Consider the following 63,225-nt stretch of genomic DNA (forward strand, 5'->3'; position numbering starts at 1 on the left):
TGAATCCAGTCGGCATCATCATCATAATCAATGAATAATTTTTTTTTCTTTTACTCCTCTCTGAATCTTGGAGAAATTCCTGCAAAGAGATACATGTCTTCTTTACCCTATATAAAGATACGAGGCCAGGAATTAGAAGCAGCACTATTCATTTACAGCAGTCAAGGGTTAACGTGTCGTTAACGTGTCTGTAATGAGAGGGGTCGAAGAAAATAAAGGCATTATAATACTTCTACTGCATTCAATATTTCTACCTTAATCAAACACGTACGGCCGGCTGTAGTGTACTGAGGCCGTAGGTGAATTTTGTTTTTTAATGAATTTCAAAAGACAAATTACATATGTCGATGGCACGGAGGTTTATAGCAATTCCCCATTAGATACGTGATGGTGCGAATATCTAGGAGAGCAGGTTGAATTTTCTTTCAAATATTTTCAAGGGTAATTTTTAAAAATCTCCCTTAATATTTGGGTTTATTGCAAGTAAATGGTGAGAATCTGTTTATTTATAAAATATCTTTTATTATCAGTTAATTTTTACATTGACCGTTAGTTAACTGTGCAAAGACAATATTACCTTTAACAACAGTTTGTAGACTGACACAATTAAAAAAAATTGAAATTGTTGGCGCAAAAAAGACAAACCCTATTTTTGATAATTTTATCCATGTCAATTCTAAAAATTTATAATATCATAAGTAAGAATTATGACTATTTTACCCTCTTTAAATTATTGATATTTCCTTAAAGTTCCTACAAGAAAAATAAAATTAAAAACTTGAAAAAAAATAAAGAGGGTGTTGGTTTGTAATGGTCACAATAAATAGTTAGAGTCGTATAAACTATCATAGGTTTAAACTATCACGTATACCTTTATGTCATAGATTTCACTTTTCTCAACAATAAATAGTTAGAGTCGTATAAACTATCATTCCTATGTTAAATTTCAATTTTCTTGTTATAATATATGTATGTATGTATATGTCTTTTCATGTGGTAGAATGATAATATTTTGACTGACATAAAAAATGAATCAAATTAATAACAGGATAAATATTTGTCAATAGTGTGTGGAAGTGAATTGAACCGAGACAATTAATAACGGAAAATATGGTTGTATTTTACTTGGGATCACAATTAAATGGATCAAATAAGAGTTTTAATTCACTGATTGTATGGCTTACGTTTGTTAGCTGTTGTGTCTTGTATGTGGTGAGAGACCCCCGCCTCCAAAGTAATAGTCCCAGAAACGACGTACAGGAACGGCTTGTTGATTCGCCTTATAATGATATTGAGGCTTGACTAATCAACAGAAAAGGTATACCTGGTGCTAAAGTTTCTCAACGGATAATGATGTTGATTAATACTGACGTTGATTAATCCTAGAAAGAAATCGACATAAAATAAAATAAAATAAACAAAATTAATTAATTTTTTTTTCCAGGTTGTTTTGCTATGTCTTTGAAAGTTCATTCATCATTTTATGTTCAACTCTATACCGCTGTTATGGTTTTAGAGGTTTTTGTGTCTAAGGGCTGCTGGCTACACGTATTCGGCTTGAATGTGATTCTCTTGCTATTACTTTTTTTGAGCGTTCAAAATATCACCTTGAGATCTCTATGTTTGTTGGTTGAATCGTATTTGTTGTATTAAACTTGATTTTTTTTTTATTTTTTAATGAATACTGATAAATATTTTAAAATTTTAACCTTAAATTTTATTTTAAATAGTGTATTATTTATTGAGTGATTGATAATTTTTAATAAAATAATTATATTATTTAATTCATTCATTCATTAATATTATATTTTTTAATATAATTTTTTAAGATAAAAAATTTAAGACGTGTGATATTTCTTTGTTGATTAATAGTCAAACTTACACGTGATTTCACAATTAACGCCTTCATGATTTGAAAGGCGATGCATTCATTTGAATACAATATCGAATTGAATAAAAATTTACAGCGCGCAAAGTTCATGGAACTGGAATAGTGGAATCTAAAACTGGCTCTGGCTGTAGTCTTATAGATATTCTTTTCTCAACCAACGCAGTGGGACCTTTGAAAAACAAAAAATCAAACAAGTTCGCTTTAATTTTGGGTTCCGCAGGTGTATTGCATGCACGCCCCTTCAATTTTGACAAATTTTTTTTTATTCACAATTTGTATATAAATAATATTATAGTACTTTTTACTTACATCTACAACATTTTAAAAATACTTTAAACATTCTTATTTTAATAAAATTAAAACATAAAAATAATTTGATTTATAATTAAAATAACCATATTCTTTGTAAAAAAATACAAAAGGACAATCGAGTATATATATTTTAAAATAACATTATTAGTTTGGACAATTATTTTACTTTTACTAATTATACACTAATTACATGAGCATATTAACTAGTTACTAAAAGCCATACCTGTTTTGTTGTAGTGCTTATTCAAGAAAGTAGTTTTCAAATGAATTTGATATCTTTTTTTTAATGTCTAGATATGTGAATGAAAAAGTACTTTTGCATTAGCAAAATAGATATTGTATATAGATTTTGACGTTGTGGAAACGTTAAAGGTTGAAAGATAGACGATACAAAAGTTTCTAAATAACGAAGTTTTATTGATTAAGTTTGAATTAACAAATGTAGGTTTTTGGACCCGTTTATATAATAACCTTAAATATTGTAAATTTACCAAAATAGGCAAATATGAAATATTATTTTGTAACAAAATTGTCCTAATCTAAACAAAAAATCCAAAACAAACGGTACCCCAATACCACATCTAAAAAAAAAAAAGAGATAAAAATCCTTAAAGAAAAAGAAAAAATAAGAAAAAAAATCTTAAAACTGAAAAATGACCAGGAAGAAAGTAAAATTTTTGGCTTGACCATGGGAAAGAATGGCGCAAGCAATTCTGGATTTGATTTGTCTTGTGTCAACCTTTGAAACGGTACATTGCCAAAAATGGATACTTGTAGCCGAAGCTATGCCCTCTGGAAGATACCTTACTCCTCCCATGCAACCATGCTTCATCAGATTTTTAGATTAATTATGATAAAAATAATAGCGACACTATGCAGTAAAAAATATTCAATGTGTTATTCAATTATTAGAAAATTTCAAAAATTAATTTTAATTAAAAAATAAATGTCATAAATTGGAGATTAATTGCTCAATTATCCAAGATATTTTCGAGATTGATAGACATGTCAACATAGGAATTAGCTAGAGGTAGTTACAACTTTGGCACTACAGGAAGTAGCAATATGATAAAATAGAGTATAAAAATATAAGATTCTTCATATAATAGAGCTCTTAACGGGGATACGGATGTGAGAGAAATCATCCTAATATTTTATAAATAAATTGTAAATGATAAACGTGTAATTGGCTCTACGAAATTTGAAAGTTAAATAGAACTTCAGCTCTCAAATCAAATCTAGCGGTCTAGCTAAGAAGAGACAATTTAAGGGATTTAGTTCTTTGGGCACCATAGTCATGGCCTTTGTTCGTTCCATAAAATCGTCTCATTTATTTAATTTTTTTCAACGAATTTAAAGTAGTACTATTGTTGATCTAAACAAATGCTTAGTTAATATCTTCTTAATTTTTGTATTATCTTAAAAATTAGAGTACTAATATATACATTTTTTTAATAGATCGGGATCTTTTACGCTTGATTGAGTAGAAAAAAAAAATTAATAACGGGGAATCAAAGGTTTATTTAGCTAGCAACTAAGTCCAGCGGCATATTACTTGTCTCCCGATTTTGTAATTATTCTATTCTTCTAGATCTTATTGAGAAAAACGTGATACAATGTTTAATACTTTTTTTCGGTGAATTGATGACAAAATCAATTACGTAAATGATAAAGAGATGCACGAGTATTCTCTAAACATAATTACAAAATTATGTTCTCTAAACATTTTTTTTTCCTTAATGAATTAAAAGCAGTACTATTGTTGATATAAACAAATGTGGATATAGCAAAACAATAGTATATGAATGCTTAGTTAATTATCTAGTTAGTTTTTGGCTTAACTTAAAAGTTAGAGTTCTTTTATATATATAAAGCGGGATCTTTTACACTTGATTGAGTAGAAAAAAATAATAATAATGGGGAATCAAAGGTTTAATTAGTTAATTAGCTAGCAATTAAGTCTAGAGACATATTATTTGTTTCTCAAATTTGTAATTATTCTATTTGTTTAGATTTTATTGAGTCAAACGTGATGCAATGTTTAAACTTTATTTCGTTGCATTGATGACAAGATCAATTACGTAAATGATAAAGAGATGCATGAATGTTCTCTAAACATAATAATGTTTGATAACTTTATATAGCTGGGAAGAGTTCTTCCATAGGATTTGTACAAGGAAGTGAAAATGATGAGAAAGGGGCAAATCCCACACCCGGGCTGGACATCAAAAAGAGTAATTTAAATCTTTCAAGTCAACATCTTATAAACGTTTTTAGAAAGTTTGTCACAAAAGTTAAATTAGTGACAAACACTTGGAATTGACTGTCTTCAATCCAAATAGATTAAATTTTATCTAATTAATATGTGTAATTTGTTATGATATATCGTATGAAGTATGAGCACACTAACTTGCCCCCCCCCCCCCCCAAAAAAAGCTCAATATATAAATATAAAATCAATTTAATTTTTTCGGATTTTTTTGGTGTAAATTTCAAAAAATTTTATTAAACAAAAAGAAGAAAATTACGTAGAAGAAGGGCTAAAAGATAAGTAGAGAATCGGTATTTAAGAATGCTCCAAAAAATTTTATGCAAGGTCTTTTGAATAAGTCGGAGGACTATCCCAAAATGCCTAAATTAGCTAGAGCATCCGCAACAGAATTCTCTTCTCTATAAATCCGAGTGCATAGAAAACAAGTAGTTTTAATCCATCGTGTGAAGAGAGCTCACTGTGCTGAGTTAAAACAAGAAAGGAAGCCAGCAGTCAAAGATTCTTCAGCAATGCCACGTCAGTGCTGAGTCAGCTAATTTTGTTAAAGATTGTTGAAAGCTCACGTGTCTATTAGTTAGTTGATTAGCTTTTAGTTAGTGATGCAAGATTCTGATTGGTTAGTTAGTGCAATGCTTATTTGATCAATTGTAGCTTGGAAATAAAGAGTATATAAACAGAGTCTGTAACGATTGCTCAGTATGATGAAAAAGAAAATATTCCAGAAAGTTCATCTATTTTCTCAGTAACCAAAGTAGCTTTTAGCTTAATTTGCTATTATTTTTACATGGTATCAGAGCCACAATATGGCAAGCTCAAGCAATCCAAACGGAAATTCAAACACAATCACTGCAAATCAATCAATACAAACCACATTCTCCTTCATATCCCCAATCAAGTTAGATCGATCTAACTACATGCTCTGGCGAAATCAAGTTCTAGCTTCTATAAGAGGAAACAGACTTGAAGGTTACATTAATGGAGAGAAGGTTGCTCCCAATCAGTTTATCGCAACTGGAGGATATGCTGGAGTAGCAGGTAGTTCTACTCAACAGAATGAAAATCCAGAATATACAGTCTGGAGATCACAAGATCAGACATTATTAAGCTGGCTGTTGAGCTCAGTCACTGAAGGTATTCTCAGTCTTGTTCATTCTTGCAATACTTCATATGATATATGGAAAACATTGGAGAAAAAATTTGGTGCAAAATCTGAAGCAAGAGTACTTCAACTTAGGTATGAAATGAGTGTTTTAAGAAAAGATTCACTGAATATAGAAGATTATTGTTTGAAGATGAAACAAATAGCAGATAAACTAGCATGTGCTGGTAATCCAGTCTCGGATAAAGATTTGCTGCAACAAATTCTAAATGGTCTTGGACAAGGATATCTTGATTTAGCTACATTCATAACAGCAAGTAAACTTGATTATGATGATGCATATGCACTACTACTTACTCATGAAACAAGACTTGAACAGAGCATGAATGAAAAATAGATGTTCAATGCAAATTTTGCCAATTTTACTCCTAATAACAGTGGATATGGTATGATGAATGCCTTTTATGCACAAGCAAGAGGCAATGCTCGAAGAGGTGGATATAATGGGGGTTTTCAGAGTGGAAATCAAGGTGGAAGAAATACTTTTCATACTGGAAGGGGAATGTTTGTTAACTCTCATCCAAGAGGTTTTCCTTCTGGAACTGGAAATTTTGGTAACAGTCATGGTAGAGGTCAGATGATTGGTAATAATAAACAGATGCAATTTATGAGAGGTCAATATAATGGTAACTCTGGTATGCCAAATTTTGATGGGAATGATGAGCAAAGTGTTGTATGCCAAATCTGTTTTAAATCTGGACATACAGCAACAGAATGTTGGCATAGATTTGAAGAGAATTATGTACCACAATACATGAAGAAAGAAAGAAATCAGAGATCAGCTTATATGGCATATCATGATGCACCAACTGAAAGTTCTTGGTCAACTGCTGGTTCAGGAATGCCTCAAATGCACAATCCATCATTCACTCCATACATGTCTGATTCAGTAAACTTGTCAGGAGCTGGAGCTGAAGCTGCCTATGTTGCTAATTTTGAAGGTCTAGCAGATGAAGGATGGTATCTTGACAGTGGAGCTACGCATCATCTGACAAACAACATGGCAAATATGCATGTCAGAGATGAATTCAATGGTAATGACAAGCTGATTATTGGCAATGGTAAAGGTCTGTCAATCACACACATTGGTAGCACTACTTTTTCAGTTCAAGGTTCTAAGTCACAAGCTGCACGTAAATGCATTACACTTAAAGATATACTGCTTGTTCCTTCTATCACAAAGAATTTAATAAGTGTTTCTAAACTTACGGCTGATAATAACCTATCTATTGAATTCTTTGGATCTATGTGTTATGTGAAGGATTCACTGAAGGGGAAGGTTCTGCTACATGGTATTGCTGAGAAAGGTCTATACAAATTGCTGATCAAATCATCACTACAACCTGCATACACCTCTCTTCTTTCTCAAAGCTCAATAAATCAACCTTTGTCTATGTTGTCTCTATGTCATTTCAGTTCTGCAACTGATAATGCTTGTTCTGCAAATTGTTTTCATTCAAATAAAAACTCTTGTACTGATTCATCATCAAATAAAATGTCTCTATTTCACAGAAGATTTGGTCACCCTAATGCTCAAAGTTTCATTCATTTACTTAAACTTGTACATCCGAACTTGTTATCTGCAAATATGCTTAATCAAGTAACAAAGCATTTCTGTGAAGCATGTCAGCTGGGCAAATTTCATAAACTTCATTTTCCCATAACTGATATTAAGTCTAAATCAGCTCTAGAACTAATTCATACTGATCTATGGGGCCCCTCACCAATATGTTCTAGAGAAGGTTATAGATATTATATTAGTTTTGTAGATGATCACACTAGATACACCTGGATATACCCTCTGAAATTAAAATCAGAAGCTCTAGAAGTGTTCAAATTGTTTAAACTTCAAGTTGAAAATCAGTTTCAAACCACCATCAAAGCTCTACAATCTGACTGGGGGGGAGAGTATAGACCATTCACTACTTTTCTAAATGAATGTGGTATTCTTTTCAGACACTCTTGTCCTTATACACATCATCAAAATGGCATTGTTGAAAGAAAACATAGACAGATTGTAGAATTAGGCTTGACACTTCTAGCACAAGCTAAACTTCCATTCCAGTTTTGGTGGGATGCCTTTCATACCTCAGTTTATCATATTAACAGACTTCCTACTTCTGCCCTTAAGATGTCTATTCCATATGAAAAATTATACAGACATAAAGCTGATTACAACATGCTGAAATGCTTTGGATTTGCTTGTTATCCATACTTGAGAGATTACAATAAGCATAAATTTGATTATCATACAACCAAGTGCATCTTTCTTGGTTACAATCCTTTCCATAAAGGTTTCAAGTGTTTTCATTCCTCTGGTCGTGTGTATATAGCTAGACATGTCAATTTTGATGAAACTTCATATCCATTTTTTTCAGATCCTGATTTTTATTCTTTGAATAAATCTCAGTCCAACTCTTATGATTCCATTACACCTATACAAGTATTTCAATTGTCTACCTTACCTGTCATATCAGATTTTTTGAATAACAGCAATGAGTTCCTTTCTCAAGCATATACCAGTGGTGATAACTTTCCTTCAGTAGTAGATTCAACACAAGTACATGTCTCAGATCAACAACTCTCAAACACAAACAATGTCTCAGATCAACAATCAGTTTTACCTGTACCTACAACATTACCTTCACCAGATGAAATTCCACAAAATCAACCTATTCAAAACTCACCATCTCTAAACCAACATCCCATGATTACTAGAGGAAAGGCAGGTATCTTTAAGCCAAAGCTATATACTGCAGTTTTGTTGCACAAAGAACCAGAAACTGTTCAGGAGGCTCTCAACAATGAAAGATGGTTTCAGGCAATAAAAGCTGAATATAATGCACTGATATCAAATGGTACTTGGACATTGGTACCAAGAACAGAGAATCATAAGCTTGTTGGCAACAAATGGGTTTTCAGAATAAAAACCAATACTGATGGAAGTGTTGAGAAATATAAGGCAAGATTGGTTGCTAAAGGATTTCAGCAGATTGAGGGTGTTAACTATTTCGAGACCTTCAGTCCAGTGGTAAAATCAGCAACAGTTAGAGTGATCTTAAGTTTGGCAGTGATGAACCAGTGGCAAATACGACAAGTTGATGTGAATAATGCATTCTTAAATGGAGATCTAACTGAAGAAGTTTATATGAGACAGCCAGAAGGATTTGTTGATCAACAAAGACCAGATTTTGTGTGTAAACTGCACAAAGCTCTCTATGGCCTGAAACAGGCTCCTCGTGCTTGGTTTGACAAACTGAAAAGTAGTCTTATACAATGGGGATTCAAGAATTCTAAGTCTGACACATCTCTATTCTTGAGAAGAACCAAAAGCTCAATCATTATAATTCTGATATATGTAGATGATATATTGATTACAGGATCAGATTGTGTTGAGTTGGAAAAGTTTATTAAGTTGTTCAGCTCTGCATTTGCATTAAAGGATCTGGGGAAGCTATCTTACTTTCTGGGTATAGAAGTATTATATGGTCATGATAGTATATACCTGTCACAGAAGAAGTATATCAGAGACTTGCTTGCAAAAGTTGACATGCTGGAATGCAAGGGAACAGACACACCAATGAGTAGCAGTAAAGATTACAGATTGCAGAAGAGTGTTGAGGGAGAAATGGGCTATTATATTGAAGACCCCACTCATTACAGAAGCATAGTTGGAGGACTGCAGTATTTGGTTTTAACTAGACCTGAGATAGCTTATTATGTTCACAAACTAAGTCAGTATGTGTCTTCACCAACTCTTCAACATCTTATGGCATGTAAACGAGTGCTAAGATATTTGAAGGAAACACAAGAATATGGTCTGAAGTTTGTTAGAGAAGGTGACATGAAGATTACAGCATTTACAGATGCTGATTGGGGAAGTGATCTTGATGACAGAAGATCAGTTGGAGCTTATTGTGTATACTTGGGAAACAATTTAATCTCATGGTCCTCAAAGAAACAATCAGTGGTTACCAAGTCATCAGCTGAAAGTGAATACAGGGCTCTTGCTGCAGCTGTTTCTGAAATAACATGGCTAAAGTCATTGTTCCTTGAAATTGGTTTGTGTTGTGATGAAAAGCCAATCATATGGTGTGACAATGTGAGTGCTGCTGAACTTGCTCGCAATCCAGTATTTCACTCAAGAACAAAACACATAGAAATTGATCTACACTTTATTAGAGACAAGGTTTTGGCTGGAGACTTGAAGATACTATATGTTCCCAGTACAGAGCAAATAGCTGACATACTAACTAAGCCATTGAACTCTTCTCAATTCAATTACCTACGGCTCAAACTCAATGAAGAGCTATGTCCCTTGAGTTTGAGGGGGGCTGTGAAGAGAGCTCACTGTGCTGAGTTAAAACAAGAAAGGAAGCCAGCAGTCAAAGATTCTTCAGCAATGCCACGTCAGTGCTGAGTCAGCTAATTTTGTTAAAGATTGTTGAAAGCTCACGTGTCTATTAGTTAGTTGATTAGCTTTTAGTTAGTGATGCAAGATTCTGATTGGTTAGTTAGTGCAATGCTTATTTGATCAATTGTAGCTTGGAAATAAAGAGTATATAAAAAGAGTCTGTAACGATTGCTCAGTATGATGAAAAAGAAAATATTCCAGAAAGTTCATCTATTTTCTCAGTAACCAAACAAGCTTTTAGCTTAATTTGCTATTATTTTTACACATCGTAAGCAAATTCTTCCAGCGAACATGAAGAGGCCAAGATGGTTGAAAACTGAAAAGGTATTCTCTGAAAACAAGTAAAAGACTGCATTATATATACAAGTTCGTATTGACAGTTACATTTGACCATTTGATGTACGGTAAATTTGATCGAGATGTGCTTTTTGACCAACAAGTTCGTATTGACAGTAGCAACAATTTAATTAGAATAATCAAAATTGAAGTAAAGATGTGGAAAATTATCCAATATTAGCCAAAAAAGCAAAGCACAATACCACAACCACAAGCACTTATAAAAATTTATATTTTATCTGTGAACAATACATTGGATTATATTAGATTTGAGTAATCATCGGTTTGGATTGACAAAATATGTAATATATAAAATCATGGGTTAGTTGTTAATTTATGCCTAATAATTGGATCAAGGAACACAACCATTCTGTATCACACAACATAATTTAATAAATATGTTATTTCACACAAGTAAGACAATTATTTTAATCGTGTCACACAAAATGTATGACTATTGTTATTAAAAATATAGAATAAGAGAATTAGATATAAATTATTTCAATTTACATTAGACAATAATTTATTAATAAAAAATTGTTGATTACTGAAATAGTGAAAAATAAAATAAAATAACCCACTCTTTGTATTATTACTGATAATAGTATTATCCAGCAGTAGACACACTAGACATAATAAGAGCTTAGACATCACTCTCATAAATAGAAGTTGATTCTAAAATTGACATTGCATGAGACACACAAAAAATGTAATTATCTTACACAAAGTAGATGCTCCTATTAATCAAAATTGATTTTAAATATAATTAACCTTATCCTTGAGATATTAAACATAACAGTGTTATCTTGTGTGATACATTAGACAACTACAAGTGGCTTACACATATGGCAATTGGCGACACTCTTTCTAATATATAATTTCTAGAGTGAAAAAAAAAGAGTTCATTGAATGATATAAAAATTTATACTTTTGATTTAAAAAAGCTAATTACCTATAAAAATTATTTTAATAAAAGTATATTATGTATGTAGTACGAAATGTAAAGTCACTCTTGTCTAGACAACTGATTATATAGATAGTAAAAAGAAAAAAAAAATAATTCGGCTCTCGACTGAGTTCGAAGCTTCAGCATATTAATATTTATTTTCCCTCTTTTGAAACCCTAAGTACGCGTTCAATACTCTATTTTTCGTTGGGTTGGGTCCCATCCGTTGGACTGGAGATTCGCAAATCCTGCCTGAGCCAGCGGATACTGGTGAGCTATTTTGTTAAACGTGTCATGGACTTGACTTGATGTCCAAACTTTTCAAAGTTTCAACTATCAATTTCAATAATTAGAGATTTGGAAAAAAAAATAGCCGCTACCGTCCAAACATGTAGTAAGTTAAACGTGTCATGGACCTGACCTGAATGTTTCTTGGTTTTTTCTTGCTCCCTGTCCCTTCTTTTGATGTCCAAACTTTTCAAAGTTTCATACTATGACACTATCAATTTAAATAATTAGAGATTTGGGGGAAAAAAATTCGGCTGAGAAACTAATGAATTAATCTATATTTGTCATTATCAAGACACAGAAAGGTCCAACAAAACAGTATGAGAACAAGCATTGAAAAATTAAATTGGCTTTACGTGTTTATATGGATTCTTTTTTTTTTTTCAAGTTATTGTGCACCCACTTTAATGCTTGATATATCATAACTTAAACGTATTTGAACCTCTTACGTACTTTAATGCTTGATATATCATAACTTAAACGTATTTGAACCTCTTACGTACTTTGAATGTAAATTGTTAATCAACTAGACTATTTTTAAGTATTTTATATTTGAAGCTTTAATTACAAAAAATATGATCTATTCAGATTAGAAAGATTTAACACTCAATTCTAAGTGTTTGTCACACTTATTATAAACTAGTCAGCATTAACTTTTGAAAACGTCGAAAGATGACAAATTAAGCTAGATTTTTAACGATTTTATTGAGCTGAAAGAAAGTTTGAGAATACTCTTTCGATACCCGAAGATGGTAAACTAAACGCTTCGTGGACTTCAAAATTAATTTCTTGGTTATTTCATTTATTCTTGAGTTTAAAAAGATACTCTTGTGATGTCCAAAACTTCAAAGTTCTAGTGGCCAAAAAAAAAAAAAAAATCGGTTCAGAAATTAATCTATTAATCAACTTTCGTTGTTATCAAGATGCAGACGTGTGAAACGATAGGTCCAACAAAACGGTATGTGATTTGCTAAATAATCTATAAGAGGTACTTATATGATTGCTTAAATACGCTAGCAAATAGCTATTCGATACTAGTGAAATGGGTGCATTGTCCATCCAATAATAAAATCTCTAATGTGATTTTCAACGGTGCCTCATGAAATACACATGAAGTTTTTCAATTCATAGGAGTATAATGAAGGGAACAAGGAGGAGAGAAAATAGGACTATTATTAAAGAGGGTGGAATCTGTCGTTTGTTTATTTTAAAGAAAAAAATTCTCGTCAATATTATTCCTAACCTCTAGATTGATTATAATTATTATAGTTTAACAGTTAAGATTTTGTGTCTAAATTTGTCAACAAAAAGTAGGGCTCCTGATCCTATCCCATACCTCATTGTGTTAATACAGATACATTGTTAAGTCGTACAGTTTAATAGAGTTATTGCTAATGTCTTATAATGTTATATGATTTAATAGCATTAAAATCTGACTTTATTAAGCGCACAATTTAAAAGCATGTCTGCTTTAAAAAAAATAAGGGCGGTATATTGCTTTGTGTCAACATTTGAAATGGTATATTGCCCAAAATGGACACCTGTAACCCAAGCTATGCCTTTTGGAAGATACCTTACTCCTCCCACGCAACCATGCTTCATCAGATTTTTAGATTAATTATGATAAAAATAATAGTGACACTACGCAATAAAAAAAATTCAATGTGTTATTCAATTATTAGAAAACTTCAAAAATTCATTTTAATTAAAAAATAAAGGTCATAAATTGGAGATTAATTGCTCAACTATCCAAGATATTTTCCAGGTTGATAGATATGTCAACATAGGAATTAGCTAGAGGTAGTTACAACTTTGGCACTACAAGAGGTAGCAATATGATAAAATAGAGTATAAAAAAAATAAGATTCTTCATCCTAATATTTTATAAATAAATTGTAAATGAAAAACGGGTAATTGGTTCCACGAAATTTGAAAGTTATATAGAACTTCAGCTCTCGAATCAAATCTAGCTGTCCAGCTAAGAAGAGACAATTTAAGGGATCTGGTTCTTCGGGCACCATAATCATGGCCTTTGTTCGTTCCATACAATCGTCTTATTAATTTTATTTTTTTCAATGAATTTAAAGCAGTACTAGTATTGTTGATATAAACAAATGCTTAGTTAATAGCTTCTTAATTTTTGTCTTAATTTAAAAATTAGAGTATTAATATATATTTTTTTAATAGAGCGGGATCTTTTACACTTGATTGAGTAGAAAAAAAAATAACAACGGGGAATCAAAGGTTTATTTAGCTAGCAACTAAGTTATTCTATCCCGATTTTGTAATTATTATATTCTTTTAGATCTTATTGAGAAAAACGTGATACAATGTTTAATACTTTATTTCGGTGAATTGATGACAAAATCAATTACGTAAATGATAAAGAGATGCGCGAATATTCTCTAAACATAATTACTAAACTATGTTCTCTAAACATAATTTTTTTTTCTCAATGAATTAAAAGCAGTACTATTGTTGATATAAACAAATGTGGATATAGCAAAACAATAGTATATGAATGCTTAGTTAATTATCTAGTTAGTTTTTGGCTTAACTTAAAAGTTAAGAGTACTTTTGTATGTATAAAGCGGGATCTTTTACACTTGATTGAGTAGAAAAAAATAATAATAATAGGGAATCAAAGGTTTAATTAGTAAATTAGCTAGCAACTAAGTCCAGCGGCATATTATTTCTATCCCAATAATTTTGTAATTATTCTATTCTTTTAGATTTTATTGACGCAAACGTGATGGAATGTTGAATACTTTATTTCGTTGAATTGATGACAACATCAATTACGTAAATGATAAAGAGCTGCATGAATGTTCTCTAAACATAATAATGTTTGATAGCTTTATATAGCTGGAAAGAGTTCTTTCATAGGATATGTAAAACGAAGTGAAAATAATGTAAAAAGGACAATATATGCTTACTCTCAAATATCTATTAGTGCGGTGCTCAAGATGCAACACCCTGGCTGGACATCAAAAACAGTAGTTTAAATCTTTCAAGTCAACATGTTTTCAACTAGTGACAAACACTTGGAATTAAGTGTCTTCAATCCAAATAGATTAAATTTTATCTAATTAATATGTGTAATTTGTTATGATATATCGAACGAAGTATGAGCACATGCACTATATAAATATAAGTACGTGTTCCATACTCTATCTATTTGGGGAGCACACTATATATAAATATAAGAACGAAATGATTCCAAATATAAGTACGTGTTCCATACTTTTTTTTTGGCATTAAAAGTTTATTAATAGAAAACGATTACAGTGATTTATCTTTATATACATAAGCATTGTTCTCAGTTGGGGAGCTGGTTAAGGTACAGACGCTGTACCTAACAGCTGCACCTTAACCAGCTTCACAAAGGGTGCATTTGATAAGAAATTTCTCTCTCCTATGCATGTGTGTCCTTCCACCGTTGGATGTGTACGGTACAGATAATGTACCGTAGCAAGCTCCCTTAGTTGGAGCTTCTTCTAACCAAACTTTCTAGCTCGATGGATTACATAGAGCTAATTTAGCTAGATGATGTGCAGCTTCATTGCAGGACCGTGCATGGAGCAAATTTCACTTGGAAGGAACTCTCAGAGGAAGATAAGACTTCTTGAATGTCGGAGATTAACCACCTCACTTCACATCTGCTGTGCATTATGTTACTAATACGATAACCGACATTGAGAGAACCTAACTCAATTATTGCCAATTGAATGCCTTTGTGCACAGCAGTGTCATGGACTTGACTTGAATGTTTCTTGGTTATTTCTTTTGATGTCCAAACTTTTCAAAGTTTCATACTATGACTATCAATTTAAATAATTAGAGATTTGGAAAAAAAAAATCGGCTAAGAAACTAATGAATTAATCTATGTTTGTCATTATTAAGACAGAGACTTGTGAAACCAAAGGTCCAACAAAACAGTATGAGAACAAGCATTGAAAAATTAGAATTGTTAATCAATTCTAAGTGTTTGTCACACTTATTATAAAATAGTCAACATTAACTTTTGAAAACGTAGAAACATGACAAATTAAGGTAGATTTTTGACGATTTGATTGAGTTGAAAGAAAGTTTGAGAATACTCTTTCGATATCTGAAGATGGTAAACTAAACGCTTCGTGGACTTAAAAAATAATTTCTTGGTTATTTCATTTATTCTTGAGTTTTAAAATATATTCTTATGATGTCCAAAACTTCAACCAAAAATTCAAAGTTCTAGAGGCGAAAAAAAAAAAAGAAATTCGGTTCAGAAATTAATCTATTAATCAATTTTCGTTATTGTCAAGATGCAGACGTGTGAAACGATAGGTCCAACAAAACGGTATGTGATTTGCTAAATAATCTATAAGATGTACTTATATGATTGCTTAAATACGCATTAGCAAATAGCTATTCGATTCTAGTGAAATGGGTGCATTGCCTATCCAATAATAAAATCTCTAATGTGATTTTCAACAGTGCCTCATGAAATACACATCAAGTTTTTCGATTCATAGGAGTATAATGAAGGGAACAAGGAGCAGAGAAAATATGACTATTATTAAAGAGGGTGGAGTCTGTCGTTTGTTTATTTTAAAGAAAAAAATTCACGTCAATATTATTCTTAACGTCTAGATTAATTAAAGTGATTATAATTTAATAGTTAAGATTTTGTGTCAAAATTTATGTACAAAAAGTGGGGCTACTATTAAGCGCACAGCTTAAAAGCGTGTCCGCTTGAAAAAAAAATAAGGGTGGCCACACACACACACACATATATATGGGTTATTTACATCCTAGACGATACTTTGAACACTTAAATTTTAATAAAAATCTTATTAAAAAAACATGAAATAAATTACTAATAAAGGACAATTTATTTTAGTATATGTAACATCAGTACTTTTGACACCCATATTACGCACTAATTCGATAATATAACAAATATATGAAAATGAAACGTTTCATGAAAATATTCGCAAGGTTGTTTAGTTGTGTGGAATGTGAACATAAAAATCCCTAATGCTAGGTTCTCTTAATTTGCAAACGTAGCCTTTCCCAACAAGTATCATTATAGAAAACTTTTGCTTAACCCTGTTATTTCAAAATCGTCATTGCAAACTTTGTGTGAATAATCTGTGTCATCATCAATGCAATCTAATGTTGTTTAATGGAAGTTTAGGTCTAGTTCCAGTAATAAGAGTGGTATTCTTAAAACTTAGGTTTTATATTCGACGAGAATGAGTACATGAGTTAATATATCAATATATATATATATATATTGTTGGTAAACATGAAAAGTTACACCCGAGAACAAAAGCAGAACAAAAGAACGAGTCATTTAAGAAGCCTTCTTTTTATACTGTATATTTAGACACTGTACTGATGAAAGTGGCATGGTTTGGATGTTCATTTATTTTATTTAAATCAATTTTATATTTATCAATACAAGTTAGTTCGAGTGTGATCAATATTTTTATGGGTACATAGAGTAAATAAAAATATTACGTAAAAGAAGCTTTTAAAATTTAGCATAAGAGTGATAGGTTAAAGTATTTTTTAGTGTAAATAGCTCTAACCTTTGTAACAGTGTAGATAATACAGTGAGATAGCGGAAAAAAAGATAAATCATTTTGCACCTTGTAGAAGAGTAGTCCAGTAGTTCTAGATATAATGAGAACTGCATGATGACCTAATCCAAAACAAAGACAAGATAACACTATAAATCCTAGATGACTTAAACACCATACACCGTGAGATTTTAGAACACTACTCGATGCTGCAAGGCCGGAGAAAACAAACCCATTAGGAAAACATACTTGGAGATTTTATTAACTTGACAACTAATAGAACAATAACAAGACAGTGCCAGATCTAGAAAAAATGATTTACTGAAGTAAATTACATAACAATTAAATTAAAAAATTATTTTAATAGATTTAGTGGTGGCTAAAATAAATAATAGTAAAGCCATCCAAATAAGTTACTGTAGGTTCTTATTATTTTAATTAAAGCATAGGTATTTATAACTTTTAAAGCTAAGGTTTAAATTTTATGAGTCTATTAGTTTATGAAGGCAATTTTTATAGATTTAGCAAGGGTTATTTTAATATTTTTACTGGGATCTAATTAATTTTCTCTTTAATTTAAGAATTTATTTTTTTCAGCTGGACTTGAGACTTGTCTTGAGATGGATTTGCTCCTATGTATAATAGGGTAAACTCATTTTCTCAAGTTGACTCAAACGAAACTAAATCATTGTTAAATAAGAAGTCTTCTCATTTAAAAATATAAATAGTGCTACACATTCCAAATTTTTTCTAAAAAATTATGCCTAATGATGTGAAATTCATCAATTGATAAATGAGATAATATAACTAATTCACTTGAATCTTATAAAGAATTATCAACCACTCAATAAATGACACATAAATTGAGATGAAATTTAGGATAAAAAATTTGGGATACCAAACAATACTATAGCTAAACAAGAAAATATAAAAAATGACCTAAAATAACTAAAACTCTAAAACTATCTTAATCCTAGAAAATAAACAAATGGTATATCTAGCATTCAAGGTAACAAAGGGGAATTTTTATTACTGAAAGGGATATTATCATTTTCTCACCTAAGTTTTCTGACACATTAAGTTAGTACCAACGGTTGGTAAAATCCTCATTTTACCACTGAATGTTTATGTTGTTATCACTTTACCACCATTCCGTTAACACAGTTAAAAATTTACTAATGTCATAAGGGCATCTAAGGAATTTCATATTAAAACCAAAACACACCGTTCAATTGTGAAAGAGATAGTATCATTTGTCCATCGAAAGTTTTCTGACATATCAATTCAATACTAAGGTTTCCTTAAGCCTACATTTTACAACTTAGTATTTAAGTTGTTATCACTTTACCACCAAAACATTATCAAGTTAAAAAATTATTATAATACACAATTAAAAATATTGTATGTACATGTTTTTATATGTATAAGTAAATTTTATCGTATATTATATATATTTTAGTCATTTATTTTCTTTTAGCAGTTTAATAGTAAGATTTACCAAACGTCTATAACTACTTTCAAAACTCACAGTACTTCTAAAACAAAATTTACCAAATACTTAATTGATTCTCTTTAAAACTAATTATTTCTACAGCACAGCTAACAACAATTATTTTAAAAAATACAACATTCCCAAACTGCCCTAAGTTATAAATACTACTTGTTGTAACTTTTAAGTTCAGTTGTCTCAACCCTAAACAAGACTTTATCCAAATTTAAGACAAAAATAAAAGTGGCTAATAATATGTTCATCAAATTTTTCTCACCATGTTTTAGAGGTGAGAACTATTATCTTTTAAGGCTTTCAGTAAAGTTCAAGGGATAATGGAAAAATAAAATCAATAATAAGGTTTAATACTTGTCGTCGTCGTTGTTGTTGTTGTAACAACAACAACAACAACAATAATAATAATAATAATAATAATAAGGTTTAATATTTGTAAATAATGTGCATGTATGAGTGAATTGAGCCCAGCGAACTAATAATGGAAAATATGCTTGTACTTTAGGTGAGATAAGAGTTTTGACTGATTATAATTCTGACTTAGGTCTTAAGGTTGTTATTGTTGTAATTTTTTTATGGTGAAAGATTGCCCAGAAACCCCAATTCTGATTACCCCATGGAAAATGTTTGGACCTAATTAAATTAAAATTGTCAAAATAACAAGTTTAATATTCCAAGTAGTGAGGTATATGAAGGGTTAATTTTTTTTGGTTCTCCTTTTTGATATATTGAGGTTTGATTAATCAATAAAAAAAAATTATATGGTGCGATGTTTTCTGAATGGGAATGCTTAATTTGTAGTTTTCCAATAATGGATCATTTTCCTTATTGAAACCCCATCAATCGTGAGCGCACACGCACGATGCCGCTGTTAGGGTTCGGCCATATTCCACATTCTAAACGGGATGCATTCATATTCATTGATTATCCAATTGAATCAAAACTCCACACATACAAAGTTTTCGTAATCTAAAAAAGTTGGATTTATTTTCTAAGCTTGTGACTACTTATAGCAAAAGACACTCGTCAACGAAAAGAAATTATTTATTTTTTTATTGACTTTTTGAACATTTGATGGGGTTAATTGTAAAAAAGTACCTTTTCGAATGAATAAAAATTAATAAAGTGTTTTTTATCAAGTGTTTGGATAATTAAAAAAGTGATTTAGTGTTAGTAAAGGCAGCCTTTGAATCAACCGCGTCCACAACACACATTAACCCAAGTACATGGCTTTGGCTCACAACAACCCTCACCCCGCCGCTGCCCCTTTGGCCATCGCCGATGTCACGCAGCAGCCGCCACCATCACCCTTGAGCCATCCTGATATCATGTCGGAACCTCTGACATCCCAAAACTCAATTGCACACGGCTCTTAAAACGCTTGCTCGCGGCTTGTCATGCCGCATACCACTGCCACAACTTCTGCTGACGGTGATGGTTCTACATCGTTGCAGTCCATCACCCTCAACCAACCCCCTTGCAGCCCGACCTCAATAACATCTCAACAGCCACGAACGCACGGTTTCTTCAACCTGCACTTGTGGCCACTTTCAATCTCATTAGATCCTGCCACTGCCATCTTGTTAGCCTCCGTTGATGGTGCCTCACTGCCAATACAGGATCAGAAAGGCATTTATATTACACTTCCTAAGGGAGTTTGGAACTTAATGGTCTCTTGACACTCATAATCATCTCTATGTGCCCTCATTGGGTGTATTGGTTTAATTGTGCTAGCTGATGTATTGGTTTTCATTTTCTGCTCTCTCAGATTTTTAATTCTTAGTTTTCCATTGGTTGTAAATTTATTTGCTAGCCAAAACATTTGATTTGGTCTTAAGCCATTGCATACAAGATGGGTTCTCTTCGTTTTACCACTATAATTTCTTTTCAAATGCTTACAAATGCTTACAAATCCCCTCAAAATCACACATCTCAGTGCTCTCAAGCTTATTTTAGTTTTGCTGAGTTCTATGAAGGTTTCTCTTTTTTAATTTGGCTGCGCCCAATCTGGTACTCCCAGTGTTGGTTGATTTAATTATAAGTTTATGGGTTAAATTGATTGGTTGTTTTGCATTATTTAAGCATTCCGGCAATTTCAATCTTTCATTAATCTTTGCCCTGATGTGAGATACGGCCTTTCATCTATTGCTTGATTTATCAATGGATAATTATCAGCTAAACAATCATGCATCAGGTGCATGTTGGTTCCGCTTTAGCTTGAATGCAACCATTTTGGCAAGAAAATGACGTTTATCATCTAGTTTTCAGCCTAAAAGAGACCTGTGAATGTTGCTAGCTTTGCAGCTTCAGCTTTTGCTATGATATTGAGGGAGATTTGAGCTTAATGTGTTGTTTACATCAGAGAGGAGATAGATGGCTAATTTGGTCTTTTTTGATATTTTGTGATCTATTTGATCTTTTTTTATATTCTGTGATTCTAGAGGGAATTTTATTACCCATCAGTTCCCAAAGCTTTATTTAATAATTTATTATCTTGGCAGAAAGGGCATTTTAGTAATTTTAACGGTCCACTAACAGTCAAGCTAACCGGCAACTAACGGTAGGGGAGGTGTCTGTAATTACATGAATACATTCTATGTAAGTGTTAATACACTAAATCTCAAGGGAGGTCCCTAAAAATAACCCATAATTCTAAACACTTATTCAATATATTAAGCATAAATTTTGACAAAACTATATTAAAGTCTTATTTGATAATAAGGTATCGTGGCTTTTACGCCACAATGCTCTAAAATAAAATTTATAATTATGAAATAAAAATTAATTTTATTGGATAAATGAGACTTAAATTTGATTTAAATAGTAAATGAATTATAAATATTTCATCAAATAAATTGCGTGATAAAATCACATATTAACTTTTAAGTCATAGTGTGAGTTGTGAGGTGTTTACCAAAAAGTAAAAAGCAATCAAGCCCTTACACATGTTAATTACTAATGCGGCAATTTTTTTTTTAAATAACGTGCAATTTGATTTCAAAATAATAATAATAATAATAAGAACAACAACAACAACAAAATTTGCTCAAAATTAAGAGCATATCCAACATAGCTACACTCCCTAATATCAAATTCTGTTAAAAGTTTATTAATAAATTATATAATCAATAATTTAATTGTTAAGCCTCCTAGAGTTTGGCGAAGTGCTTTTTAAATAATACAAGAGAATAACAAATTGAATTGGACTAGTAAATTATGAGTATAATTATAAATTACAAAAAGTGTATGATTATTATCATGATTATATGCCAAATAATTAATTGGGTCCATAATTTCAAAGTTCCCATACTATCAATTTAAATAACAAACAACAAAAATAACTTTGGTTATGAAACTAATCAATTAATCAATATTTGTTCTTATCAAGAACTAGACTTATGAAACCTCAATCCCGACAAAACAGTATGAGAATAAGTTTCGACCTTAAAACAATAGTTTTTAAACACTTGGTTAAGTATATTGAACATGAACTTTGACAAAGGCAATGAAAAACATTCATTAAAAGCTCTAATTACTGTAAAACATAAGAGATCATGTATCGACCTTAAAACAACACTTTTTAAACACTTAAGGCAGTGTTTACTTTCTGGAGTGGGAGTGTGGAGTGTGGAGTGTGGATTCCTTCCACTCCAGTGTTTACTTACCTTAAAAAAGGGAGGAATGAGAGTGGGAAGCCGTGGGTCCCATCCAATTTTGGAGTGGGGAGTGGGATTTCCACTCCCATGGGGTAGAGATGGCAAAACCCCAGGCCGGGTCCGGGTATTGCCATGACCGGACCCTGCCCGGATGCAACCGGTCCGGGTCCGGGTCCGGGCCGGGTTTTAATCCGAGTACCCGGATTTTATATTTTTTAATATTTTATGTGTATATATTTTTTGGTAATTTTATAAGTTTTAAATTTATTTCAATAAAATTTGACATGAAAATATAAATTTCAAGTGTTTAAAACTTTATATATGTATAATAAATAAGTCAAATAAATATAAAATATTTAAAATAATATATATTTTATAATTTTTTTAATAAAATCTGGGTTCCGGGTTTATCAAGTGATGTCCAAGACCGACCCGGCTTAATACCCGAGCCGGGTATTACCCGGCCGGCAACACCCGGGTACGGTCCAGGTCTGGACCGAGCGGGTATTTTTGCTACCTCTACCATGGGGGGAGGTGGGAGTGGGAATCCACTCCCCCCTCTTCCCATTTTATCCTTATAAAAATAAATAAATAAATAATATTTAATAAAATAAATAATATCATATTTATTAAAAATAATAATAATATCATATTTATTAAAAATAATAATAATATCATATTTATTAAAAAAAATAATAATATCATATTTATTAAAAATAATAATAATATCATATTTATTAAAAATAATAATAATATCATATTTATTAAAAATAATAATAATATCATATTTATTAAAAATAATAATTATATCATATTTATTTTATTAAATTTAATAAAATAAAAATAAATAAATATTATATTTAAATTAATAATATTAAACATTAATTTTAATAAATATTAATTATTTATTTAATTAATAATAATAAATATTTTATTCTAAAAAAAATTAATTTTGTACTATATTATCAATAATAATATTTCATTTGTGTTGCTATTATTAATAATTTTTATTCACATAATTTAAATTTAAATTAATAAAAAATTATGATTTACATAATTAAGAATATTAGTAATTATTATTAATTTATAAATATAATAAAATATTTATTTTATTTTCCAAATATATTTTTTATTAATTTTTTAATTACAAATTATAATTCTGTACATAAGGATAAAATTATAATTTAAAACAATTTACTCCTAATCCAAGGCTAAGTAAACAAATAATTAGGATTCTGATTGACAATCCATACTTTCATTTAGTCTAAGTAAACACCCTACTCCCACTCCCACTCCACACTCCTAATCCAAGGATTCTCACTCCAATCCAAAAAGTAAATGCAGCATTATTACATACATTGAATATGAGTTCTAACAAAACCATATGAAAAAGATTCCATTAAAAGTTTTAATTATTGTAAAATTATAATTGTGTTTTGGTAAACATATATGAGTTTAAATTAATTGTAATTTTAACGGTTAAACTTGTGAAATGTGAAATCAACTAATCCCAAGTTGTTGTATCATTGATTTTATGATTGAATTATTGGTTTTATTAGAATATGTATAGAAAACAAAAAGTTCGAACAGTATTTATAATTTTATTAAACATTAAGGAGCTAAATGTAATTCACCTCAATATAAATGCGCGCAGGACGTTTTAGCTTTCTTCTTTTTAGTCCCTCAAAAACCAAAACCAAAACCCAGATGTCTCATATTCTACTAAAAATGCCAAATTCAAGATTTTATTCCAAACGCCTTCTTCAACCCAATGCTGATTTCTCCACGTCACCGCCAAACCCAGGTCAGATTTTATTTTAACCCAATTAATCGTTTAATTATCCACAATATAATTTCTATTTCAAAATTATTTTTATGACATTTTTGTGCAGAGCTTCGTGTTTTTGTGAGGAGAAAGAGGCAGAAAAATGCTCTGCAAATATCAAAAGAAGATCCCAAAAATGAAGCACCCATTGAACACAAAGTAAATACTAAGTACCCGTTTTATTTTTATCAATTTTTAGTGTGATCTTGTCTCGTATTATAACTTGTATGATTTAGTGAATGCTTGTTCAAGCTTGAGCATAGTATAAATTATTAGAGATAGGAAAGAGTCCGCATAACATCAAAAACTCCAATGTACCGCTCAAGTATATGGTCAAATTTATTTAATGCAGTTGTTTGCTTTCTAATTTACTTAATAGCATGCGGAATTTGAACACAATTACCATATTGTTAAGCATTGACCCCAAAAGCTTAAGCTGTTAGGCTATTATGTATCAGTATATTAAGCTCTTGTTGGGTATACTGGTCAAACTTCCTGTCTAGTTTCCATACTAATTATAGAATTTTGTAAGTCGTGCATATAAAGTAATTATTCATTGGCTATGTAGGTGGTATTTTACATCTAAAATTAGCAAACCCTTATTTTGAGTCAGTTACTGAATCCTTTTGCTCATTCAAATATGAACTAGTGTATTACGCTAAAGTGTCTTGGTTTAGATTTTCGTTTTCTTGAGAGTACAAATGATTCAATACAGGTACACCGTCATCATTTTTTGTGATCAAATCCTATTGCTAGATTTCCAGGGGTGTGCATGACCTTGGTTTGGCTGTGCCTATAATAGCCTGGCCTTGCTCGGTTACATTTAAACTTTTCTCATATTGCTCATGGTGCGAGACAAACCCAAATGAAAAAACCAAGCCCTACTCATAAGATTTAGGCTTGAGATTTGGCAGGTCATTTGTCAGAAAATTTCTGAACTTTTATTTGATTAATTTAGTTATGCAGCATATAGGAAGATATTCTTGAATTCAGCAATCACAAATATTTTCTAAATTCTCCAACGGCAGTGGTCGCACGGAAGCTATAGTATAAATAAACTTTCCTCTGGTGAAGGTACTATAAGCGAACAACTCAAGATAGCACACCAGAAAATGGAACAATGATCCTTTCTCTTTCATTTTTCCCTAGAAAACAAATGTGTTGGATTTTATCCTTTTCTCCTATTCATGTTTAGTTTGACAGAGATGTGTTTAGTTCTCCTTAGAACTTCTTATCATGTTGATAGTTCATGTGGGCGGCCCTGGGTGGTCATGGTTAGGAATCCTTCCCAATAGTTTGACCTTGCTGAAGGTCACATGAGACCAATTGGGCCGTGGGCCAAACCCTATCCCAAGTGGTATTGGTGATTAATGTGTAACACTTCATTGATACTTGAAATTTCATTTAATTGAAGAATTTTGGGTGCTAATCATAAATAATAGTTGATGTCACAATCATTTTTTTTTAACTTTTTGATATACAGTCATGTGGCCTACCTGACATTGAAGAGTTTGCATACATAGAGGCTAAGGGATCTGCCCTTTCAAGTAAGAAATCTGGTGATAGTACTTTTTTTGCACATTGTATGCATCTTGAGATACTTATACAAATAAGACCAATGCTTGATCATGTTCTATTGTTCTGCATAGACTAAGATCATTCCTATTTTCTTATTTGGTGCTTTTGTAATGTAATAGTAGGGCATTTGCGAGGAAGGAAATATAAACCGATATTCTGAAAATTGATTTAGAAGACATTGTTCTCTTGGTTCTACGTCTATAAACTCGCTCTCTCTGTCTCTTCATGTTTTATGCTTTTAGTTTTTGTTTAAAGGTGGTCACTTCTTTTTGCCAAGTTTAGATGAGCTTGCCACCTATTTTCAGGTTTTGTCTTGTTTTAATAAATATATGATGGAAAAATAAAGATAGAACTTCATTATTTCACTGTTATGATCACACGTACACAATTGAAAAATGCTGTATCTAAAGCAACAGCCAGATGAAGCCTTTTTATTAGGTGCATGAACGTGCTAATAATACTTTTTGGGAATCTTTACCTTTGACATTCTTTTAACATCGTACAACGAAATTTAATTTCTGACTTTATCCTCTAGACTCTGGGATGACATTAAGCCTGCTAGGACTTAAATATTACTGTTGGCCCTTAGTTGTTTGCCTAAACTTTTGGGGTGGGTGGTGCCTAAAATTGTATCATTAGTTGGTTTATATGACAACCTTATTAATTGAATCTGGTCTGAATTTAATCTTGCTCATGGAGGGGGCTGCTTTAGTGCTTAGATGGTATTATTGCACACTCTCTGATTAGTGCTTTTTGGTTGAGAGCTAAGTTAGCATATGTTTGACTCAGAAATGGGACTTACCCACACAGAGGCATAACCATCCATGAATATATATGCATACCCATACACTTTATTGTGGTTTAAACTTGAAGTTTTTCTCATAGAAGTTGTTTTGCAGGAAAATTGAAATCCACCCAAGATACGCCTGTTGTGGGAACTGAAGTTGCCTCTCTGAATGGAGTGAGAGGTAAATGAAGATGTGTATACTTGCAAATTTTGTCCTAACACTGGCTATGGAGAGAGTTCCAAGTAGTAGCATCCAAATTACTAAGTTGGAGTCTTATGTTGGTGCATACTAAATAATTTTGTGGGTAATCTTCAAATTATGATCTCTTCAGTTTACTTGATGTTTTTCCCCCCTTTTCCCCACAACATGGTTTTGATACCAGTTAGCCTTGGGTTATTATTAACCACAATTTGTTTGTTTTTGGTGACAATCGCGCTTAGTCCCTTACAGGATTAGGGGAGCAACAACAAGTTTTTTCAGTAAAAACTTGTTCTAGTCTTTTAAGAAATAGTGATAGCCTGTCTGGTTTAATATTGTTTTGACGGGTGTTTACCTTAGAAATCTAATTAATGCACTTAATATTTTTTAGGTGAACCACCTGCCAATTGGGAAAGAGTTCTTGAGGGAATTCGCAAAATGAGGACTTCAGAGGATGCACCAGTAGACTCTATGGGATGTGAGAAAGCTGGCAGTTCTCTTCCTCCTAGGGTACAATCATCTTACATATGTAATAAATATAAAAAATAAAGAATAAAAGTCCTTTGCAATTGGACCACCTACCTAACTAATAAAGCTAAAACGTATCAGAAGAGCACTCAACTAACTGCTTGGGGTGGTCCATATGGAAATCGAGAAAGTCTCAAGATATGTTAATCATACATATTACAGCACTGCCTTTACTAGTATTTCATGAACCATGTCAAATTGTTATCTTATTCTGCATTCTTGTATAGCTTTTGGTAGATTCTAATTAGTCTTTGCTTTGTTGTTACACATTATATATATGGAAGAGCCTCTGCATAGCTGAATTAACTTTTTTTTTTTATCTTGCCAGGAGAGAAGGTTTGCGGTGTTAATATCTTCACTTCTATCAAGTCAAACAAAGGATAATGTTACTCATGGCAAGACATTCACTATTGTTTCCTCTTTTTTTGATTGAAAATGATCTATATGTGGCAAGCATTTCTTGATTTTCCTATATGGAGTTAGTATGCTTGGAGTTGTTTAGGCAGTAATCATGACTGTGAAAGAATGAATGGGAGAAAAGCATAAGGCATTCTAAATCCTGTATTCACATCTCTTTAATGCTTTTAATACTGGCTTTCCTCATTGAAATCCTTTTGGGGAGTGCAGGAGCAATACAGCGTCTCCTTCAAAATGGTCTGCTTACTGCTGAAGCCATTGATAAAGCAGATGAAGCAACCATGAAGGATTTGATTTACCCGGTATATTTCTAAGAACCCAACTGAAAAAAGGCTTTAAAAGTTTCCTTGTCTGGCTTATGTCAAATTCTACGAGAAAGATAAGCATGACTTTGAATGCCAGAGGCTTAATTCTTATGTCTTTTTTTTTTTTTTCTTTGGCTAATACTTTTTTCCTTGCCTTTTTTATGTCAGTTTACAGCATCTGTTCATGAATTTTTACTGTTGCTCTCTTTCAACAGGTTGGATTTTATACAAGAAAGGCTAGTAATATGAAGAAAATTGCTCAAATTTGTCTCACAAAGTATGATGGGGACATACCTAGCTCATTGGACGAGTTGCTTTTGCTTCCAGGGATAGGCCCTAAGATGGCTCATTTGGTAGGGTTGGTTACATTTCGCTTGAATCACAATATCAACTTATATCTTTTCAGGGGGGCAAAAAAAAAAAAAAAAAAAGGAATAACAGCTTACTTATTTTCCTTTCAAAAGTTAGTTTAACAGAAGTTCTTCTGGTTTGTGGTGCTTTAGGTCATGAATGTTGGATGGAACAATGTTCAGGGGATATGTGTAGATACTCATGTGCATCGCATATGCAATCGCCTTGGATGGGTATCTCAGCCAGGCAGAAAACAGGTAACTCCATCTTATACCCCCGATGATGGCATCATTCTGCATATTTAATAAGATACTTCTGCTGTTGAAAATTCTGATCCTCGTTTTGAGAAATTTCCTCAAAACAAAGTGAAATGTTTTGACTGTAAAATAGAATTTATCAGAGTAAGCATTTTTGTCTATTTCACCTATCTTGAACAGAACTGATGATGTACGAAGCTGAGAAAATTTTTCTGGAATTATGTGATCCATATTACTAGTGCTTTTGCAATTTTATAATCCTTCTTCCAAGATTTCAAAGTTCGAATTGTGAAGAAATCCTATACCAGTATATGTATACATGTTCCAGTTACTTTTTGAACTCAAATCCTATCTTCACAATAGAAAGATAATTGTTATTTGCCTTCTGGTGGCTGTAAATAATCATTTTTTTATTACAACTATCTTGTTCCTATCCTCATTAATCTTCTTTCCTTTATGTATGCACTTTTACCACATCATAGCCTTTGCTTGCTTTAAAATTTTCTTGTTTGTTGCTAGAAAACTTCATCCCCAGAGCAAACAAGAGAAGTGCTGCAACTTTGGCTTCCGAAGGAGGAATGGGTTCCCATTAACCCTCTCTTGGTACGTGTAGCCCATTGTACACTTTGATTATGAATTTGTCATGTTTACATATCTTAATTGATAATATATTGGGATGGCTTTGCCGAAACTAAAGCTTTCTCAGAGATATTTACGTTATTTGAGATATAGCTTCCATCTCGATTTCAGAAAATGCATAACAGTTTCTTTCTTCTGATATTATGCTTTATGCCATCGTAGCAATCTATATTGCAAACACGCAAATTCCTTGTTACAGATGGAATTCATTGACTGGAATATGCACTTTAAATAGGTGGGATTTGGACAAACAATATGTACCCCAATCAGACCTCGCTGCGGGATGTGCAGTGTGAGCGAGCTCTGCCCTTCCGCATTCAAGGAGAGCTCCAGTCCATCATCTAAGTCGAAGAAGTCCGCTCAGAAATAGCTTTGCTGCTCATTTTACCCTCCAAATTAACACAGTAGGGTTATTGAGCAATATACATTTGATAGATGGCTTCCTTGTGTATTTTGGTCATAGGGAATTGGTGTAATATCATTTCAAGGTCAATGGTCTCGTTTTGCAAACTTGTATCAAATGCTTGCGGAGTGTGATAGAAGGATATTATTGGTCTTCAAAACTTTTCTGTTTCTGTCAAGTGACCAACTGCTGTTAAAGATTACAGAATAATGAATTAGCAAATATGATCGTAAGTCGTAACGTACGACTCACTCGACGCGCGTGCATGCATGGACGGCGCTTGGACACGTCGTTAAACTTGGGTTTGGGCAGTTGACTTTTTGGAGAAATGTCTGCATGCATTGCCTTTAAAAAAAAAAAAAAAAAAAAAAAAAAAACTTGGAAGACAAATGTGTGGTGTTCGATATGTGGTGTGGTGTTGATTCCACGTTCACTCGCAACAGTTATTTCAAAATGTAAGATACGGGCCGGTGTTAAAACACGGATCTTTCCAAAAATAGAAACCTGGATGTATCGTACTCTGCTAAGAATGCAAATTACAAGATCTTTTACTAAAAAAAGCATTCTTCAGCAAGGTCAAGTTCAACCGGGCGCTGATTTGTCCACGTCACCACCAAACCCAGCCCCAGGTCAGATATTAACAGTCAAACTAATCTCTCAATTAATTATTGGAATGTAATTTATTATTCCATTTATTTAAATATTTCTTTATTTAAAAAAATAACTAATTTCATTTTTCTGTAATGGCATTTCTGCGTAGAGCCTCGTGTTTCTGCGGGGAGAAAGAGGCAGAAAAATAATGCTTTGAAGATATCGAAAGAAGAGACGAAAAATGTACTACCCTTTGAACATAAAGTAAACACCCTTTTTTCTTTTTTCTTTTTTTTTTTCAATTTATTTTAATGTGATCTTGTTTTCCGTTGTTTTTTTTTTTTTTTTTTTTTAAGAAGTTTTGTTTCTGGCTGCTAAACTGAGTAAATTTTTTAAAAAGTATTTAACAGTTACTCATTTTTAGCTGGGGAAAATGACATGAGAAAAGAGTAAATTGATAGGAAATACTCGGCATAGCATCTAAAACTCCAATGTACCCACTCACGTGCATGGTCAAGTTTATGCAATGGACTTGTTTGTTTGCATAGTAATTTACTTAGTAATAGAGTGTTGAATTTGAACATAATACCTTTTAATGTGGTCAATCTCAATCTAAAACCACGTTGGATGAATTTGAATCCCAAAAGCGATAGTGTCTACTCAAACAATACCGTGTCCTGTTTCTATGTTATTGGTGATTGATGTGTAATAATACCCCACTGATATTTGAAACTTACTTTCACTGTAAAAGTTTGAGTGCTAATCATAAAGAATAGTTGATGGCACAATCATTTTTCTTTTCTCTTTGATGTACAGCCATCTGGACTACCTGACATAGAAGAGTTAGCTTACAATAAGGCTAATGGATCTGTCGTTTCCAGTAAGTTATCTGCTGATAGTATTTCTTTGCTCTTTGTATCTGTCTTAAGACATTCATACAAATAAGATCAATACTTGATGATGTTCTGCATAGGCGAAGGCCAGTCTCATTTGAGATGGTATCACCTTTTTGCATTCCAGTTTTGATAAAATGTCGAGGAAATTACACCCTGTTAGCTCGTCTTTTGGTGCCAAATTTCTGGTTAGATAATGTTTTGATTGTGTTTATGCCTGAAGTCTAAACAATGCACTAAATGTTTTATAGGTGAACCACCAGCCAATTGGGAAAAAGTTCTTGAGGGAATTCGTAAAATGAAGACTTTAGAACCAGTATACTCTTTGGGTGTTGATGAAACCGACAGTTCTCTTCCTCCTAAGGTAGAGTCATCATATATGTAAATATCTATAAAATAAAGAATATAGAAATTCATCCGCAATTGGAAAACTAATATAGATAAGCAAAGTAATGCATCAGAAGAGCAATCAACTAACCGCTTGCCTATGAAAATTGAGAAATACACACACACTGCATATTACAACACTGCCTTTACAAGTATTACATGAATTATATCAAGTTGTTATCCCATACTACATTCATATATATATATACTTTTTGGTAGATTCTAAAAAGCCAGTGCCTTGTCTTAGTACATTCTATAAAATGCAGGGCCTCAGCACAGCTGAATTTAATTTTCCTTTTTATCTTACCAGGAGAGAAGGTTTGCAGTGCTGTTATCTGCTCTTCTATCGAGTTTAACCAAGGATAAGGTTGCTGATGGCAAGTGATTCCACCTATGTTTATTCATTTTTTATTGTTCGCGTTTACTGGGAGAATATCATTGCAAGGCATTCTAAATCATATATTCACAGTTATCTTTCATGCTTTTAATACTGATTTTCCTCATTGAATTGCTTTTGGGAGTGCAGGAGCATTACAGCGTCTCCTTCAAAATGGTCTGCATACTGCTGAAGCCATTGATAAAGCAGATGAGGCAACCATCAAGGACTTGATTTACCCGGTATATTTCTCAGAATCCAATTGAAAAAAGGCTGTCAAATTTTCCTTATCTGAACTGTCATATACTTTGAGAGCAAAGCCTTAGTCTGCCAGGGGTTTAATATTTTTACAATTTTAATATACTAGTTTTTTCCACTAATTTTTTGTTTTCCCTAACATGTTTTCTGTCTTTTGTTTAATGTTATAGTTTACATTATCAGGTTATGAACTCTACTGTTGCTCATTTCAACAGGTTGCATTTTATACAAGAAAGGCTAGTAATATGAAGAAAATTGCCAAAATTTGTCTCACAAAGTATGATGGGGACATACCTAGCTCATTGGACGAGTTGCTCGCACTTCCAGGGATAGGTCCTAAGATGGCTAATATGGTAGGATTAGTTACTATTAGCTTGAAACTTAAATCTCCTTTCAAACGTTAGTTTCACAAAAGTTCTTTGGTTTTGTGATTCTTTAGGTCATGACTCTTGGATGGTTCAATGTTCAAGGAATATGCGTAGATACTCATGTGCACCGCATATGCAATCGCCTTGGATGGGTAACTCAGCCAGGCACAAAACAGGTAACTCCATCTGATACCCCAATGATTGCATCATTCTGCATATTTTAATTTAGAGATTTCATCTGTCTTGAGCAGAACTGATTTCCAAGGCTGGGACACATTTTTGCACTCATGAGATCTACACTAAGTATTATTAGCTCTGTAGTAGCCAATACTGATTATGTTATTCATGTATAAAAAACTTAGGTCCAGCTTATGAATGCATCAGTTTTCTTCGTGAGTTGTTTATGTCAGTATTAAGCAAGTTGCATTGCTCACTTTCAAATTTTCTTGTTTGTCTGTAGAAAACTTCATCTCCAGAGCAAACAAGAGAGGCGCTGCAACGTTGGCTTCCAAAGGAAGAATGGGTTCGCATTAACCCTCTTTTGGTACGTGTAGCTCATTGATTTACCAAATGCACCATTGTATGATTGAAATTTATATATATATATATATATATTGAATTTGTTATATACACATTTAGTCTCTGACACTATGAATATTTAACATGTTCACATATTCTAGTTCGTAGTAACTTACTAAATTCTGAATGTTTTCCCCCCTAAAACTAAAGCTTTCTGGGATATCTTTGCTTCAAGTTCATGATTAAGCTTTGAGTCATCTTAATCCGCTGGATTCTGATTAAGCTTAAAACTAAAGCTTTCTGGGATATCTTTGCTTCAAGTTCGTGATTAAGTCGCTTGCTTTTTATAATAAGCAATCATATCAATCTGTATTACAAACCGGAAAATTCCTTTGTACAGCTGAAATTTATTGACTGGAATTTGCACTTTAAATAGGTGGGATTCGGCCAAACAATATGTACTCCTCTTAGACCTCGCTGTGGAATGTGCACTGTGAGTGAGTACTGCCCATCTGCATTCAAGGAGAGCTCAACTTCATCGTCTAAGTCGAAGAAGTCTGGTAAGAGGTAGATACTTGGTTTGAACTTGGCTATTCTAGGAAGAACATTTTACCCTCTAATTTTTCCCTTTGGGTGCGTTTGGGGCTGTAATACATTATGTTATATCCTATGGTATCAGGATGTATTTTATTGCATTGGATTATATTGTATTGGTTTGTATTGTGTTTACTTGTCTTCAAAACTTTCATTGTTTCTGTCAAATGATCAACTGCTCTAAACATTACCAACCGTTCAGCAAAATTGCTTTCATTTCTTCAAATTGTCAAGAGTTGGTTTTTGTTACAAGAAAAAGATTAACCCCAAAAGTCCCCTTCCATATTCAATCCCATGCTATATCTAGTGTACTAAACAGTGCGTGTTAATCAACCTCCTAAAATAAACAATTGGAATATAGTATGGATGAGAAGGTAATCAACACCCTGCATTAGGCAATAAGAGTATCAAAAGAGCAACCATGGCAGCAGAGTGATTCGACACAATATCAAGACCTTCATATCACTTATCACATTACCTAATCAATTAATCATCAATTAACAATCCTGAGTGAATACTATATCACTGTATCCAAGATTTAAGATAAAAGCTATATAATGACATAGTATCCAAGATGTGGGACAAACTTCAGATACAAAATGAATGAAAAAACAAAAAGACCGTCAAAAGCATATATCATATCATTTGAGAAGTGTAGCATGAATCATCAACACAAAGTACACAAATTGTGTATATTTAGTTTCTTAAGCTTTTCACACAGTCAAGAAACAATTAGAATCGAGTTCATTAAGGAAATTAGAGAGGTAAATATAGCATCTCTCGATAGTAGCAGCAATTATCCATCAATAGGTGAAAAGCAGAGTGCTCCCGGCAAACATTACATCATACAAATCAGATTCATATAATTCTAGTTTCGATGCAAATATGTTTTCTTGTACAACAGAAATATTACGTAAACTGGAGTCCTCACCAGAATCATGGGATCCATCAATTCCTCCAGTAGATTCCACTCTATGATACAGCCAAGGGGAACATGTTATTGGTACAACATCTGGAGCTCTACGACAAATGGCGCTGCTCACTCAAAGAAATCACTCAACTAGCTATTGGATGCTCCCTTTGATTAAAATAAATTAGCCAAGATCGAACAAACAGTCTTCTGCATGTGAAAAGGATGTAGGTTTGACCATGCATCCATCAGCATGACCTAAACTGGACAACATCCGATCTCTTATTGACTCGAGACAGTCAGAGGAAGCTTGCTCTTGCGCCACAACCAATAGTTACATCTTAGTGGATCAACACACTCTAAAACTCGACAAATAGCCCTCCCCAAGTCCGAATCCAGTGGTCCTGAGTCTGGAGTATTCAAAGCATTTATTGCTTCTCTGAACTCTTCACTTGGCCAAAAACCATGGCAAATAAGATCTAAAAGTGTGCTCAGAGCAAAAACATAGTTGCTTTTGGTACTCAAAACTTTCAAACACACCGAGGACATCCTAGGATCATTAATCCAAGACTCGGTGTCATCTTTGTAAAGGCCTCGAAGGTATCTCCAAGGACTCTCATTCTCGGGGTTACCCAAAATTGCTTCAATGGTAAAATTAACTTCAGAATCTCTCATTGCTATTAGGCCTCCAAGTAAGGGAGATCTGGTTACTACAAAGTATCTCTGTTACAAACACAAAGACGAAGATAATTAAATTTTGATTATCATGGCGAGTTTTTGCAAGCAAATCAATGAAGCAAGTAATCAAAATTGAGTTAACAAAGACCAAAGAGGATATATATTATCAGACTTTGTAGAAGTAATCTTAGTACTTGCTCGCTAACTTCAAGATCCATTGGTCCTAAGCAACATAAGAATTAATTTTAACTGATGATGTGCCCCAAATATAAAGTAGCAAGTATTTTTTAAATTTGAAAAAAAGGCCAAACTTTTCCAGCAGATTTGAGATACATAGAGAACAGGTGCAAGTTAATTAGAGTGCCCATCTCACTTCCAGTTTCTGATACAGAAGGTAAAATGGGAACTACAGTTTTTTGCATACCACATACATGAATTACAAGTCTGCCACTTCAAGGTAAGTTTAGGGGTGCCATTGGCGCTGGCAAAAGAGCTGCCAGGTAGCCAGAAGCTCTTTCTAGACCAATTTTCGAGTATTTAGTTCATATTAAAAAGTGCAGATAGAAATAGAGAACATCCATCAGGTAGTTAACCAGGAAACAGCGCCAAGTGATTTTGCACAAAGTGCTTTTTGTTATCAAATGAATCCTCAGAAACACATCCATACTGTGTTTAGATCCAAAGAGCAGATTTCTCTAAGAAATTAATACCTGATTCCATGCAGAATTATTAAATATATCTTCTCCAAGGAGCATCTGACAATAGTCAAGCTCATCTTCCCACCCTCCTAATGCCTGAAGTACCCACTGCAAAATGAAAAAAATAACCCTTTAACTCAATACTTTTTGTCAGATATAAGAAGTGCTAAGTCAATGATGTTCAAACTACACAATTAACTAAAGAGAGATTAGCCATTAGATTCGAATGCTCAAAAGAGAAAAAATAGAGGGCATAGCATCATATACATGTTGTTTTTAAAATAAGTGAAAGGAAAGCACAAACCTGCCTATGGGACCAGGCATGATAATTTTTAGCATCAAGAGAAAGCATCTTCTTGGTGAACTGAAGTTCCTTGTTCACTGCACCAGTTCCCAATTTCTCAGCAACCCACCTTCTATGATGCCTGAAAAAACACTCACCATTATAATGGATATGAAAAGATACCAGATGAAAATGAGATAAATAAAACTCATGAAACTTCTAAAACTAGAAAAAATTGAGCAGATAAAATTATTTTCCTCAGCCCATAAATGATATGCCATATAACAAGGCATATTACAATAACTTTATTTCACCATCTTCTGCTCCAGTGGAAAATCCTTTTCAACAACAATAACTCTGTTTCCTAAATGTTCTCTTGATCAACGAGAATGACTAAGACATATTACAATTTGCTTGAAGCTCTCCAGGGTGCTGTGAGCAGAGCAACACCGCTACATCAGAGGATTAATTATAGTGCTACCCTAAGCCAGCCTACCACAAGTAACAATGTTATGCTCATAACTTCAATAGAAAACTGACAAAACATGCATAAATTAGTTTTTTATTATCATCCATTGCAAGCATTGAGAACAACATTAGCCTGCCCTACCGGTTTCCAACTAGCAAGCCCTTGTTTGATGCATTTAGGACTTCGAAATCAAGTTCAGCACAAAAGTTTCAACCTATGACGGGCATACCAGCGACAAAGGTGAGATGCGGACACAAAAGACCCTGCATTCTTTAGAAGAAAAAGCATATGGAAGAAACAAGATTAACTCATTCAAGCGTCTCACTCAACCCCACCCTTATAAAAAGGCAGGATCCACCACACAGCAGTCCCGCACGTTTGAGTCAAAGATTGTAATCAATCTGAGACTTAACATGGAGATTCATCAAAACTAGTCGCATGCAATTGGCGTTTTCCAAACTTGGTAGTTTCCATCTCCAGAAATCAAGGCTGATCTGAAATTGGGTCTATAAAATGCTCTTTTGACCTCTAAGACCTACTAGTTCAGTACAAAAACAAATTACGAAGCAACTTTCTCGTTAACCCCATATATCTAAGGCACTCCTCACCTTGTAACTAAGGATGGATTAAAAATAATTAAGTCAAAACTAAATCCAGATACAATGACTACAATCATTAAATTTGCAAGAATATTGATTGAAGGAAAAGCCTTCCAAAAGGAGCTGTAAGAGTCTAATATCAAAGGAAAAAACTTCAAGATCTAGAATGGATAAAGCATGTTAACAAGAGCACAGAGATGCACCGAAGAAAGCTTACGAAACACATTTCCAGTACTTAGACCCACATCACTTCACCCAAATTGGGTAGTTTCACAGAATTTCATGATCAAAACCAGGATAGTAATTCCCAGTAAAGATGGATGCACAACCAAAGTAGCAGTTCAGAAGCACATTTGTAGAGATATAAAGAAGCCAGGCAAACACATACACGTTTTACCGAACAAAAAACGTAAGTACGTTCAGGTAACTAAAGTTAATTTTTCAATTCATTCTCAAACAATTTATTTCATTTTTATTTAATACATATCAATCTAACTTGAATTTAGTAAGAACAACTACAAACAAAAGAGCTGGAAATGAATTGCACAGTGCCTCACCATAACTGATAATTTTTGGAGTTACTCTTGGCAATGCGGCCAACAAAAGCCAGTTCATCTTGCAGGTCGGCATGAAGCGTCTCAATTATTTGGCGCCTGAAATGCCATACCTTCAAAACAGAGCGAGAAAATTGAAAAAAAAAATCTAATTTTGTTCTTTATGGAATAAAAATCAAAACTTTAACACACAAAACACTCCAACTTAAAATATATATATATATATATATATATATATTTCCAAGAATTATTGAAATTTATGAAATCGGAGATGAAGGATTACAGTGTAGTTGCCGGGGTTAAGGCAGATGGCTTCTTTGGTGAGTTGAAAGGAGCGAGACGATCGCTCGTTGGAGTAATAGACGGCGCGGAAGTAGCTCATGGTTTCGCTGAATTCTGGTTTGTATGCGATCGGGACCACTGGATTCGGGCCATCGTCTTGTGGTATTGGAGTGACGTCAGACCACTCGGGTCTTTGACTCAGTGGCAATCTCTCCGCCTCCTGCTGCTGCTCGTCCCCTTCGTCTGATTCCATTTTTGTTGTTCTCGCTAGTACCGAACCCTCTCTCTTTCTCCTTTGATCGCGATGTTATTTTGTTTCTTTTTTTTTAATTAAAATTTAAATAATATTATCGTTAGTATTCTTTGTACCAGATCAGCTATAATTACAAAAATAGCCCTATGGTTTGCACAAAGAATAGAACACTTCCACTGTACAAAATTCTAAAAGTAAATTCTGCAGAAAGGGCTTGAAATTGCCAAAATTTTCAAAAGCCCCAGAGAGCTGAGGAGGTTGCTTGGGTACCGGGGAAAAGAAAAAAGGAAAGGCGGAAAGAAAATTGAGAAATGACAGTAGCGGCAGGGATCGGGTACGCGTTGATAGCGCTGGGGCCGTCTCTTTCTCTATTCGTCGCCGTCATCTCCAAAAAGCCTTTCTTGATCCTCACTGTCCTTTCTAGGTATTGTCTATCCTCTTTTTCAATTTTCTCTCTCTGCCGTTTTCCCGAGAAAAGCAAAGAAAGTTTTCAACTTTGAATATCTAAACCTCTCATTGTTTGTTAGTGACTTAAGATAATTTACTTGACTAATGAGTAATCTAACAGTGTTGTGTAAATAAGTGAATATTAGTATTTGTTTATGGTCAATTTGTGGCTGTTATTTGTTTATTTTAGGATTTATAAGTTAATTATTCTCAATCAACTGACAGACAAATGGCAGCTGGACTCAGAAACTAAAATTTGGGCGTAATTTGATTAATGTATGAGTTCTGTGATGGATTTATGAATTTGTGAATGCAGTACATTGTTATGGCTTATAAGTCTGATTGTGCTGTCGGGGATATGGAGGGCTTTTCTTCCTCTAAAATCAACCACCTGGTGGCCATTTGCACTACTTATAATTTCATCTGTCGGATTCCAAGAAGGGCTTCGTGTTCTTTTCTGGAAAGTTTACAAGTAAGCTGTTATCTATGCATCTTAAAATTCAGTTTGCAATTTCATATGTTACTTACTGTTAGTTTTTAGAAACTATCAAAAGTCTTCTACTTGAGATTTGTTACAGACTTTAGTCATTTGTCGTCTTTTCTTCTTTGTATTATTTGCTTGATACCTTTGTATTTCATACAAAAACTTGAATAGCAAACTCAATTCAACCTACTTATAGCATCAATATCATTCTAAATCATCAAATTATGGTACTGCTCAGATCTCAATGGTGCCATTCGGTGGAGCTTTTTCTTTGTCTTGCTCTCTCTTTTTATTATTATTATTACTTTTTTCTTTTTTCATGGTTCTGCTATGAGCAAACTGATATGTCCTTTCAGAATCATTCTCCATGTTTTACAGTGTTGTCCTTGCAATATCTTCTGCTCTTTTCCCATGCCTGAGTAGTTCAATTCTTTTCCTCAGAATGTTCTCTTGCAAGCTATTGATTAACAACTTTGTTGATGGGCTGTCAAAGGATTCATTGTCATATTCCTCAACTCTTTGGGTGCATTGAATATTCACTGTTTCGAATTTTTTTCAAACCCTCTCCCCATCTCCATCCTCCTACATCCTTTTATTTTATTTAGGTGGTACCTTGTTTTCAAAATTCAGTGGACAATGGGGAACCTGCATAGCATCTCACTGGTATTTAGTTTTGTTAACATCTCTTTCTTTCATACTTAATGTAGGAGGTTAGAAGACACGTTGGATGCTTTTGCTGACAGAGTTGGAAAACCACGCTTATTTCTGACTGATAAGATGCAAATTGCTCTTGGTGAGCTTTGAAGAGGCTGTTGAATCCCTTTTGCCACCAAGATTGCCATGTTTCCTATATCTTCTGTTTGATTTAACCATAAAATAATTTTTCACTGCCATTGTCAGATGATATTCAAGTCTTATTTATCTCCTTCTTTAACCTAGCAGTGAGATTGGCTGCATTTATATTCTTTCTTTATAGTTGAAAAAGCCACCATGATGTAGCAAACATTAGGTATTGTTGAGCTATGTTTGTTGTCCAAAGTCAGAATTGTTAAATCTCATACATTCTTTAGCGTAAGAATTAACACTGTTAGTGACCCCAATTACTCATTATTTCATATATGAGTTTCAATGTAAAAGAAATATGATGTCCTATTGAAACAAAACTGTACTTAGTTGGTCTCACTTAAAAGAACATTAGGTTGACCTTAGTGATTGATATATTCAAATGCATCGATTTGTTGAGTATGATTTTTAGTTAGGCTTCTTTCTGGTAATGCTGTCTTCCAATCCTCAGGTCATGTTGAATATTCACGATTGCACCGTGTCACATATGATCCTCCGTTATTCTGGTTAAATCAAAGTTTGGAACCTTGCTCTTTTTCTTTGACATGTTATATATATGTGAAACATGTCATATTATAACTATCATTCCACTGCCACCACCCACAGCTATGTCGGTTCTAAAGAGGACAAGTTGAATATCATATTCACTGATTTATTCCACATTTTCCTGATAATCTCATTTTCGTGCTGATGTCAATTTGAAAATTTTTGCAGCTGGTGGATTAGGCCATGGTGTGGCCCATGCTGTGTTTTTTTGTCTTAGCCTGTTAACTCCAGCATTTGGTCCAGCTACATTTTATGTTGACAGATGCCCCCAGATGCCCTTTTTTCTTATTTCTGGTGAGTCATGCAATTCTTATTAGTTGCTTGTACACAAATACAGTGTCTCTGACTGTATTGTTTGTCGGTGAATGTCGACTTATGTAATTGTAGCATAGTTTTCTGTTGTTATTATTCACTTGGAATTGATATTAGCTGAAAAATATTTCAATTTTTTTTTTCTTTTCCATTTTTCCTAACTATTTTTGGCCTTACTATTGCAGCAATCATTGCTCTTGCATTTGTTACAATTCACACTTTCTCAATGGTCATTGCATTTAATGGGTATGCTGAAGGGAATACAACGGACCAGTATTTTGTTCCTGTTGTTCATCTTGTGGCCGGAATGGTGGTAAAGTCTGCATTTGCTAGATGTTTTTGCCTTCTATCTCAAAAGTTTTCATTATTGAGAATTTTATTTCTCATTGTCCTCAAAAATTGCCAATTGAGTCCTGAAACTGCCTTAGTTGTGTTTGTTTGGTTGAATGTGCTATGTCATGCATGCTCATTTTGAACGATTATGTGTTCTGTTTTCTGCATATTTTAGAGGGAAATTATTGGCAGTTGTGTGATTTTGATTGCTTTGTGGTGTTAGTAGGAAGGAATCATGAAATCTATCTTTTAATCGCTGGAGTTGATCCAGTACACGCTATTCACTATACTATAAATCGCTTTATTAATTCGTAGAAAAGCACCGCATTCTTTGGACATTTGACTTAGTTCTTCGTTGTTTTGTTTGCTTCAAAAATGCCCAATAAAATGTGACTAATTTATGATTTTTAATGAATTGATATTTTTTTTTTTTTGGGCTAGCAATGTGCTTGAATGATCTTTACCAACTTTCTTGTCTCTTTTTTAAATCTTTTGTTTCTTTTACCTTTTGTTATTTTCCTCAGACATTGGTAAATTTTGCATCTGGTGGTTGTGTCGTTGGGATTCCTCTGCTCTATATCCTGGCAAGCTTGATCCTGTTACACTGTGGGAAAATGGTGTGGAGAAGATTAACAGCAAGCTGAAGCAGGCAGGGTAATTCTTAGTGATCCATAGCAATTGGAAAGTCACTCTCAAAATTTATAGCTCAGCTGAACATGTAACTTACTACACAAATGTATCTTGGAAGGTTCTCAAAACCATTTATTTTGTGAACTAACATCCATACTAATTCAATTCAAACGGCTGTTTAAATTTTCTCTTGGTTCTCCCCTTCAGCCAAATATTTGGGAATATGTATTTTCTAGGAGTATAGGGGCATAGCATTTTGGTGTAAGTGTATAGGAACATAGCTTTTTGTTGAATTTAAGGGTTGTAAACCAACAATGGTAAGTCTGCAATTTCGAGGATGTGTGTTTTACATCATTTCCACAACACCAAGAATTAACTCTGTGGGAAGCCGGTGATTCTGGCAAATTTTTGTGGTATAACCTAACTGTTGGGACTTTTAGTGCCTAAGGTTGTAACTCTTTAGCAAGGAAGGGATCAGATAGTTCATTTGAGTTGTGGTGATGGTAATGGTCATGGCAATCCGGCCTTTTGGTGAACGGTGCTAGTGTTATGCCCAGCTAGACCTTAAGAGCAAAGTACCAGTTGGGACTATCCCAGAAATAGAGAGGTACCAGTGGAATTTAAAACAATCGGCAAAATTCGCCGAACCACATAGCCGGAAGGGTTAGCTTAAACGTATGTCATTAAGACAGCAAAAGGATGGGGGCGACAGTAGAACTGGAAGGTTTCGTAAGTTGCTTTCATGATTAGAGCTGAAATGTTCAGAACTACGAACCAACATTATGTATATAGAGTACATGGTTCTTCCATTTGACTGGACTCAATCATACAACACCACATGGACTGCCCAATTTCATCTCAAAGCAAAGAACTAAAAATGCATCTCCAACTCAAAACACGAATAACTGGAGAAATTAAGGGCCCGTTTAGTATTATTTTTGAATTTGTATTTTTTAAAAATAAAAATAAAAATAAAAATAAAAATGGTGTTTTGCAGTTTCTGTATTTTGAATTTAAGTATGTTAGGGATGGCAAAACCCTCCACGGGTTTGGAGCCCCACCCCAAATGGAGAAAATTTTGAATAATTTTTTAGGAATGAGGGAAAATAATCTCTAAATTCTTAATGGGGTGGAGTTTGGTTTTGTACTCCCCACCCCAATCCCCATTATATATAAATATGTTTTTAATTCTTATTTAATAAATTTTATTTTATCAATTATAATGTCAATTAATAATTTTTTTTTTAATTTTTATGCAATATAAACAAGATATGAATGAAAGAAAATCTTATAATATTTTTCAACTCTGAAACATTGTTATATTTTTTTTTTTCTTTTAAGGTGCTACGCTCTTTAAATATTTTTCACTTTTAATATCATTTTAAGATATTGTTTCAAACTTTTAGATATTTTTTTAAAAGAATTTAAATACTTTATAATATGATGATGATTTTATTTTAAGTCTCTAATTTTTAACTTACTAAAATAATATATTTATACATATTATAAAATAGATAAATGGAGAATGGGGTGGGAATGGGGAAATCATTCCTCACATGGGGATTCTCCATCCCCACCCCACTAAATTTATTGGGGAATAAAGTGGGGAATGGAGTCAAAAATTTCTAACGGAGTGGGGAATGGGGTAGGCCTCCCCACCCCATTGTCATCCCTAAAGTATGCGTCCGGTATCATTTTATGTATCCTGTATTTTAAAACTGAAAACATTAATATGCGTTCTGTAGACACAGTTGAAAATGATAAAAACAGAGAATATGCGTTCAATAATACTTTTTTCAAAAACAGTTTTTACTATTAAGCATTTACATCATATTTATAGTTATAAAATAATTATTTAGCTAATACATACACAAATACAACATAATAATTTAAAACAAAATTATTAAAAAAAATTTACATGATAAAATTTTAGAATTAACATTAATTAAAAAAAATTACATTGTCATTGTTTTTACATCATAATTAAGATATATATTACAACACATGATTTAAACAAAAAAATTATAAAAAAAATACATGATAGACATTATACATTACGTATGTAATCATGCCACATAGAAGCTGCAATTCTATCTCTTGTAGCACTCATCTCGATGACACTTGCTAGAGATTAATCAATATTAGTAAGTAGCCTACTAGTGTCTCCTTCTTCGTTGGTAACCAAATCTTACACATCAAAGTCCCCAAATAACCTATCACTTGCATTTTCTCGTTGAATAAAGTTATGTAAAGCGCAACATGCAATTGGAATTAGACGTTGCTTACGTAAATTATAATTACGCATATCCCTTAAAATTGAAAATCGCGCTTTTAAAATATTAAAGCATCACTCAATTACATTACGCAATGATGAATGTCTATAATTAAACAATTCTTGGGGACCTCTAGGTGCTCGACTTGATCCTCTATAATCACGTAAATGATATCTCTCACCTCTATATGGTGTCAAAAACCATTTCATATTTATGTATCCAGAATCCACAACGTATTAATATCCTAAAATATAAAAACAATAAAACATAACCTAAAATCCACACACACACACACACACATATATATATAAATCTCAATATTCTTCCCTTCTTCCAGACGTGGAAACCCAGATTCTGGTCTATTTAAGGCATCCATAAACACCCTTGAGTCATGGGCGGTACCTTCCCAGCCCGTATATACAAATGTGAACATCATGTCAAAAGAACATGCACACATGATATTTTGAGTCACCTGAGTCTTTCTATCTCGATATGATATCTGTTTATGTGTTGGTGACCATGCAGCAATGTGGGTTCCATCAATTGCACCGATACACTTTTGTGAAAATATGTCAAAATTATTAATTTATTAACCAAATGTTAATGTCACATAAACATTGAAGTAACATGTATTGAATTTCTTACCTCAAATTATGAAAACAAATTTGGATTGTTTCTAATCTCTTATGGCGTTTCCCTTGAGGTTTTGATTTTATAATGTGATTTGCCAATTGACAAAGTACTTTTAACACACGCTTTAAGTGTGTAAACACAGTATCCCCTGAACTTTGAAAATGCTCAGATACTCTAGTTTCAGTACATGCTATTAATCTACAATATCATCATATTAAAAACAATTAATTAGCTGAAAAAAAAAGAAGGGTGTTTCGGAACCTATTCAACCCACGAGTTCTATCATCAGTCATGACCAATTCTTTGTTTTATAGGGTAATTTTTACCATATTTTATTAGAGAAACTAAAGTGAGATGACAAAATAATTGAATAAAAATTAAAACATTTGCCATTTCGTCAAATATGCATCATAATTTCACATTCAACATCTCCTCTTTGTTTGAGGTCCCTTTAATAAACCAATAAACTCAAATTAAGCATCTGTATAAAAGAATTCCCACAAGAAATTGTTTGTTTTAATAGATTTAATCTCTAAAATAAATGAGGAAAAATCCTAGTAGGCTGGCCAAAATTTGTCACTACATATGAGAAAGCTCAGAAATTTCAAGAAACTTTAAAAATCACTCAAATCATCTCTAAAAATTTCAGCTCATAAACAAAATAAATACCGGCAAGTGACAGATCCGGGAGAGCAACAATGGTTGGGCAAGTGCGGATCCGAGTGAGCAACAACGGTCGGGCAAGTGCAGATTCGAGAGAGCAACAATGGTCGGGCAAGTGACAGATCCGGGAGAGCAAAGACGGAGTAGCAGCAGCTGGACGGAGTCGGAGAGCAGCGGTTACGGCGGAGACAGAGCAGCGGCAGTGGCTGAGGAGAAAGAGCAGCAGTAGTGGCTAGCACACCAAGAGCGACCAAGAGAGAGTGGATCGGGAGAGAAAGATGTTGGATGAAGATAAGGGGAGGGAGAGAGTGCAGATTTGCTGCAACTGGAAGAGAGAGCTGCAGTGAAGAGAAACGGAGGAGCAGGGTCACGATTTTCTTTTGTTTTTTAATTCATTTATAGGTTTAGTTTGTGATATTTGAAGAACATGCTTAAGTTATTTTCAGTTGAGTAGTTATAATAATGAATCCGAATTTTATGTTTTGTAATCTATTTTTTGAAATTAATTGGCCGAACGTGTGTTATATGTGGATTATGAAAATGAAAATGCTGCTTGGAAAAGGGTACCGAACGGGCCCTAAGAATCTTCATTTTCAACTTTGGAATTTAAGTATCATCAATTTACACTTTAGATAGCAATAACTGTAAATAAAAAAAAAATAGATAAAAGAAAAAAAGAATAAGCCATCGCCGCAGTATTAGAAGCATATTTACCTATTACACAGCTTTCTGATTCCGCTTTACTTATTACTAGCAAAAAATTTAACCAAAAAACCAAAAAAAAGGACTTGTGATCTGCGTTTATACATATTGGAGTATAATCAATAAATGAGTTTGGCCGGGTAGTTTGACCACCGGTGACCTTCTGTTCACTTCAGAAAGAACTTCCAAATATCTCTATCAGTCATCTCCTTAATTAAATGGGCTCCAAAAATGCCTTCCTCGTCAACCAGACTCCTCAGGTGCCGTGCTGCGTTATTGAAACCGACATAATTCTTCTTTGTTGCTAAGTATACTACTCCATATGGAGGCCTCAAACACTGGTCATCCAGGAAAAAAGTTCGAATAAGATAAAACAGGAAATTGACTCTTCACTTCAATGAGGAAAACATCTTTTCATGTAAAAAGTATTTCACTTGTGTTAAAAATCACAGCAAGTAATGTTTTTGAACAAGGACAAGAGGAAGTGGAAAGTAGCATGAACACTGCACTAACACCACATTGTAAAAGGATAAGGACGAAAGCAAGAAACTAACCTTTTTAATTAGTAAATATAATTTCTTCAATGAGGTCACTGAATATGGGATCTCTGTCAACAAAATAACATCATAACCACCTTCACCCTGATCTGCCTCGCTAGCCCTCTCCCATGCCCGGCTTCCAGAAAGCTTCCTTGAGCGTCTTGAGGAGGAGTCCTGTCCGATGATGCTTCCATCTTGGCTACTACACCCATCCATGAAATCCTCCTCAGAGAAGCTCAGGCTCATCCCTGTTGTGACTTCAGAAACATCGTTCCTCACAACAGATAAAACTGTGGGTAGTTCTTCCCAATCACCAGCGTAGAAGTGCACTGATGGTGCCAGAGTTTGCCTTGATGGCGTCAGGGAACTCTCTGGTTGTCGGCTCTGCCTCTCCCGAGCTTGCTCAAGATTGGCAAGGACATTTGGTACAGTTGTGCACCTTATTGTTTCTGCACTGAGATCTTGAAAGTGTACCGTACCAGCACCCTGTAAAAATATAAATCAGAAAGAGCACAAACATATGTTTCCCATAAAACCAAATCTATTTCTTTAAACTATTTAGCTTTTTACACATTTGGTGTAAACTGCAAAGTCTCCTTAAAAAAGGGAACATCTACAAGTTCCAATTTTCTTTTTTATACATAATGATCAACATTATTTAAATCCAAGTATTGTTAGATCAGAACCATATCTTTCAGATTTAGTAACATGACAAATCTTCAAAGAACATATTTTAAAGCAATTTGATTCATCCCTCTTTGCAGGGATTAAATTAGCTGTAAATGATAGATTAAGAAACTAACAAATTATTGAACCCATGGAACTTTAATTTCATTCACATAAAATATTAAGAAAAATTCTGCTCAAAGCACCTTAGTTACTCTTGGTGCCTTCAAGCATACAAAAGGATCAGGATATATTGGGCCACATGTTAGAATATTCCATAAAAAACATTATTATGCACATAAAACTTCAGGCCACTCAAATAAACTGAAAGGAAATAAATAACCATAATAGTTAACACCAGTCATTCAGTTGGTAACTCTTTGCAAAGTTTTGTTTAAATTCAAGATGCTCCAATTTAAAAAAATGCTATGAATAATGAGAAAGGACAAATTTATGGGAAGCAAGCACGGATTCTTGTTTGTCATGTGACACATATTTTTATTAAGTTACAACTTAAGCATAAAATTAAAATATAAAAAATAACGTGGACATACCTTCAGGCAAGCAAAAATCCCAGGAAGTCCATAGCCACAACTCAACTGTAGGAATTACCAATGAAAAACCATCAAGTTGTGGTTCATATACAAAAAGCATAACTTAGAATCACCATCAGCAAACAAGAGACAAATTTCTAACAGCAGGCGCAGATAAATTAATTCTTTAGATGTGATTTCCTTGGATAACAATATATTTCATCCAAGAGAGAACAAAAAAATATTAAACAAATTTTTTTATTCCATGGACAAGAACCAATGGGTTGGAAGAAGATTGTCCATGATAAAAACATGCATGACTCAATGACATCATACATACTGAACACTGGTAATATATTAGCAAAAGATTAGAATGTTAGTTTATCAGATCACTTAACCATGCTTGGTAAACGCAACGGGATGGGATGGATCGATGACGATAGAAATTAAGCTTGAATGGTGAGTAAAAATAACTTTTCACTGGATTACCTCGAGTACCCTTTTGCCTCTAAAGCTCAGTTGTCCATCACGAATCTCATGCTTAAGAACATTAACAAGATCAATAGAGCTTTCCCAACATTTCAGAAACCCTGTAAAACAGGATAAATTCATCACTTTAGTTTCAAACTTCCTATCCTCGTAGGACAAGGCGCGTGCTCCAATAAGAACATCACTGGAACGTTTTTCAGCAGAAATTTCTAAACCCAAAATTATTAAAAAAAAGAACAATTTCAATTTCAGTATCCATACTGAAAAGTGATGTACCTACCATCAGGTTTTGAGGATATCATTTCGGAACCCGTAAACCCAATAATATCAGCGACACTAACTTTTCCCTGCAGGAGATTGAAAAAGAAATTACCAACCTATCAAAGCAGGCACCGATAATAACATGCACTAAGCCTGTACAAAAAATATTTCATGACATAGCTCATGAAAGCAGGGTGGCATTGTCCAGGTTATGACATACTACTCTTCAGAAACATGCAAATCATAGCCTTTATTTTGAAAAAACAAATCTGAACCATTAGGAAGAACTAAAAGAGTTCTGAATCATTGCTTTGCAACACAAGAGTAACTTTGATAGCCCTCTATAAAAGCCATCAATAATATTATTCTCTGTTTGCTTTCACTGAAGCACAGGATCTTATTTGAGCCACCAACAACAATTAGCCATCCTTCCTTTCATGGACAGGAAAAGAATGGCATCTATATAAACTGCAAGTTTCTAAATAACATAGACAAAAAAAAGTCTTACAATCTCACATACCTTGAACATACTAATCGCTTGCAAGTCTACATTATCTCCAGCATATTTATATAGGTGAGCGACCTGTATAGTACGCAAGGAGAATAACTTAATCTTGATACCAACTTACAACGCCACCTCTCCCAATAAAAATTGTAGATGGATAACTTGGCAATACAAACATAAATAATTTTTCATTTTTTGAGCAATACATCCATACTAAACATCAAAGAACTAAGTTAAAGGAGAGAAAACGAACCTTTGAAGGAAGAATTTCAACAGCTGGACAAGGGAGATGCGCATCCTTTTCTGAAATGGTTGAAGACATGCTATGATTTCCCCGGTCTTGAGGTGCCAAGCCTGGCAAGCATTGTGCGAGCAATGATGGTGCACGCATTTTTCCTTGATCTTTTCAAACTACACTCAAGATATAACAACCTGTTGGGGAAAGGGGGCGAACTGTTTACAATTAACAACTAGATCATTTACTAAAGAAATTAAAGTAGTAATAACAAGCAATGCAGATTGAAGTAATTAAGAATTAATTTCCACTTTCCAGCTCAAAATCTATGACCAGAAACTCCAAGCATCATCAATAACTAGTACAACCAAAGACAAAATTCCAATAAAAAAATACATAGGAAGTCAAAACCAACTGAAGAATCAGGTTAAGTGGAAGGAAAAAATGAAACTTTTAAGCATTGATAACAAAAAATAATAATAATTTAACATCTAGAAAGACAAACATCACAAGATCAACACACATCTCCAATTGAATCCCCTAAAAAAACCAAATGAATCAATTAATAATGAAGAAATTTAACAAAACTAAATAAGCTATTTTAAGCTTGATTATACCAACAGATCATATAAAACATTTACAAAATCTTTTTTTTTTCAAAACAGGTAATAACGTGTGTAGTTAAGTAAATGAGTATCAGCCCACATGATCAAATTGCATAGAAGAACAAAACCCAGAATTAAAGTTCCAAAAGTCATGCAATCCGCATCAACAATGAAGGATTTTACCTCTGAAGAATCTTCACTTACAGAAACTCTCATAGATGGTAAAGGCTCTTAATTTTTTCTATTTTTATAACCAAAAAGGAAAAAAGATGAATAAAAAGTAAACAAAGTCTGCCATTTCAGAGAAAAGAAATTCAAAAGTCAAAAAAGAAGAGCAAAGCCCAAGAGAGAATCGCAGAAGCTTCCATTCAGACTTCAGAGACCTTCTCTGGCTGGACCTCTTGATTTCCCAAACTACCCCAACCTTCTTTTGTTAATAACAAAATGGACGGTTCTGTAAATTTGGGAACAGAGGTCTTTTCCGTACACGTGGTAGAACCTCAGTGGATTTTTTTTTTATAGCTATCCGAACTTATTAAATTCCTATCTAAATTATTTTTTAAAATAAATTAATTATTAAATATTTAAATTTATTTTTATATTCTCCAAACTAAATTCTCAATTTCACTCTTTTTTAAATTCATTTTTTTCTCTCTTAACATATCGTAATCTATATTTCATATTTTATATATATACGAATTTTTTTGTTCATATTCATTAGCTTTTGTATTTGATAAAAATTAATTTCTTAATATTTATTAATTTTTATAGCTGATAAAAATTTATTGATATCTATTTTTAAATAGTGGATTTTATTCCTCTTTGTTGGCGATACTAATTATTTGCAACTAAAAAAATATATCTAAATGAATTAATGAAAATTTATGAAATTAATAAGAGAAAGATAAGAAAGAATTAATTAAGTAATCTTTTCAAAAATTATTTAGATAATAAAAGTCTTAACTAAAAGACTGTGTAGAGAGGAAATTGGTGAGTTTAAATAGCTCATTTTTTTAAGTTTTTTTTTTAACCATTTCATATAAAACTCTTTTAACAACAAATTGATGCTCTCTTACTTTTAGAAATCGTGACAGAGTCTTAAAATTTATCTAAAAATTATATTTCTCCCCCCAGAGAAATCTATATAATTATTTTTAAAATAAGAGGATCATGCAATCATTTCACCACAATATAATGTTGAAGTTTTTTCTTAATTAAAATGTAAAAAAAAAAATCTCTCATACTTTTATCCTTTGAAATAAACGGTAGATATGTCCTAACCTCATTATTGAAGTGGACAGTTTGAATCTATATGTGCGTTGCCTTGAAATGGTGATAAATTACAAACTTTCTAGAAAGAGATTATTAATATCATTTTCTTTCTAGGAACATACCATTTTACATACTTGGCCACATTTTGATTTGACATTAGTACAATTATTCTTTAAAAATAACTTGTGATGTAAAATTTGTAATCGCGAATACTTAATTTACAACATTTTAGATTTTAAGTTCTAAAAATTTATAATATTTTAAGTTTTAAGTTGTAAAGGATACTTACATGAGGTTGGAAAGATGCACGCTACATGATTACAACATCTAATAAACATTTACTGATGTGACTTAAAAGATAATATGATTTAATCCCACACTTGTACAATGAAAAGTTTATAATATATTTGCTCTTTTTGTCAAAATTATAATTTTAACAATTGATATTACATCATATTTTTATAATGTTATTTCAGCATACAATTACAATTACAACTACACTGCTATTTTAGAAGAAAATTACAACTACACTCGATCATTCTTATTCGAGGGACTAAGTTCCTATGAACTTGAACCGTTTGGCCGAGTGACATCAAAATTATAATTTAAAAATCATATTTATTATACATTATCAAATAGTTATAACTTTTTTTTTAGTAATTATGAATTAAAAAATACAACACCTCAATGTAAATAGACTTTTACCGTAACTAAAAATCATAAATTTACTTTTAGCTTAGTTCAATACATTTAACACCCATAAAATTAAAAAATATTCTTCTTCTTCTTTTCTTTTTTTAATTTAAAATGCAGGATTAAAAAATTAGGAAATTCTTTAATTGGAAAGAGACACGAGGGGAGTTTGGTGGGATTTGATGACTCCGGAAAGTCGGTCCGCGTGTGGAAAGAGAGCGAAGAGAGGCGGGTTGGTCGGCTGTCTTCTTCGCTGTTTAGGTAGAACCAAGTCTTTGTCACACCGGTCTATATGCCTCACACGTGTTTTTGAATTATTGCGATAATGATAATGAGAAAAAATCATCATGTGGGTGATGACATTAGTGACGTTATGGTGAACGCAGCCATTATTATCTCGTACTTAGAACCCCATTCACAAATGGTTAGTGTGTTTAAGAATTATTGCAGCACAATTCTTCCCAAATGAATTTTGTGTCAAACTTTACAATCTGGCAAATTTTTAGTGTGAAAGCCAATAAATCTAGTAAAATTTATAAATCTAGCATTAATATTTTGTGAGAAGGTCTTTGGTTCGGGTTAGCAATTGGAGCATTTCGATCGGAATTGGTCAATTTTGATTTTGCCCTAATTATGAATCGCGATGAATAATTGTCCTCAATCTTGTTCCATATAATTGAACAGCAATTTGAATTTGACTATGGCCTCTCCCTCGAACCAAATTAAAAAAGGGAGAGGGTCAGCTAGAAAAAGAATATTAATTGATCAATGATTCACCTAATTACCGCGTTTGTATTGTAAATAAACAGTTACAAATAATCCAACCAAAATAATAGGAATTAAACCTAAGACGGTTCTGAATAAAAAGCCTTCAATCATTTGAAAGGTAATATCTATACCCAAATATTAATCCGCCTTGCCTAAAAATCTCAATAATTAATCAAACCTGCCTCGATTCTTAACCGATTAAAATCTCAAATTCTAATCGAGATCCCTAACATCTTGGATGATGTGAATTTATTGGCATATACTGTAAATTCTATTATAAACGATATACTCATGTGACTGACATGTCATATCTCTCTGCTCAATCAAATCGAGATTGACAAAACTTCATCAAATTAATTTGTCATACGATTTTGAAAACTCAGATTTGAGCTTCACTTTAGAACATTAGGAATCCAAATCAAAATTTTAAAATATTTTGAATCCCTTCTCAAATAGTGGATCAAGACGAAGTTAGGCCTCAAATCTCTATCTGAATAGTAGTTCATAACATAAAGTTTATATATAATCTTATACTGTTCGAGGCGGGATCTTAAATCTAGATCGAGATTTGTAGAATTTTGTCAACCCGATCTTTGGTACTCGTGGGGCATTAGTTCTTTATCAATTCAATATTTACTACGTGGGTATGTATATTATTATGATTAATTAAAGTATACACATGATAAAAAAATGAATAGAAAATGAGCAATGCTCTAAAAGCATCAAGACTTTTCTCTCTTTTGCACAAATAATAATAATAATAATAATAAAACAACAACAACAATAACAAGAGGTTGCAGAAACGAAGGTTTAATTCATCATTCCGTTCTTTAATTTAAACGGTTGAATCATTCGGTTCTGACTTAATTAGATGGACCAAGCCAATCAAAAGATAAAAAATTATGAGAAAACTGGGCCATTCTCCATGCTGCCTCCACATGTTTAAGAATTGAAACCATAGGGGTTCATGGCACATGTTCAAAAACTTTTGCTTTTTAACAATTATGTTTTTCATTTGGATACAATTATTTTTTTCAATAAAATGAAAGATTTGGTTCAAAATTAAAAAAGAAAATACAGAAAAATCATTCTCTACAACACCAAATTGTATCGTTGATCAAATTTGTTATCCAACCACTTATATTGTTTTCATTGCTTCACATTAGGATCATGATTTGTTCACTTGATCAACTAAATCTAAAGAGATACAACTTATAATTCTGCTGTTATTTCAAGCTAAATTAGCATATAATCAAAATGTCCACATACAAATCCTTCCCAAAAAAGGACCATGTGAAATCTGATGTAGCCATTAAACTAAATCAACAACAAAATTTGCAAATTAATATTTGATGGAAAATTCTGAAGACTTGTCCAGGAAGAAAACATCTTCATTGAGATCTAAATCAATCCCTTCATGTCCATCAAACTCATCAAGCCCCAAAACAGTCTCGATTGGAAGTTCGTCGTTCAACACAACATCATCCACACAGAAGGATCCTGATATGGCAGCTTTCCCTTTTGTTGGTTTTATCGCATGATCATTTCCCGTTTCTAGTGGCAGCACTACTTGTACTTCCATAGAAACTTTGTTCAAATTCCTTAACCTCGAAGGCACGGCGTTGGTTTCCTTGACATCCTTATTATTGCTGATGATGCCCCTCTGTTCTAACTCCAATATATTTGCTGCCGTTGATGATCCTGAGCTAAGAAATACAGGTTTATTTCTGCTACAACCGGCTTTTGGATTCGTTTTCCGGACAGGGAATTGTTGTCCTGAAGATTCAACTTTTGCCATGTCTCTCCGCGGAGACATGGAAAAGCATTTCCACGCTTCTTCCGAACTCCAATCTTGCTCGCGAGCAAATGGCCAGAATAGAGGCTCATCAGCAGCAGCCGCGGCAATGAAATCTTCCAAATCCTCAGCTTCTGAGGCAGCAGCCCGAGTCGTAGTCACTGAACTAGCACTAGAATTTGATGACTTGGTTTCAAAATCTTCCCAATCATGAATCACTAAAGAAGAAACAGGGGAATCACTTTCATAACTAGTTGGTAGCCATGAAACTAACCAATCATCATCAGCGAAAAATGATGAAGGAGGCAACATACAATCCGAAGACAACCACATGCATTCATCACTATCATCCAAGCATCTCTCCATAACAACAAGATCAACATCATCGGTAGCAGCAAGTGTACTTTTCCTGGTTTTGCAAACAGGCCACATATTTTTTAAATCTAATCCAACAGGTTCATTTCTAGAGCTGTTTCTTTCAGTGAATCCCATTAATTCACGTATCACTGTTACATTGGATTAACCGATCATTAGTGAAATGTAAACATCAAGTATCAGCATTACATTCTAAGACCGGCGCCAAGTTTGAACACATCCAAATAGATTAAACAAAAAGATCGTGTCATAGTCTACATATTAAAGAACAAAAGAGAGAATTTCAACCTAAACTTCAAGGGATTGAGGACATTTGATATTTACATTTAACGATTAATTAATATACAGTAAATAGTATTAATAATAATTCACCAACTTGCTTGAATGTTTTGTTAAATTCAAACAGAATTTCTCCACCAACAAAGAAAATATGTAAAGTTTAGGTTAATTTAGTACACAAGAGCTTTTATTGAATCATTCAAAGGTAAAAAAAAAAAATCATTCAGTACATGAAATTTAAAACGGTGTACATGCTTTGATTAAACCATTCAGATGAAAGAGAAATATTGTGGAAAAAATCCAAATTAATCAAAACCTGGGATGAAATAGGTGATGAAAGCAATGACTCTTTGCACATGAACTAAAAAGGATATCTCAAGGTTTTTTTTTTTAAAAAAAAATTACTAATAAATTTTTCAAGCATAAACTGGGTAAGAAAAAAAAAACAAAAGAAGAATATGTCACAATGAATTTTTCACATTAAATTTAAAATTTCTCAAGTTTTTTTTAAAAGCTAAAATAACATAATAGATTTTGTTACTGAGACATTAAACTTGAAACATTATTGGTATGATAATGTTATTTATATACCCTAGATTGTATAAATGAAATTTAAAAAAAAAAACTTAAAATGCATTTCATAGGATCATTTTTAAGGTTTTTTTTTTTCAGTAGACTGGATTTACATCCTTTCAAATTCACAAAAATATCGCTTTCATAAGAAAAATCATTCTCCAAAGCAGTTCAAAATATTCTAACCTAAACACTAAAAATCATCTTCAATTAATCAGGGTCATTGCAATTTGCAAGAACTGGACACTAGTACTATCTGGGGAGAAAAAAGGTCAAAATACTAAAATGAAAAAGTTTGCAGACCTTGCAGTACTTTTTAATTAAAAAATCAGCACTAAATTAAGAAAATATATAAGGAAAATGAAAAACAAATAAACAAAGAAATACCTTTGTTGAATGGAGCTGAGATAAACCCTAGAACCTTCAGAAAAAGCAAGGCTTCTAATAAAAGAGGATGATTGAAAAACCCTACTGAGAGTATTATTGTGTGCAAGTAAATATAGTATAATTACATATATTGAAATTAAGAAAAAAGAATTGAATTGAAGTAGTGATAAAAGCAGAGAATGTGTATTGTCTGTAATTACCAAATTTGGAGTTTGGCGCCCTTCATTTTCGGAACAATACATATTATATTGATTTCACCGCGTAACCCATGTAGCCATTAATTTCTTTTCAAAAATAGGATCAAACTTATTAAGAAAGAAATTGTAAACAAAGGGAACTAAGATCTTAAATAATTTTTAAAAAATGATTAAATTTGAATTAAGACCCTTATTTTTCTTTAATTTTATATATATATATATATATAGAGCTACTAATCGGTGATTTCACTGATTTGGGCTTAGAATTTCCAATCTGTTATATATGCATATTCACCCTTTGATAGGTCTCTCCATCTAAAAGGGACATATAAGTTTCTATATAAAAATGATGTGATTTTTGGCAACACACATTCACAAACAGATATATATGTAAGTTTCGCATCCTTAATATTTGACAATATAATTTTTGTAGTTTAACACTTTACCTCAATAATCAAATGATATTCTGACCTTAAACCTCTAAAGGTGTACTTCCAGAAATTTTAGTCAACCTTGATATACAATGCTTGAGAAGCGTTGTAGTACAAAATGTTATCAAAGAATAGTTTGTACTTTGCACCGCTAAAAATGGATATTCGATAGCATTTGTTCCTGCGATAGTTGCCTATCAAAACATATCTTTTTATGCATACATAACGCGTTGCCGATTCTCTGTTTTTTCTCACAGTCCAATAGCCTACGCAGCAAGGAGAAAGATAATTGGAATCCAAAGTAAATTATAAATGAAGGAGAAAGAGTATTATTATATTTTTTATGGCAAGATGATGAATATTAATTGTGTAATCCATACAAAAGATAAGCTAGCCAGCATTTGAGCCGTTGAAATTGGGCTGTAACTCTGATCCGTCGGCCTGGACTATCGACATTCTGTACTAGTTATTGTATAGCATTCATTTCTTTCACGTTTCGATCACATTACTGCTAACGTTGTAAGAGATTGTCCAATTAGTGTGTCTTTTGCTCTTGAAACAAGAGAAGATTCGATAATTTCTCCCCACACCAATTCGTAATTTGTGTGAGGTGGATGCGGGTAAAGTCTGTAAAATAGAAATAATAATAATAATTGTGAAGAATTTAGATCTATTTTAGTAAGTGCAGGTGAATTAAAATTTTTAAAAATTAATAAATTAAGTATCTCGTATTCACTGTCCATAAATGACCATTCATTTCATGTTATGTTGTTTATATTGTTTATAGTTGTTGTTTATAAATCTATATTCATCACACTGTCCTTGTTATTATTTATTCACCCAAAATCTATTAATTATACAAAGAATAGGAAATAGCATCAAGTAAAGCACACAGAGAGTTTTTACGTGATTCAGATCATAATCTTATATTTACGAACCACACCAAATATTAAGCAATTAATTAAGTAATGAAAGATTACATCTTATTGGATTCTTAAATAATTTTAGACTTTTATTCTTACCACCACCTAGTTGAATTAACCTAATCGAACCTTTTTAACGAGCACCACTCACCTTCAATTGTATTTACTACTTCCTTGAAATCCCTTGAGCACAATAAATAGCTTCTTTATCCCGAAGAGATCAAAGTCAGAGACATCTAATCAAAGATTATATAGATTGAAGATGCAAAGACTGAAACTTCATGAAAATATGACATATCATATGTGATCATGGTGTGAATTCTTCATATTTTTGCGTTGGCTGCCTCTCTTAAATAAACTACAATATGTCTTTGTTAGCCTTCAATGTGTTAAATTCTTTCTTTTCTATTGGTGTTGAGAAATCCTTCTCCAAGCAATTTATACGCTTAAACCCTCGTCGTAGAATCGATCTTTTGTGATGAGGACTGCACCTTGAACTCCATAGAAACCAAGACAAATTGCTTCTTCAAAGCAAGCTGAGCTGTCACCAGTTATCAAAGGTGCGAAAGCCTACTGCATGCAACTATAGTCAAGATCCGAAATGTGTAACAAAGAAAGGGAAATAGAAGTCGCCCCATCTAATGCTCTAGTCTAAGTTGAAGCTGCCACCTTTGAGATTGGTAAACTACAACAAAGACCATCCAGGATTTAGTGCCCACAAACTCTGAGATCCTTCTTTCATCCTTCCCGCTTGAGAGCTCTCCAAGGTTAGCAATGCAGTAAGGGTGGGTGCATTCCAAGCAAACCAGTAGTAAACCGGAATCAAACAGGGGTCTCGGAGAAAGACCCACTTGCTGACTCAGATATGTTCTTGTGTTTCATTGAGTAGGAAGAAGAAGGCAAGTATTTCACCCAAACTCTAGTAAACGAGTATTAGGATATACCTCAAAAATTCTTTTTTTCATAAACACTTGATATACTTGTCAATGTAGGAATTACCTTTATTTAAAACTCTTAGAATAAATAAATTATAATATCATTAACACAATTGTGCGAATAATAAAAACGTTTTGGAAAAAAAGATGTTAGCGATACAAACTCGGAAATTATTATGCTTGTTATAAAAGTACTGGTTGGATACAAACACAAAAGTCAAAATAGATGGCATGAAAAAATAGTTTGTACAGATAATCTGTTCTTACAGCATTACACTTTCTTTCATTTTCATGAAAATATGGGATATACTGCAGCGACATAATAGTGTCATATCAGTTTGTGTAAATAAAATTTTATATTTAGCATTACTTTATTCATTGACATCAAAAACGAGAACTCTAGTACCCGAAAGAGATAAGAAAGAAACGTGCATTTGGCGGTCCATTACTCATGCATGAACATGGCAGGCAATCTGTAATAATAATAAATTAAATAGAATAGAATCCAATACAAATAATCCCCCACATGATCAACTTGCATGAAAGATTCAAATTCAATGAACTGTCTCTGCAATCTCAAGTCTCAACCCATACCTTTCTCAATATTCCAAATTTACTGCAATTTTTTTTTCTTGAGAAATAAATTCAACTTGCATTTCAGTACTATTATAAATACTACCCGTCATCGATCTTTTTTTCTCCATTAACCTTAAAGGGCAAAAAACAAAATCCTAAAATGGTGGTTTCAGAAGAAATGTATCTGTCTTTTGCAATCTCAATACTTGTTTGCGTATATATTTTCTTGGTCATTTTGGAGTCTCCATGGAGCAATACTGGAGTTCGTTTGTTGCCTCAAGATTCTTGGTTTCAGATGCCGATCACAGAAAGAACGGAAAAGACCAGAGATTGATATCCATGTTAATTACAGTTTCTTCAATTTTTGCAATTCTGTTACCACATGTAGCAAAAGGAAATCAAGATATGGAATTGAAAGTACATATAGTTCTTGTTTGTGATAGAGATTGGATAATTATAACTCAAAAGTTACAGAGTATTTGGTATACACTAGCAATTGTAACTTGGAAACTAAGGTAGCGTTTATTTTCTTATATGAAATCTAAATACATCTGAATTTTTTTAAGTTTGAATGATTCTGAATATGAATATCTATTTATTTTTCTTTTTTAATATCTAAATATAAGTGGCATCTTATTTGCTTTTATAAATTAAAAAACATCTTAGTATGATTATTTGACTTTTTCGTCCTTGCAAATCAAAAGGGGATTATATTTTATAGTTTACAAAATAAATATATTTTATAGTTTACAAAATAAATATATTTTATAGATATATTTTTAGAATATAACATCTACTTCTCATTAATTCAGGGCTTTTCCCATTCAAATAAAAGTTACAAAAATTTACGTTTTTTAATTCAAAAGTAAATATCCGAAAATCAGACATAAGTTACAAAAAAAAATTGGTTTGAAATTAAAAAATTTCATACTTAGATGTTTACCAAACAACACTTAAAATGATTTGATTTTACACTTATATGATAAAAAATCTTATATCTTTACTAATTTTTTCAAAATTATTATTTAAAACTATTAACTTTTATTTCATACTTAAGTTTTTTTTTTAATTTACAGCAACTATAATCTAAAAGGTATAATACCTTAATACTAAATATGGCCTAATTTACTTTATTGATAATTTAGATGATTTTCTTATAAAAAGTTAATTCACAGCCCCCATTAAATTGTTTATTATTACATATACCCCAATTGATGATTTCTTTTGGGCCATTTCCATTTTTTTATCATAATTTTTCCATCACTTCAACCTTAAGATAGAGAGTTTCATTCATTCCTCTTGTACACTGTGCAAATTGATTTAGTTTCTCCTAATTATTTGGAATTAGATTCGGCCCTTCTAAGCTTAGATATTCAAATTGTGTCATAACAAAACTTATCAAAATGTATTTATTTACATATATTGCGATAATATATATTTCGGCCCTTATTGTGATCCTCATGCTTTATGCTTAATTAAATGAGTTATTTGTTTCCTACTTTGTGTAACTTCAATCAATTAAATGAGCTTCATTCAAATAAAACATTCTTATAATGCGTTTTTTAAATCTAAAGCCCTTCATTTCTCTTCCTATATATGAGCCTCACATTTCAACTACCAAATTCATCCAAAAACACTCTAGAGAGATATAAAACTAAACTTATAAAAGATAGTTAAAATGGCAATGTTGAGATGCCATCCTTTTTTAAGATAGCCATTTTGCTTGTTGGTGGAATATTGGCCGTGCTCTCCCCATCAAATTCAAAGTTTTTCGTAGCTGAAGATGTTTTCGATTTACCTCCTCTTCCACAAGAAAATCATGATTTTCTACAGCAATGTGCCGCAAAATTGACACCAAAATGTGGTGAAGAAATTAAAGAAGGCATTTATAATAATGGGAAGGTGTCTGATGAGTTAAACTTTGCTAGAAATTGCTTATGTATGGCAAGCAAGCACAAATCACAAATATTTCATTAAAGATAAAAACTTGATGAAATGAAATACAAGCTCACGTTTGTTTATATACAGAGAAGAAAGACAAAAACAGCTGGCACAGAGGGTAGCAGAGTAAATGAGCAAATAACTAATTCATGAATTTAGCCAATCATATTAAGCTTCTAGAAACGTAATTCCTGCATGCATATGTACTGAGATTCCTCTGCATATCCATTTTGCCAGCTTAGCAAATCCATCTCATCTTCAACATTTTTAGAATATAATTGACTGCAGCTGAGGTGGCATGCCAACTTATCATTGGAGTCAGTTGTTGGCTTTTCACAATCACTAATTTCAACACCCTCTCTCAAACACAAGGTCTTATCAATGACATTGAGTTTGCTTCTGAAATGACTAAGTTTGTAATGTGGTAGTGGCTTAGTTAAAACATCTATTGTTTGGTCATTGCTAGCAACATAGCTTATCTCTATTTCACCTTTCATAACTTTGTCTCTGATGAAGTGGAGATCAATTTTGAAATGCTTGGTTTTCGAATGACATACATGATTTGGTACTGTCACTTAGAATCACTGGAACTCCTTCAACTTTTAATTTCAGCTCACTGAGCAATGAACTGATCCAAGTAATTTCAGTACTACACAGAGCCATAGCTCTGTATTCAGATTTAGCAGTGGATCTAGCAACCACACCTTGTTTCCTTGAGCTCCAAGCTACCAAATTATTACCCAAATACACACAGTAGCCACTGATTGACCTCCTATCATCAGGATCACTTGCCCAATCTGCATCAATATAGGCAGTGATATCAAAGTATTCTGATTTTTTGAATCTTAGACACATGTTCATTGTGCTCTTGAGGTATCTCAGTATCCTTTTGCATGCTATCTAGTGTGGCTGTCTGGGATCAGACATGTACTGGCTGAGTTTGTTAACAGAGAAGGCAAGCTCAGGTCTTGTAAGCACTGCATATTGCAGGCTTCTTATGACACTTCTATAGAGTGTAGGGTCATGAAATCTTGCTCCCTCATTTCTTCTCAGTTTTTCAGAAGTGCTGAAAAGTCTTTATTCCTTTGTAGTCTACCATTTCTGTTTTAGTTAACAGATCTTGAATATATTTTGTTCGGGAGAGTTGGATGGTATCATGAATTCTGGCCACTTGTATCCCGAGAAAGAGGTTCAGATCACCAAGATCCTTTAAAGCAAAGGTTTTGCTTAGCTTCACTACCACTTCTTCAACATCTTCACAGTTGCTTCCAGTGATTATTATGTCATTAACATAGATTAGCATAATAGTTATATCTGACTTTGTTTTTCTGAAAAATAATGATGTATCACACTTGAAATTTTTAAAATTCCAAGAGTGTAAGGCACTCTTCAGTTTATCAAACCAAGCTCTGAGAGCTTGTCTCAGCCCATACAGTGCCTTGTTCAGCTTGCATATGTGGTTTGGTTTATTCTTGTCTTCGAAACCCTCAAGCTGTGGTATATATACTATATCTGTCAACTCACCATTCAAGAATGCATTGTTGATATCTACTTGCCTTAGTTTCCAATCATTATTTACAGCTAAAGTCAGAACAATTCTAATTGTTGCAGCCTTAACCACAGGACTAAATGTTTCTTTGAAATCAACACTTGGTGTTTGTAGGAATCCCTTTGCAACAAGTCTGGCTTTGAACTTGTTAATGGTGCTATCTGGATTTTCTTTGACTTTGTACACCCACTTGTTTCCAACTAACTTGCAGTTTTGGCTGTTAGGTAATAAGGTTCAGGTTTTGTTTTCCATCAAGGCATTAAATTCATCTTCCATTGCTCTTCTCCATTTTGGTTCCTTTAAGGCTTCAGGGGTACTATTGGGAAGAGAAGACTGTAATTGGATAAATGTTTGAAATAGCTTTGGCTTGAAAATTCTAGCTTTGGATCTTGTTGTCATAGGATGTGACGGACATGTTTTTTATTTACCAAGGTCTTGAGTGTTAGGTTTTGTAGTTGGTGATGAATTTTGGCTATCTTCTTGAA

At 32.8% G+C, this 63,225-nt stretch overlaps 7 protein-coding genes across 16 annotated transcripts in view; 3 read left to right on the forward strand and 4 right to left on the reverse strand.

The window, feature by feature from the left end:
• The window catches only part of LOC127900819 (NAC domain-containing protein JA2L-like), a 5,195-nt gene extending 5,179 nt beyond the window's left edge, over window positions 1–16 (reverse strand). The window contains exon 1 of the mRNA XM_052436064.1: window positions 1–16. This exon is cut by the window's left edge and continues 129 nt beyond it. Within this exon, the coding sequence (XP_052292024.1) occupies window positions 1–16 (16 nt within the window).
• A 24,004-nt stretch (window positions 17–24,020) lies between these two features.
• Window positions 24,021–29,807, forward strand: LOC102617365 (endonuclease III homolog 1, chloroplastic-like). Of its 3 annotated transcripts, none has more exons than XM_015525974.3 (11): window positions 24,021–24,150; window positions 24,239–24,330; window positions 25,655–25,718; window positions 26,649–26,717; window positions 27,127–27,245; window positions 27,592–27,658; window positions 27,891–27,982; window positions 28,201–28,338; window positions 28,489–28,593; window positions 29,113–29,196; window positions 29,468–29,807. In XM_015525974.3, the coding sequence occupies exons 1-11, from the start codon at window positions 24,054–24,056 to the stop codon at window positions 29,600–29,602; spliced, it is 1,062 nt and encodes a 353-aa protein (XP_015381460.2). In that variant the 5' UTR covers window positions 24,021–24,053; the 3' UTR covers window positions 29,603–29,807. The 3 variants fall into 3 exon arrangements, with proteins under 3 accessions (XP_015381460.2, XP_052292431.1, XP_052292430.1); XM_052436471.1 differs by having other exon boundaries at window positions 29,432–29,562; XM_052436470.1 differs by having other exon boundaries at window positions 29,395–29,541.
• Window positions 29,808–29,954: 147 nt separating this feature from the next.
• Window positions 29,955–34,716, forward strand: LOC102616863 (endonuclease III homolog 1, chloroplastic-like). Of its 4 annotated transcripts, none has more exons than XM_006494107.4 (10): window positions 29,955–30,264; window positions 30,396–30,490; window positions 31,043–31,106; window positions 31,371–31,483; window positions 31,817–31,883; window positions 32,033–32,124; window positions 32,356–32,493; window positions 32,580–32,684; window positions 32,969–33,052; window positions 33,464–34,716. In XM_006494107.4, exons 1-10 carry the CDS (start codon window positions 29,964–29,966, stop codon window positions 33,596–33,598), a joined length of 1,194 nt encoding a protein of 397 aa, XP_006494170.2. In that variant the 5' UTR covers window positions 29,955–29,963; the 3' UTR covers window positions 33,599–34,716. The 4 variants fall into 4 exon arrangements, with proteins under 4 accessions (XP_006494170.2, XP_006494171.2, XP_052292429.1 ...); XM_006494108.4 differs by having other exon boundaries at window positions 30,396–30,469; XM_052436469.1 differs by lacking the exon at window positions 31,371–31,483.
• On the reverse strand, window positions 34,289–38,361 carry LOC102617661 (protein farnesyltransferase/geranylgeranyltransferase type-1 subunit alpha). The gene is made up of 5 exons (XM_006494110.4): window positions 38,096–38,361; window positions 37,816–37,925; window positions 36,212–36,332; window positions 35,920–36,015; window positions 34,289–35,254 (listed from the first exon to the last, which is right to left on the reverse strand). Exons 1-5 carry the CDS (start codon window positions 38,345–38,347, stop codon window positions 34,814–34,816), a joined length of 1,020 nt encoding a protein of 339 aa, XP_006494173.2. The 5' UTR covers window positions 38,348–38,361; the 3' UTR covers window positions 34,289–34,813.
• Window positions 38,362–38,618: 257 nt separating this feature from the next.
• Window positions 38,619–42,130, forward strand: LOC102617940 (gamma-secretase subunit APH1-like). 2 transcript variants are annotated; one of them, XM_006494111.4, is made up of 6 exons: window positions 38,619–38,771; window positions 39,111–39,266; window positions 39,986–40,071; window positions 40,836–40,961; window positions 41,165–41,292; window positions 41,837–42,130. In XM_006494111.4, exons 1-6 carry the CDS (start codon window positions 38,659–38,661, stop codon window positions 41,954–41,956), a joined length of 729 nt encoding a protein of 242 aa, XP_006494174.2. In that variant the 5' UTR covers window positions 38,619–38,658; the 3' UTR covers window positions 41,957–42,130. The 2 variants fall into 2 exon arrangements, with proteins under 2 accessions (XP_006494174.2, XP_052292432.1); XM_052436472.1 differs by lacking the exon at window positions 41,165–41,292.
• Window positions 42,131–46,064: 3,934 nt separating this feature from the next.
• On the reverse strand, window positions 46,065–50,447 carry LOC102618219 (hypothetical protein). 4 transcript variants are annotated; one of them, XM_006494114.4, is made up of 8 exons: window positions 50,230–50,447; window positions 49,460–49,659; window positions 49,222–49,284; window positions 48,721–48,787; window positions 48,441–48,541; window positions 47,973–48,017; window positions 46,768–47,238; window positions 46,065–46,551 (listed from the first exon to the last, which is right to left on the reverse strand). In XM_006494114.4, the coding sequence occupies exons 2-8, from the start codon at window positions 49,595–49,597 to the stop codon at window positions 46,381–46,383; spliced, it is 1,056 nt and encodes a 351-aa protein (XP_006494177.1). In that variant the 5' UTR covers window positions 49,598–49,659; window positions 50,230–50,447; the 3' UTR covers window positions 46,065–46,380. The 4 variants fall into 4 exon arrangements, with proteins under 4 accessions (XP_006494177.1, XP_006494176.1, XP_024949621.1 ...); XM_006494113.4 differs by having other exon boundaries at window positions 49,460–49,638; window positions 50,230–50,446; XM_025093853.2 differs by lacking the exon at window positions 50,230–50,447 and adding an exon at window positions 50,147–50,164 and having other exon boundaries at window positions 49,460–49,638.
• A 3,629-nt stretch (window positions 50,448–54,076) lies between these two features.
• Window positions 54,077–55,093, reverse strand: LOC112496459 (uncharacterized). The gene has a single exon (XM_025093846.2). The coding sequence runs from the start codon at window positions 55,064–55,066 to the stop codon at window positions 54,122–54,124; it is 945 nt and encodes a 314-aa protein (XP_024949614.2). The 5' UTR covers window positions 55,067–55,093; the 3' UTR covers window positions 54,077–54,121.
• Window positions 55,094–63,225: the final 8,132 nt, after the last annotated feature.

The sequence above is a fragment of the Citrus sinensis genome, chromosome 3 (genome assembly GCF_022201045.2).
Source record: "Citrus sinensis cultivar Valencia sweet orange chromosome 3, DVS_A1.0, whole genome shotgun sequence".
Lineage (NCBI taxonomy): Eukaryota > Viridiplantae > Streptophyta > Magnoliopsida > Sapindales > Rutaceae > Citrus > Citrus sinensis.

Bases quoted from the DNA above. Each gene is read 5' to 3' on its own strand.
- LOC102618219 (XM_006494114.4), bottom strand. From the start codon at position 49,597: ATGCGTGCACCATCATTGCTCGCACAATGCTTGCCAGGCTTGGCACCT. The intron at 48,542-48,720 runs GTAGGTACATCA...CCTGTTTTACAG, and splicing joins GATATCCTCAAAACCTGATG to GGTTTCTGAAATGTTGGGAA. The intron at 47,239-47,972 runs GTATGTCCACGT...ATATTTTTACAG, and splicing joins GGATTTTTGCTTGCCTGAAG to GGTGCTGGTACGGTACACTT.
- LOC102617940 (XM_006494111.4), top strand. From the start codon at position 38,659: ATGACAGTAGCGGCAGGGATCGGGTACGCGTTGATAGCGCTGGGGCCG. The intron at 38,772-39,110 runs GTATTGTCTATC...TTGTGAATGCAG, and splicing joins ATCCTCACTGTCCTTTCTAG to TACATTGTTATGGCTTATAA. The intron at 39,267-39,985 runs GTAAGCTGTTAT...TACTTAATGTAG, and splicing joins CTTTTCTGGAAAGTTTACAA to GAGGTTAGAAGACACGTTGG.
- LOC102617365 (XM_015525974.3), top strand. From the start codon at position 24,054: ATGTCTCATATTCTACTAAAAATGCCAAATTCAAGATTTTATTCCAAA. The intron at 24,331-25,654 runs GTAAATACTAAG...TTTGATATACAG, and splicing joins AAGCACCCATTGAACACAAA to TCATGTGGCCTACCTGACAT. The intron at 25,719-26,648 runs GTAAGAAATCTG...GTTGTTTTGCAG, and splicing joins TAAGGGATCTGCCCTTTCAA to GAAAATTGAAATCCACCCAA.
- LOC112496459 (XM_025093846.2), bottom strand. From the start codon at position 55,066: ATGGGATTCACTGAAAGAAACAGCTCTAGAAATGAACCTGTTGGATTA.
- LOC102617661 (XM_006494110.4), bottom strand. From the start codon at position 38,347: ATGGAATCAGACGAAGGGGACGAGCAGCAGCAGGAGGCGGAGAGATTG. The intron at 36,333-37,815 runs GTGAGGCACTGT...GTGTTTTTTCAG, and splicing joins TCCAAAAATTATCAGTTATG to GCATCATAGAAGGTGGGTTG. The intron at 36,016-36,211 runs GTTTGTGCTTTC...TTCATTTTGCAG, and splicing joins ATGCCTGGTCCCATAGGCAG to TGGGTACTTCAGGCATTAGG.
- LOC102616863 (XM_006494107.4), top strand. From the start codon at position 29,964: ATGTCTGCATGCATTGCCTTTAAAAAAAAAAAAAAAAAAAAAAAAAAA. The intron at 30,491-31,042 runs GTAAACACCCTT...TTTGATGTACAG, and splicing joins TACTACCCTTTGAACATAAA to CCATCTGGACTACCTGACAT. The intron at 31,884-32,032 runs GCAAGTGATTCC...TTGGGAGTGCAG, and splicing joins CAAGGATAAGGTTGCTGATG to GAGCATTACAGCGTCTCCTT.